Here is a 72,089-nt window from a genome sequence, read left to right as displayed (position 1 = left end):
GTAGGGCATTCTGCCCACCTATATTATCCAGATTCAGCTTCTCCATTACAAATGTCCATGTTATAAACAAACGGCAACGAAAGCCCAAAATCTCCAAATCTCATAATTAAATTTTAAATCCCATTTTACTACAGATATTCTCAGGAAATTAACACATCTGCAAGAGTTAAATGTAGGTTCTTATTATCAAAGTTAATTTTTTTTTAAATGTATTGGGGAAAAGACAAACATCTCTAAAAGATACGTTGGTAAAGAAATTGATAAAGAATTGTATAAATTCATCTATTCCCCAGTAGGGAGCCATTCATAAAAACTGTTCAAATGTTGTTGCCCAAACAAAGACTTAATATTATAGTCTCTGAGCCAAATTATCAAAGGTATTTTGCTATCCTTGTACACATTTTCTTAACATCTTGCAAACTAAAGATGAATTTTGTTTTTAATCAAAATTGATATAATTTATACACGAATATTTCCATGATTTACACTTTGAAATCTGAGGAAGAGATGTACAAGTGTGTGTATGGGGAAGGAATACATTCAAAAATAATCTTGTTTGTTCAAGATTGCTTTGCCTCTGTGCACTGCTGATCTTGCAATCTTCCTTGATGAAGCTATTCAATTATGATGAACTAAATGGCAACCAGTTTAAAAACAGATTTCTCCAAAGTAAATATTTCAAAATTATTAAATTAAGTATCAAGTACACAACATTATGATGTCCCGTATAATTGTACCAAAGCAATTCACACCATGAATTTATCATTTCCTGTTTATTGTGGATTGTGTGAACAAAATCATGTTTTTTTTTGTTATATTATTTAAACCTGTATCAAACTGGACACACTTTGAAGAGATGAGTTTTCTTTAATAAGAAGAAAATCATCAGCAACATTTTAAGAAATGTTTAAAATTTTGACCTATCTTATTCGCAAAAAAGAATTTGAATTCTAAGCACATAATTTGTAGAGCAGTACCCCACCTGGATATGTTTCTTCGACAGCACCTCTTCTGGTTTAGGTTAAGAGCCCCTTTTAAGCCTACAACCACTAACAGGAAGACAAAGGAATTAACATAAGGGAAGAGAAGCACTTCAAACTGCTGTCCGACTTACATACCAACTTGAACACTATTTTATGATCTCTGTGTCAAAATCTTAGAACTCCCTACATAACAGCTCTGCAACAGTTCAGGATTTAATTTACCTCCACATATTCATGAGTAATTCCGAGTGGGTTTCCAACAAGCATGTCCCATTAGTGAATAAAAGAAGATTGCATAGGTCAGGAGTATGACCTAATAGAAGAGAGTAACTTTGTTTTAGGCAATTTCATGTCAAGTTCACGAACATCAAATATGCTTTTTATGCTTGGGTTATTCTTTCATCCATGGAAAAGTCTTCAAACAACCTGTTTCTAATTTGTTACACATGCATTTCTAAATTGGTTTCTATTAAGTACATCAAGCCAACAATTTGTACACCGCTTTCTCCCTCACTCAGCAATAACATTATTGATCAGAACACTTGCTTCCTTTCTTTGGCAATGAAGGAAAAATTACTAAACTAGATACCAGACATTTCTATGGTACTTTGAATAAGCCCCAAAGACACCTCCAGATGGGGTTTCAGTTTAACAGGAGATTGTATATCTCATGCTGCATGTCTCTTCTCAGTATTGCTGTGGAGCCAGGTGCCTGTTTTCTAGCCCTTTAATCCATGAAGAAATCACATCAAGTCAGTTGCCATCTTTAATAACTTGTTGTTTCCAGTCTTGCTACAATTTGTATGTCATAAGATTAAAAAAAACTTTCAGAGGTCCTTTGGCCCATTTCATTCCATCATTTCAGAAATAAAAATGCATATTTCCCCCTTCACAACATCTATCAAAGCTTTAAAATATTTTCTCTCCCACTATATATGTTAGTTATTGTTTGGAGAATTTCTTGCCGATAACAAATTCCACTTTCCCTCTGACCAGCAGCATGGATAACAGCTTGAGCAGATTGAGCCAAATGTCTATAAAATTCTAATGATCTCTGAAAGCAACTTGACACAATCTGCATTTACACTGAACCTTGGGGGTGAGAAGGAAAGCAAATGGGCTCCTGATAGGAATTCTTTTATCTTCCTCACAGTATGCAATGAAGAGCAAGTTTAAATCCATGTGGGTAAATAGATTGGAAATATAGGCAGCAAGCCAGCTGTGGTAGAAAGTCACAAGCCCGTGATTGTCCTGGGGCACCAGGTCAGCACCAGCTTTAGCTTTTGGGTGAGGGAAAGATGAAGGGGGCAGAGACTGAGTCATTGATAATGTAGTGAACCTACAGCACATGACAAATTTTGTCGGCCTGCATCATGCAGTGCCTCCCCTCGATCCTTTAAGCTCCACCCATAATAAAAGGGTACATATGTTAATCTTTACTGCCAAGTGAAGCAGCAAATGATTTTTTTTACAGCCCAAGATGTTTCGTCAGTAGACATCTTACGCTGGCTTGGCACCAGCTAGATAATTGTGAGAACCTGCAACTTTGGATGATACGTTTTGAAATCCTCGCGGACCTGGTATACACACGAGTATTTGGACAGTAAATGGGTTGGGCTTGTTGACACTGGCTTCGCTCTGCTGATTATTTTTGCTTCTGGTGCTTCTGAGTGAACATTGGATATTCAGTGTTAGTAACAGTAAATACTGTATGTAGTTTGGCACCCCTATGAATATTCATGAGTCATTTTTTTCAGTGATGAACTTGGTCAGGTCTAATTATAGGAGTAAACTTACCGATGAAGTTAGTGCTACATGCAAAGCTCTCAAAACAACCATATACAAGACACATATAAAATATTTGTCATCGTTAATGTAGCAACAAAAATCTCACTGAGAGTAAAACGTGGTTATTTTCCACTCTTTGAATTTTTATGAATATGCAGCAAAGCTTATAATTTCCCATTCACATTTCTTATGTTATATATGAGAGACAATAACAATACTGTTTAAAAATGATATTATTTTTTAATTGTCTTTTTGAAAGATTATCATCTGTACTCTTAGAACAGGTATTCTAAAATGCTTCATTTATTTCAAACTGTTTCTGTTACACTTTCATTAATAGTAAAACATTAAATATATGCAAATAAGCAACAGGATTCATCTTTTTTTCTTAAAAAGGGGGAGAATTATTGTTAGTAGTTCATTAATCTAGAGCTGTGGATGTTGTCCACATGGATTTAAGTAAGGTGTTTGACAAAGTTCCTCATAGGAGGCACATCCAGAAGATTAAGATGCATTGGATCCATGGTGAAATGGCGGTTTGGATTCAGACTGACCTGCCCAGAAAAGACAGAGGGAGTAGTCAAAGGGACTTATTCCAGCAGGAGATCTGTGATAAATGGTGTTCTGCTGGGATTTCTGCAGGTACCTCTGCTGTTTGTGATGTATATAAATGACCTGGATAAAAAACATAGATGGGTGGGTTGATTAGTCTGCAGAAGAATCACAGATTTGTGGTGTTGTGGATACTGTAAAAGACTGGCAAAAAAATATAATGGGATATAGATCAGTTGCATATATAGGTGGAGAGATGGCAGTTAAGTGTTGCAGCTAGGTAGGTTAAATGATTAAATGTAAAGAGACAGTGCATTGTTGGAGGCATGACCCTGAACAGTGTTGATGAGCAAAGAGATCTTGGGGTCCGAGATCATAGCTCCCTGAATGTGGCTACCCGCATTAACAGGATGGTTTAGAAGGCATATGGCATGCTTGCCTTTATAGGCTGAGGCATTGAGTTCATAAGTCAGGAAGTTTTGTTGCAGCTTCACAAAATTCTAAGTTAGGCCGCATCTGGAGAATTGCATAAGGTTCTGGCAGCATCAGTTAGAAACGATGAGTCGACGTTTCGGGCCGGAACCCTTCATCGGGACTGAAGAATGAAAGATGGGGAAGGATTTGAAGAATGCTTGTAGCGTCAGTTGAAAGACCAGTAATTTGAAAGACAAAGGGGTGGGGGAGGGGAAGTATTGACGTCATAGCCCTGAAAACAATGGGTAGTAGAAGAAGGAGGCGGAACCATGAGGGAGCTGGGGGAGGGGGTAGAGTGAAATAGGGATAGAGGAAGGGAGTGGGAGGGAATTACCGGAAGATGGAGAATTCTATGTTCATACCAAGGGGCTGGAGACTACCTAGACGGTATATGAGGTGTTGCAGGTGAGGTGAATGAGGTGAATATGAGGTGAACAAAGTTCCGGCCCAAAACGTTGACTCATCGTTTCTAACTGATGCTGCCCGACCTGCTGAGTTCATCCAGCGTACTGAAAGTGTTCCTTTGATCACAGCATCTGCAGATTATTTTGTGTTTGCATAAGGTTCTGGTTGCCCCATTATTGGAAGGATGTTAAGGCTTTGAAGAAGGTGCAGAAGAGGTTTACCAGCATGTTGCCTGGACTAGACAGCACGTGCTATAAAGAGAAGATGGACAAACTACGGTTGTTTTCTCCGGAGCGTTGAAGGCTGAGGGGGGATCTGAGAGAGGTTTATAAGATAGTGAGAGGAATAGATAGAGTATTCAGACAGTATATTTCTCCCTGGGTTCAAACGTCTAATACCAGAGGCATGGCATTTAAGATGAGAGGGGCTAATTTCAAAGGAGATATGAGGGATAGGTTTTGTTACGGAAAGTGTGGTGGATGCCTGGGGCCGTGGTCGAGGCAGAAACATTAGGGACTTTTAAGAGATGATTAGATAGGCGTATCAGTGTGGGGAAAATGGAAGGAAATAGACACTGCGTAGAGAGAAGAGATTAGTTTAGTTAGTCATTTGATTACTAATTTAATTGTTCTGGCACAACATTGTGGATTGAAGAGCCTGTTGCTGTGTGGTACTCTTCAATGTTCTATGTTCTGATCTATGGTATTCTCTGTTGTGTCTGTGCACAACTAAATAGAAGCGCACACGTTGGAGGTGGCTTTATCTGGTGTATTCACATTGCGTTGAGAGGGAGAGAACAATGCGCATGTGTAGACAACAGTGAATACGCAGTCAACAGATCAATACATGGTGCCAAGGAGGGGTTCATGGCTCGAAGAGAAATAGATCCATACATTACACTTCCTCCCTCCTTAGATTAATGCCACATAAAAATGTACCTGTACAAAATATTCAATTTCCATTTCATAAACCCATATTATAAATAAACATGTTTTCACAGTCCATAACTAACTTTACAGACTTAAAGGTTCAGTCTTTTGGGTGGCGCTCTGTTTTTTTCAGGATAGCGGCTCTGGGCCTGTGGAGTGGTATCAGGTTTGGTGGGTCTCTTGCCTAAGACAACATTCTCGGTTTGTGGCGTCACATTGCTGTCAGTGACATCATCGCTGAGAGGTAAGTCCGGTGACCGTAATGTGTCCGTCGTGTTGAATGCAGTCGACTCAGGTGTGGTCTTCAGATGAGCGTCCAGTATCTGGTCCACATGATGTCTCCATATCTGATCTCCAACGTCCACTGTGCACATCAGTGGTCCAGATCTTGTAGCTATCTTACCAGGTGTCCACTTGTCTCCTCAGTAATCATGCACTAGGACTTCCTGTCCAATCTCGAGGCTCCTTGCTGCTTCACTTGGCAACTGGCTGAACCGTTTATTCTGCACTTCCCTCCGTAGATCTGGCTTCAGGAGGTCTACGCGAGATCTCAGATTTTTGCTCATGAACAGCACTGCTGGTGTTTGATTTGTCGTCACATGAACAGAGTTCCGACACACAAAAAAGAAGTTGTCCACCTTGTGCTGTAGAGAAATGTCATCCTTGTCTATCACTTCTTGACTCCTTGAATGTCTGGATAAACCTTTCAGCTAACCCATTCATTGCTGGGTGGTGAGGAGCTGACTTGAAATGTCTGATGCCATTTTTCTTCATGAACAGTCGAAATTCTTCTGAAGTGTATTGTGGTCCATTGTCACTCACAATTTGTTCTGGTAAGCCATTTCTGGTGAAGATAGTCCTCAGAGTGGAAACAGTCTTTGCTGAGGTGGTTGACTTCATTGGTATAACCTTCGGCCTCTTCGAATGAGCATCCACAGCAATCAGAAACATGGAGTCCATGAATGGCCCAGCAAAGTCAATATGTAATCTTTGCCATGGTTATAATGACCACTCCCACAGGTACAATGGTGCCTGTTAGGGTGCATTTTGAACATTTTGGCATCCTGAACAGCTTTTGGCCAAGTCTGCAATCTGTTTATCTACTCCCGGCCACCGCACATAGCTCCAAGTGAGACCCTTCATCTTGACTGTACCCAGCTGTCCTTCATGAAGATTTTCTAACATTCTGGTGCACAGTTTAGAGGGAAACACAACACAAGATCCACACATCAGCATTCTTTTACATACCAACAGTTAGTCTCGTCTCACTGAGAACCCAAGGAGCACAGTTACCATGAGCTGGCCATCCTGGCCATCAATGTTGCTGTGTTGTTTGGTACCTTTGTAGTCTACGTCATAGGAGTGAGCTCCTAGGAACAAGGTCCAACATTTTAACCAGGTACCAGTCATCACTGCAATTCCCTTCTAGGATTTAAAATGGACACAAGTGGCTGGTGATCTGTCATTTGTGTAAACTTTAGTCCATAGAGATAGTGGTGGAACTTCTTTATTCCCCATACTAAACTAGGGGCCTCTTGGTCGATCTATGCGTAGTTATGTTCTGCGCTTGTCAGTGATCTTGAAGCAGATACAATCAAACGTCCAGATCCATCTCACATAATGTGTGACAAAATGGCTCCAATGCCATAAGGGGGTGCATCGCACGCCAGTCTGATGGGAAGGGTTGGGTCATAATGGGTGAGCGGTATAAGCTTGTGACAAATCAATCTTTGAAAACCTCTCCCCGCCTGCCAAAGATGCAAAAATGTCTTCTATTTGTGACAGGAGTTACTGCACAGTTCGCAGCACTGGGTTGATGCTCACCTTGAAATCACCACATATTCAAACGGTGCTGGCTTTCCCTTTCTTGATAACCGGGACAATGGGCATGGCCCAATCATTCCACTCAACTTTGGAGAGTATTCCAGATGCCTCCTAGCTCTATAGTTCAGCATTCTATTTAGGACGTAGAATGTAAGGCACTGGATGCTTTATGGAATCTTGGTGTTGCTGCTTGAGTTAATTCAATTCTGGCCTTCATACTTTTGAGTTTAACAATCCCCTTCTCAAACACCTTCTCATCAGCATTAAGCCAGTCTCTGGTTAGTGCTACCATTTGGGCTGCCGTTGCCTGTTAATGTCACACTGACAGCTTTGATTCAGTGCCACTCTAGTTGGATTTTTCTCAACCACTCACATCCGAGAAGTACTGGCCCTCCATTTTTCAATACATAAAGCTGTAACTGTTGTGTTTGGCCTCCATACGTCATATTTACTCTCATTTTGCCTTTTGGAGACACCTTCTCGTCTGTGTAAATCTTTAGCGTCACTGAGATTTTTGCTAATGGTATCTTAGAAAACAGTCTGCTGCAGTCAGCCCCTGGAATTATGGACAAGGACTAGCCTCTGTATCCAGCTCCATTTTCAGTTTTACACCAAACATCATATCTATTGTGATCCAGATGATTTTGTGGTCTGCTTCAGTAATGCAATGCAGTTCTGGTCATGACAGCTCACCCTTGTCAGACCATGTTGTCTGATTTTGTTTTTCATTTGGTAACTATGCATTTGCTTAGTTTTGTGTTTGAAACTTTTCGCTCGGTTGTGCTTTTTCTCTGCCTCGCACATTTTCTCTATGTGACCATGTCTGTGACACTTACTGCAAACTTTTTCTCTGAAACAGTAGTCATTGGCATCATGGGCGAATTTGCCAAATCGATAACATCTTTGGCTTTTTGCACCATTCAGGCTCATTTTGTGCATTTCACATTCTAACCTCCATTTCTGTTGTTCTGCTGCATCCTTTGCTGCAGTCTCTAATGATATTACAATGGTCAATGCCTGTTCTAAGGTTAGGTCTCTTTCTGCTGGTAGCTTCATTTGTGTGATTTGACTATGCACGCCACACAAGCCTGTCCCTTAATGCACCAGGAAATTCATCTCTGAAGTCACAGTACTGGGAAAGTTTGAGCTGTTCTGCAATGTGTTCATCTTTTGACTGGTTCCTTTGGTAAAATCTAATCAGATATTATCTAATAATTATCTCTCAGCTAATACCAGTAGTTTAGGGCTCAAGTAACTTTGTAAAATTGTAAAAATTTCATCAAATGTCTTGGTTACCAGCTTTTCAGGGGGGTTACTAAGTTGTGTAAGAGACTGTACGTTCTTGGGCCCATTAAGCTAAGAAGTGTAGGGGCTTTCTTTTGCTCCTCCACATTGTTCATGTTACATTATAGTCCCACCCTCTCGATATATGACTCCCAGCCTTCAATAATGCTACCAAATTCGTCAGCTTTCCAGACTGAAGCTATCAGCATGTTATTTTCACTTTAAACTCAATGCATCTTCCACTGTTACTCACGCCTTTGTTCAGTGCCTGTGATGGCTTTCTCGTGCTGTTTAGTTCTTGCTGTTTTGTCCCGTAACCGTCAGTGCCGTTCGTGATATTTTCTGACATCAGGTTCATACTCGTCGCCAATTTGTTGTGTCTGTTCATAACTACGTATCGATTAAATGAAAGCACGCACACGGGGAGATGGCTTTAACTGGTGGACTCACATTGCAACTCGCATGCATAGACAACAGCGTAAGCGCTGAAAACGGATCAGTATGTAATGCCAAGGGGTGGGGAGAGTCATTGCTCTAAAAGAAGTAGATTCATGCACTACAATGGCATGCAAGAGCATTTTTTTTTAAGATTATCGCTAATTTGGACCCACACTCTCTAAAAGGTTTACCACCCTTGCCTAGGCTTTCTGGGTCAATTAACTGGAAGAACAGCCTTGCTCCTTCAGGTCCCCCGTCAAAAGGAAAAGATAAAATTGTCACCTGTTCAACCTCTAGATATTACACCAAACGACGGGTGACTGAGCCCTAATTTCCTCACTCTTCGCCCCGTGGTCAGCTCTCTGGACAAGCGGATGGGAATGGGAGAGTTGAGGGAGGTGGTGGAGAGCGAGGGAGGTGATGGAGAGTGAGGGAGGTGGTGGGGAGTGACATATTCCTGCTCCTGCAGAAGAGAGACACGTTCAAACTTACCATATCTTTGCTCAAGGAGCATTATCAAGGATGCATCTCACCCTAACCATGGACTTCTTACTCTCCTCCCATCTAGTCGGCGCTACAGGAGCCTCCACTCCCGCACCAGCAGGCACAGGAAGAGCTTCTTCCCTGAGGCTGTGACCCTGCTGAACCTCACATCACAGCGCTAAGTAGTACTGCACTCATATTGTACTGTCTCAGTACTTTTATACTGTGTGCTGTAGCACTTACTTTTTATTGGCAGTTATTTTGTAAATACACTATTCCTTGCATTTCTGGTCAGATGCTAACTGCATTTCATCGGCTTTGTATCTGTACTTGGCACAATGACAATAAAGTTGAATCTAATCTGAAACACGAGTAAATCTGCAGTTGCTGGAAATCCAAAGCAACACACACAAAATGCTGGAGGAACTCAGCAGGCCAGGAAAAGAGTAAAGTGTCGATGTTTCAGCCATGATCACGGTGAACGGTGGTGCTGGCTCGAAGGGCTGAATGGCCTACTCCTGCACCTATTGTCTATTGTCTATTGTTTCAGGCCGAAACCCCTCATCAGAAGAAAGGCCTTTCATGGGTTATATGGCAAGGGCTGCCAAAGGAAGTGATAGAGCTAGGTAAAATTACAATGCTTAAGACAGTCAGACAGCAACATAGATCAGAAAGATGAGCCAAATGTATGCAAATGTTATTATCATAGATGTGGATTTTGGATAGCATTGCAGAGATAGGCTGAAGGGCCTGTTTCATTGCTGTATAATATTATTTATCTCTGAACCTCTATGAATAAATGAGCAGCCTAAGAGCATTTAATAATCTAATTGTAAAGTGAAAACAATCCAGAACAAGGGCTAGGAACTGGAGACAATTAAACAGGAAATTGTCATATTAAAGCATTCTGTTGCAACAGGAAAATATGGCAAGTAGAAAAATATACTCATAAGAATGGCTAGACATTGGACAAGTGCCAAGTCATCCATCCAACCATCTTTATTATAATTTGTCACAAGTAAATTATTCTCCTCCTGGCAGGATTGTATCTATGATTCTGTACAGTGACTCTGTTGAGTGCATTATTAATGGCTCTCATTTTCATGTGAGGGGAACAACCTTTACATTGTTGTTATTCTGATTCTCTTTTTTTAAATTTAAACACAGACTGCACTTACACAGCTCCTTTCAGACTTTGCACTGATAGATTACACGGGGTTATTTTTGGAAGAGCAATATTATTTTGCACATTTCCAGTCCCTCTGAATCCTGCATGTATTTTTAACGATTTGTTGTTATGCTGTGGGCTAGTGAAGGTGAGTCCTTAATATTTAAAGCCTGACAAAATCTTCTACACTAGATTTCTACTGCAGCTATTAAGTGGAAAGTTTGCTGGATTTATCCTCCTGGCATTTATTGAAACGATGCATTAAATTTATTGTGTAAAATTTGTTGTCTAGGAATCCAGATTAAATGATGAAATGTGCTGGCATCAGTGAGAATTTTTAAATAGATACAGAGACTCAGATGATGAGAGACTATGGGAATAGGTAGGAAAATGAGCCTATATATCAAGCTAAAAAGGATTGCAGGTTTACATGAGATAGAAACTGGGTACAATTAAAGTTGCCACAGCAATTATTAGGATTTGGGAGAGGAAGGAAAGTCCCTTCCAGAATTTCCACTCAGTATCTAGTGACCTCTACTGGAAAGTACGGCTTGGTGGACGACAGGTGAAGGCAGGAATTTATCTGGACGTGATGCAGCCGTCCACCATGGGTTAAAACCTCACCGACACCAAGAATGAAACAGTCTGCCAATAATGCAGTTCAACTGAGGTGGCAGGAAGGTCGAAAACACAGCAGTGCCAAAGGTCAAACCCTTTGCTGTTTATGGTTTTTGGTCAATTCAAATTTGTTCCAGCTTTATGATTTTGCATGCTTATTTTACAAAGTGTCCCTATGTTGGGGAAAAGGAGCAGGAGTGGAAGTGATATTGTGCTGTAAATCCAATCTGGTACTGACTCAAGGGTTAAGTATTTTCGTAATACAAAGAATCAGCGTTTACACAATAGTCAAGTCAGTGATATTCCTAATGGTTGCCCGACACCTGTGACCACGATACCTGAAAGTGTGCTCAGGTGCCCATTCCAGAAGGGGTCCGGCTGCTTTCCTAGATGAGATGAGAAAATCAGGATAAAATCCATGTTGTGCCTAATTGTTTTAAAGAACGTGGGTAGTTAAATAATGATCCAGCCACAGCTCACAGCTTGAAGATGCAGCTGCATTTTAACTCTGTTCCCACAAACAGTGGCTGGAAATCTCCAACACACAATTCCCTGAAGTGCTTTCCAGGAGACTCATCATTTATTTTTGAATTTTTATAAGCAATTACTGAGCACTTTTGCCATTACATCATCATCAAGCCCTGCTATAGGTGCAGTAGCCTTTATTAAAATGAGATACTTGAAAAATGTAACACTTTGTGGATATTGACAGCGAACAATTCTGTTGAATTCATTGGAATTAAGATTTGGAATATTGCCAGGTGTGAACGGAATTGGCGTCAATCTAACCCCCTTTTGAGTTTACATCATATGTCCACCCCCAGCCCTCCCCAGCACTGGGACAGTTTTTGTGTCTGCATTCGAGTAGCAATTATTGTGCAGTAAAACATTTACAAATGGCTTATGTCTAGGCTTGAGGTGACCTATCACAAACCATAAACCACTGCTGCTGAATGGTGCCTTATCTGCTTGCAGTTGGAAAGATGTCAAACCCTGCAAGTTCTCACCAGTATTCATCAAAATAATGTTATTTAAATGAGTTATCTGTGTCTGTGCAGTGGATGTTGTCCTTGCATAATGCCATAAATGGTTCTCTGGAATTAACTGTCTGGGGGACCAGTGTACATTGACGCACATCGCTTCACACCTATCAGACACTTTCACTCACTCCTTTATAATTGAATATTAAGTAGGTGGGCCAAAGAGATTCAGATGAATTTACTGACCCAAGTACAGTAACACCTTAACGTATGCAAGTTCAATTGCCAAAGTTTCAACATCAGTTCTTTGGGGCACGTATCTTCAATTTACAGAGCTATTTTTCACTACAACAGGCCCAGTCTCTGTGCATTGAAGTACAAGCGAATACAGGAATGCCCATAATACATATTACACTGCTTTTTCAATTTATACCGCTTTGCTTCATGAAACATTTTCTAAGAATGAATTTTTTTTTTCGTAATTTGAAGAATGTCTGTACTGTAAATCAGATCCATTTCACAAGCATAAATTAATATTTGTAGGTTTAATATTTCCAGGAGGAGACAGCCGTTGGAATTAGGACACAGAAATCAAAACCTGCAGCTGCGAGAAATCCGAGATAAAAACAGTAAATGCTAAAAACAGTGAATGTTTACATGTTAAATTGCAGCTGTGGAAAAATAAAAGTTCAACAGCATATAACAAGATAGGTTGACCCTGAACAGTTACTTCCACAATAACAGATATTTAATGAGCCAAACACATGCAACTGGACAAGTTGCAGATCACATTATGAGATGAAACTCAAATGTTAAAAATTGGAAGTAGTTTCTTGAGGGGGTGTAAGAGAAGAGAAAGGGAGAAAAAGAAGGGCAAGATCAAAGAAAGAAAGAGTGAGTATTTATCTAGAGACTTTGATGATCTTAGAATGTCTCAAAATAGCAAACAATCAAAAATATAGTCACTGTTGTAGTGTACAAAAATCTAGCAGCTAACCTATACAAACCAAGCTCCCACCTGCAATAAATAAATTATCACACAGTTTTTTGAGCAGTGGGGGTTGCTGTTGATTGATAGTCATACACTGGGAGGAACGTCAAGCAGATCTTTCTGTTTCTATTCTGAAGTCGTGTTTCAATCCTCATCATGTTGGCAGTGTGGTTGTCCAACCTGGTCACAAAATGTATGCTAGTTGACTTCATCAGCTGAGATCAAGTTCTCAGAACTGGGCTAGGCTCAGTCCCATTGTGCCCCTGAAAATAATACATTCTTTCTTCTGGTTGATTTATGCTTTCATTAAGATTAGCATTTTTAAGATTATTTTGTGCTTTTTTTTTGCATTTGAGCTGGGGTTCCTTGATGTTCCTCGTCAACATTAAAGAGAACTCAAATTTCAAAGTTTTTAAGCTGCAATTCATCTGGAAGTTCAAGGACACCAAATTTGTCAAGGACAAAGAGATCTTGCATCGATCCTTCATTATCCAAGTGTAAGTTTCTCACCAGAAATAGAAGGGCATAGTAATGAACCCCACTTCTTAGCAGGGAGGTCCTCCCAGGTTGGGTTCCTGAATTATAGATCACCTTTCTTTGCAAACGGCAAATTAGTCATGCAACACTTGCATGTTGAAGGAGCAGAGTGAGCAACATGTCCTGGAGATGCAGGGCAACATGGATATTAGAAACGATGCGTCACACAGCTAAGTTGCGATACAGTGAATTGAAGTGCCATATTTTGAAAGAGATGTGACAAGTCTTTCAATTATTGCCTGAAAAATTCTGGTGCATCCTAAAAGTCTCACTAGAACAGGACAGATGTGAACGGATGATGTCTGTTTCGATTTGAACCCACGGCATTAAAATTCAGTCAAACTTCAGTCACAACAAACGGAGCATTACACATTCTTGAATTCGAGAAGATGCTTCCTGGTACTCCTCTCCCAAAGCTGAGAAGTTGTTGGACCCGCTGCTCCAGTGGGTCAATGTGTAGAGTGCCACAATGGCATTGTTGTTAACTCACTGTGCAGAAACTTTCCAGCACTCTTGGTGTGTGGGGATGGGAGGGAAGAAGAATGAGGCCAGCTCGTCTTCTAGACAATAGACCTCAAGTTTCAGGTGGTGAGCACAGACCGGGGCAAGTTGAGGGATTTGTCGGGACAACTTTAATGCTGGAAGTGGGCAAGGGTTTAGGCAGAATGGTAGTGTAGCAGTCAGCGTAACACAATTACACCACCAGCAATCACCAATCAGAGTTCAAGATATACTAGTCTTTTTCCCGTTCTATATTATCATGGAATGCATTGAACAGCTGCTGCTAAGTTAACAAATTTAACGACACATGCTGGTGATAATAAACCTAATTCTGATTCTGATTCTGAATTCCCACCATTGGCTCTGAGAAGTTTGTACGTTCTCCCCATTAGTTTCCTGCTGGTGCTCCGGTATTCTAAAAACAATGGTTCATGTTTGAGTGTTGTAAGCATGCTATATTGGTACTGGAAGTGTGGTGACAGTTGCAGGCTTCCCAGCACAAACTCACTGATTTGATTTGCAGGCTGCCCAGTACAATCTCACTGATTTGATTTGATGCAAATTGACACATTGCATTGTATATTTCAATGTTCCAATGTACTTGTGACAAATAAAGCCAACCTTTTAAAAGTATGATGCATCAACTAGCTGCAGGTTCTCCTGGGCAGAGTGTCTAAGTTACTCTACAATTGTCCAAAAGGTTTGTGAGATCATATCCAAACATAAAATAGCAGACCTATCAAGATCTCAAGAGTGATTCAAGACAGGAAGTCCCCCCAAAGAGAAAAAAGAAATCTGAAATGAAGCAATGCAATTGAATTTCAAGGTATGTGCACTTTATCATAAATGAGTGAAATAGAAGTTACTTCAGATGTGGAACTTCCTTCCACCAGACAAAACCAATAAAGACATCATAATCTTCAAAAGGCAGAGATGAAATATCAAAGCGTGCAGAGAAGTGTGGGCAGAAAGCCGAGAAGTAGTGAGGATATGAATCAGATTTAGTGATGGAAGGTTCGCAGTAGGTTACCCAATCTGAGGCAGCCCAGCAAATGCAACGATATCCCAGCCTGAATTCCCCGGGGTTTTTAATCCACTTTATGTGGCACCTTTGTAGCTGACTGGAATGGGAGTGGAGCATAGATTTTGCAAGGTGTAAATTTGGCAGTCTAATTGTCGGTGATGGAGTACAACTGTGCTCAGTCCAATTTAGAGAAGTTGAAAAGAGCAACCTGGTCGTGTGCAGTGACTGGTGCCGGAAAGGAAGAACAACATGGATGCTGAGAAGGACAGGATGTTGTGAGCCAGAAACTTGCTGCCCTCACTTACAATATCAATTCAGCTGGGAGGAGTAATCCTTCGCTCCATGCGCTACAAAAAGCAGGATCTCCCGGTGGCCACCGGTTTCAATTCTACTTCCAATTCCCATTCTGACATGTCAGTCCATGGCCTCCTCTCCTGCCACAATGAGGCCACACTCAGGCTGGAGAAGCAACACCTTGTACTCCATCTGGGTAGACCCCAGCCTGACGGCATAAACATTGATTTCTCGAACTTCCAGTAATTGGTACTCCCACCACCCCCCCGCACCCCTTTACCATTCCCATTCCTGTTTCCCTCTCTCACCTTATCTCCTTACCTTCTCATCACCTCCCCCTTCATTTTCTTCCATGGTTTCATATGTTCTCCTATCTGATTCCCCCTCCTCCACGCCTTTACCTCTTTCACCAGTCAAATTCCTAGGTCTTTTACTTCACCCCCTCCACCTCTCACCGGCCACTTGTGCTTCTTCATCCCCTCCTCCCACCTTCTTACTCTGACTTCTCACCTTCCTTTCCAGAACTGAAGAAGGGTCTTGGCCCAAAACGTTGACTGTTTACTCTTTTCCATAGTCTGCTCCCTCGCCTTCTGAGTTCCTCCAGCTCTTTGTGTGCGTTGATTTGAAAACTGCTACTGCGTGAAGGACCCTCGGCAGATTTTCATAACCAAACGAAAAGGGGTAGCGATTTACCGTTGGTCATTAACACTAAACAAATCCCCTGATGCATTTTACTTCCCAGTACCTAAAGCTAATCTTGAGAGGGGTGTAAAATGGACATTAGTAGTAGTGTTGCTGTCCTTCCAGGTGAGGCGACACTTCACCTGTGAGTCGGCTGGGGTGATATACTGCATCCGGTGCTCCCGATGCGGCCTTCTATATATTGGCGAGACCTGATGCAGACTGGGAGACCGTTTCGCTGAACACCTACCGTTTTGCTGCCAGAGAAAGCAGGATCTCCCAGTGGCCACACATTTTAATTCCACGTCCCATTCCCATTCTGATATGTCTATCCATGGCCTCCTCTACTGTAAAGATGAAGCCACACTCAGGATGGAGGAACAACACCTTATATTCCGTCTGTGTAGCCTCCAACCTGATGGTATGAACATTGACTTCTCAAACTTCTGCTAATGCCCCACCTCCCCCTCATACCCCATCCCTTATTTATTTATTTATATACACACATTCTTTTTCTCTCTCTCTTTTTTCTCCCTCTGTCCCTCTCACTATATCCCTTGCCCATCCTCTGGGCTTCACCCCTCCCCCTTTCTTTCTCCCTAGGCCTCCTGTCCCATGATCCTCTCATAACCTTTTTGCCAATCACCTGTTCAGCTCTTGGCTCCATCTCTCCCTCTCCTGTCTTCTCCTATCATTTCGGATCTCCCCCTCCCCCTCACACTTTCAAATCTCTTACTAGCTCTTCTTTCAGTTAGTCCTGACGAAGGGTCTAGGCCCGAAACGTCGACTGTACCTCTTCCTAGAGATGCTGCCTGGCCTGCTGCGTTCACCAGCAACTTTTAAGAGTGGTGCTTGAAATTCCAGCATCTGCAGATTTCCTCGTGTTTGTTGTACCTGAGCTTGGTTTCACTCACAAACTGCCACTCACCTGATTTAAAGACTATAAGTTATAAAGGCCTTAAATGTTGACTACAATGGGCCAAATTAAGTTCAATTATCATTCAGCCACACAAGTGTACCCATGGATACAGCTAAATGAAACAGCGTTCCTCCGGCCTAAGGCACAAAACACAGCATCAACTGTCATACAAGGCACATATAGCACATATAAGACAGCAGGAAACATGCAGTCACATATTAAAAAAAAAATTAATATCGCCCGAGTCCCTGAGGCTTATGCTCGGCAGATGAATGCAATCCAGTTTGTCTTCTACCGAGCAAACACTAGAGGGCAGTACCAATGGAGTGGCCTGCTCCAGTCCAGCATGGATGCTGCGCCACAGCCTCTGGCATTTCTCCTTGTGGTCAGCTGCAACAGGCAGCCGCCCCCAGTATGAGGCCTACTCTGTGCTGCAACCAAGGCCACGCAGCTCCTTCGCCATCAGTCTTGCCAATAAACCCGTGAACCAGGCTTACAGTATTCTGCGTTACCAATTTTCAACAGGGTCTTGCGATCACAAGAGAAGTGTCCAAGACAATCAATTACTGTTAGAGTGCACACAGTCTTCACGCATTGACTCCAAAGCCTTTCTGTAGCAGGCAGCAACACAGACCACACCAATTCCAGCTCCTCGGCTGACAAGCAACTCCTAAGCAGTACTTGGAGTTCATACTCTTTCTGGTTCTCAAGGGAAGAGACATTCCTTGACTAAATGGGTGGTAACGGGTAAGGCCATGACTTGCTGCCAAATTCATTGGGCACTCCAAGCAGCCCCTTTCATGAAACCTACTGCTGCTTGCCTTCCGCGGTATTTTCACTGCTCAGTGACCACTGCTGTAAAGCAAAAATAATGTGAGATGGACGTAGAACAGGATCTGAGTCCCACTTATTCCACAGGGGATTCTGGACCTGAAAATTAAAAGATGTCATCACCATCCAGACCTCCTCCATCACACTTGAGGATAGAGACCTCCACATCCGGCCCATCGTTGGAGCAAGAACCACAGGCAGCAGTTCCAAGCTTTGGGCCTACCCCTGGAACATCCCACTCATTAACACTGGAGTTTGGTCTCATCACAGACAAATCAAACTTTGTAAATATCTTACAAATAGGATTAAATTCAAAAATACATGAAGCTGATTTGTCAAGTATAATTCCTCAACACAACTGGGAAATGAGACGATTAATCTGTTTCCTCAACTTATAAACACACCAACTTTGGGGTCACCTTGGCAACCAGAAGAAAATAAAGTCGACCCAATTTGCTTAAAGTTAGCATTAGCATTAATAATAATAATAATAATAATAGATGACGCTGAACGAATTCCATGGTTTCTGCCCATGCTGCATTCAAAACTAATCTAGGGAGGGGTGTAAAATAGGCAGTCTATGCAATGGTGTCAGTTTGAGATGGAGGTGAAGCTTCCACTCACAATCTGCCACTCAACTCAATAATAAATGATAGATTGACTGATTGATTGATTTGTTGGTTGGTTGTCTGTTGTATTGAAAGGAATTTTGTTTTAAAGTTCCACTCTCTTGTCCTCAGATGTCCAGGTCCAGTGGTGCATGTAATTCAGAATCAGAATCAGGTTTAATATCACCAGTATATATGGCAAAATTTGTTATCTTTGTGGCAGCAAAGTGTGAATTACGGAAGTACATATAATATATATCTGGATCAACACACAGGCAACATCTCTAGGAAGAGGTGCTGCCTGGCCTGCTGCATTCACCAGCAACTTTGATGTGTGTTGCTTGAAATTCCAGCATCTGCAGATTTCCTCATGTTTACGTTATATATCTGGACAGCAGTTTTTAAGCCAGCTCAGCCTGTTCTTCTTGGGCACTGGTATAATTGTTGCCCTTTTGAAGCAGGTGAGATCTTCCAACTGTAGCAGTGACAGGTTGAAAATGTCTTTGAACACACCCGCCAGTTGGCTGGCACATTTTTTTAGAGCCCTACCAGGGAATTCATTGGGGCCTGTTGCCCTGCGTGAGTTCTCCCTCTTGAAAGTCGGCCTCCAGGACAAAGACCAGGTGCTGCAGGGATCCATGTAGCTGAGGTAATTGTCACAACTGGGGTCTTCCTTGGGTGCAGTGAATGACGATGACTTCTTCTGTTCCTTGTCATGCCCTTCGCTTCTCCGTGAAGCATTGCGGTTCCGCTTTCCTGGCCAGTGGATCTCATTGTTGGTCTCATCTGCTCAGTCTGCCAGAACTGACTTCACATATCACCGGGGTATGAGGCCCGCCATCTACCTTCACCTGGTTTAGCCCACCTGTTGAAGCGTGGCCATCATCAGATACGTACACAGTTAAGAGGTGAGTGTCTGGTGTGGCAAAAGAAGAGTGAACTGACCCTGAGTGGGCATGACAAACCCCTTCACCAGAGGTTCGACCCCACCCTGGACACCTCATACACCCCTAATGACTTTAAAATCAATGAGCCAAAACCCTGCTGGGTCTGACGGGTACTGTCAGCAGTCACCCATTGATCGATGAGTCATACTCTGACTCAAACTGTCGTATGGGGCTTACTGACAGATTTGAAGGGGTTTCCAAACAACCCATTAGTGAACTCACAGCGCCCAGCTAAAGTGATAGTCTTCTCAGGAAACCCAAATGTCAGCAGGCATCGTCCTAGCCATCCTCTGGATGTTAGGGTTGGAATATCAAAATGCACACACTTTCAAAATAATAATATTTGTATCTCGTCATTATTTGATGTCAAGAGCTTATCTATTGTGGTCTGCATTTGAAAACTAATGTTCAAATGGCTTGTAAAATCTTGTGTTGTGAAGGTCAGCAACGCTGTTAACACTATGCAGCAATTTTCGTGTGGTACAGCAGTTTGCTTTGTCTGTATTAAAAATTGAGCTTCAGGCACCAATTCTGATATGAGATTAATTTCAGGGATGCAACAGTGTAGACAGCCAGTGATTAATGAAATACTCTGTGTGTACTGGGGGAGGCCCAGCAATATTATACAAATTGTCTGTTTCTTGTCCTTTCCTGCTTGCATGTGCCTGGTTTTATTTAACTTGCCATGGCTTGAGACCTGATCTTGTGCAGGACGCAAGTGTTATCTCGAAAGGTGATAAATCATTGGGAAAAAGGCTTCACGCAGCAGCCACTATAAAATGAATTCAGGTGCAGATAATATTGTTCACTAATTCTATTAAGCTCAATAGCTACTTAAAAATTAAGCAAATGAGAAAATATATATGAAATTTTGAAGAAATGACACCCATATCGCTGTCTCAATGACCCATTCTGCATACTTCAGTGGTCACATCAAATTAAAATCCAAGGTATTCAACTCCTCTACTGCACTGTTTGATTTGAAACCTGGCCGTACAGACCAAGCAAGTCCTAACCTTGATCCCCAGTCCACGCTGAATTAGCCTCAATAATAAATGATGGATAGCAACTGCTTTTGGGTTGACTGTAACAACAGACAGAAGTGCTGGTCAGTTTTCTAACTTCAAAATGGCAGTCCAGAAGCCTGGTAGTTTGGCCAATGGCCAAGTGTGATAAGATAGTTTGTGTATTTAGAGGTGGCAGGATGGGGCTGGGATAGGTTGATGCCTATTGTATTGGTAAAGTCCATTACTTTATTTACCCTCTTTCAGTTCACATGGAGTGTGACTATTTGGGCAAAGTGCTGGAGACTTGATTGTAACATATAAGATTATTAAGCGATTGGACATGCTAGAGGCAGGAGATATGTTCCCGATGTTGGGGGAGTCCAGAACCAGAGGCCACAGTTTAAGAATAAGGGGTAGACCATTTAGAACGGAGTTGAGGAAAAACTTCTTCACACAGAGGGTTGTGGTTCTGTGGAATGCTCTGCCTCAGAAGGCAGTGGAGGCCAATTCTCTGGATTCTTTCAAGAAAGAGTTAGATAGAGCTCTTAAAGGTAGCGGAGTGAAGGGATATGGGGAGAAGGCAGGAAAAGGGTACTGATTAAGGATGATCAGCCATGATCACAGTGAATGGCAGTGCTGGCTCGAAGGGCTGAATGGCCTACTCCTGCACCTATTGTCTATTGGCTTTCTAGTATTTCAGGAACTGCAGCAGAGTACAAGGCATTTCCTTCAGAAGACTAGGAGACAAGGAACTTGAAAGTGGAATATGCAAGATGCTGTGTGTGTTATTTATTGCCTGACATCTGGGAACTGCCTCAAAAAAACAATCTGTTCTCCTACTGATGATACCCCATATTAATCAGCCTCTCAAGGTTGGGGAGAGGTTGAAGAAGCTCTTCTTTGAGTAAGGAAGGTGAGGACAAGATTTGGTAGAGGTGTCCAAATTCATGACTAGAAGAACTGAAAACAGAAATTGCTGAAGATATCCAGGAAACCAGGCGGCATCAGTAGAGACGGAAACAGAGTGAACATCCAGAGGTTATTGGCCTTTCATCACATCTGAGTTGGTGCAATGAGATAGTGTTTTCAACCAAATCTTTCTTTCTTTAGTGAAGGTGCTCCCAGCCTTTTTTATGCTGTGGACTCCTGCCATTAACTGAGGGGTCCATGAACCCCAGGCTGAGAACCCCTGCTTTAGTGGCTCTGACATAAGGAGTGTCAATCTGAAATAGTAACTCAGTTGCTCGCCCCACAAATGCTGGCTGATTTGTTGTGTTTCTGCAGCACATTACAGTTTATAAACAAAAGCAAATCTGCAGATGCTGGAAATCTGAGCAACACACACAAAATGCTGGAGGAACTCAGCAGGCTAGGCAGCATCTAGGAAAAGAGTACAGTCAATGTTTTGAGCCAAAACCGTCAGCAGGACATTGCGTTTTATTTCAGTTTTCTGGCATCTGCAGTATTTTTTTTCCCCACTAGGTTAAAATGTACAGTGCCCATTAGCAAGCGGCTGAAAAATCATGGTAATAAGTTTAAAAGTTTGAGCAGAATCATTTGTTGTGCAGCAGTTCAAAAGCAGAATTCACTGTTTTTGAGGGTGGTAGAAGCAGAACCAATCTGTGCATTTATATAGGGACTGAAGTAAATGCTCAGGAAAATATAATATCGAGGGACTGATGGGGTTTTTCTCCCAGGATAGTGTTGATGAAAGAAGCAACATCCTTCTGCTATTCTGCAAAGCTATGATTCAGTAATGAGGAGTCAGGGAGTACAAATTAGCTGTTGGAAACACGACAGATCTCACTTAATGATAAAGATACATTACAAAATCTGCAATGGAACAAGCTTACAAGTGGAAAATCAAAACTCTAGTTTAAGTGCAGAAGGTTGTGTTTGCCTGCCCTTCCAATTCTGAGTACACTCTCCCCTGCCCGCCTCATCGAAAAATGATAAAATTTATTTTATAAGCTAGCTTCCCCTCAGGAGAAAAGCTCCATCATTTCTCTTTGCCCAGCACTCAGCTCGAGGAAAACAGTAGCTTCTGAAAAAAGTCAATTTCTGTGAACAATGATGCTCCAAACCTTTGCAATTACTAATATAGCAATTGTTCATTATCAGTATAATTTTTTTTACAAAGCAGATTTTAAGCATCTAATAAATCAAACCACAGAAACTACAGCATGCCATTGATTTGGTCATGGCATTGTCCTCGAATGAACTTAATGGGATTTATTTTTCTGTCATTCATCTGAGAGTCAAATTAAGATCATGGGAGATTTGGCTCAAGGCTGGCCTGCTGTGGAAATATTTCAAAGCACTGTTGTCCTTATAAAGAAATTCAAATGTAAATAACCTCACTCATTTTTGTCAAAAAAAATGCTGCATCTTAAATTTAAAAATAGATGAAAAGGATTAAAATGTTAAAATCCTGTGAAAGCTGAGGTAAAAAAATGTTTGCTTTTTTTTTAATAGCTTGTTTGTTGTTGTCCTGTGTCCTTACCATGCAGGGCACAGGAGCCTGGCTTAAGGCAGCTTGTCCAAGGCAGATGATCTAGATTCCCCCTGGATGGTACCAGTTGTGCCAAAGAATTCTACACACTAGGATTGTCAGCAGGGACCCTGAGTGGAGACTCGGGTCATCAATTCAGCATCTGCAAGGGCAAGTATCATTATTTTAACATCTTGCAGCTTTGAAATTTTTATAATGGAAATTCACTTGACTCCACGCAATGCAATTGAAATGTCCAAAATTCCCACATTATTTATTCATACAATATTAATTTGCTTTTAATTTAATTAACCAGACAATAAAAATTGATCATTCCTACTTAGTGAATATCCTCTTACGCAAAATAATTCGCCTATTTACTTAATATAAATCACAAACTATTAATTGAGATTCCAGAATACAAACTGAGTTCTATTTCTAAAATATTTCCCAAAACAGCAAACCAGATGTGATGAAACAAATTAATGATTTTAAGAAATATTTTGTCCTAATTAAACAAGTCATCCTTTTGACATTTGCTAAACTTTTGCTAAACTGATTTCTTTCCAACACACACAGTTGTCTGAATCACCATGATATATTTGATTATATCAACTGCTTGTAATATCACATTGACAAGAAATCTGACAAGTACTTTAATTCCTCTCAGTCTCCAAATAAAACATGTTTTGATGGAGGCAATGCTACTTAGCTGTCAAATAAGCAATAAATTTGATCTTACCAACATTCAAAAACTCAGTAAAGAAATTTAAGTTTGCAACAAATGAGTTGCTCACGTTAATGGAGAGGTCTGAACTAGATTAAATCAAACTGCACTGATGCAACTAACTTAGTTAATTGGTAACTTGTGCCATGTTCACAATAAGCAATTAGGACAGTTATTATCACCAGCAACCAAGGGAGGACTGTGTTCTGGAGCAGGGGTTCCTAACCTTCTTTATACCATGGACCAATGCCATTAACCAAGTTGTGATCCCCTGTTCTAGAGGCAAGCAAATTAATTATCAAAAAGCAAGGACATTGCAACATTTATTTTATTTTTAAAATTTTATTTAGAGATTGAGCACAGAATAGGCCTTCCCATTCTTTCACAGCAACCCTCAAAAGCCCACATTTAGCCCTAAACTAATCATGGGACAATTTACAATGACCAATGAACCTGCCTGATACACCTTTGAACTGTGGGAGGAAACCAGAGAACCCGGAGGAAACCCACGCATTCCACCAGGTGGGAGTACAGAGACTCCTTACAGAGAACTCTAGACTCCAATGTCCTAAACCGTAGTAGCATCGCACTAACCGCTACACTACCGTGGTGCCCAACATAAAGCAAATTAGGCCATTCGGCCCATCTTTTATTTGGCCATATCTCTCTATTTTAGTACACTGTGCTTGGTGCTCACAATATGGTCCTCTCTACACTTGTTCGAATTGGCAGACCACTCTGTAGAACACTTCAGTTCTGTCTGCTTGGGGATTGGGGACATCCTGAGCTTCAGTTGTTTGTTTCTTTAATTATCCAACTCACTTCCTCCCTGACTTCTATTTTTGGTCCTCTACAAGGTTCCATTGAAGCTTAACATAAGCACAAGATTCTCTTCTTCTCACTTGACCCTAAATGTGAATTCAATAACTTCAAGTCATCAGCCATCTGCATTTCTAACGTTTTTCTTTCCCTTCTCTTCTGGTAATATCAGACTTCATTTCTCCCTTCCTTCTTACACCTACCTTAAACATATTTTTTGTTATTCACTCCCAACAGTGTCAATCCATTCTGTGACACTTTGATCCATACCAATATCATTCCAATTTTTTTTTACCTCTTCTTCAACTTGAACTTCCTGCACATATGGTATGGGTCTAGGTTTAGAAATCCGTAAATGTCATCGTAGTGTTCTGGAAACTTCCATCAAGGAAATTGATGGGAATGCTTTTAATGTATTGGAGGCAAATACATTAGGGACCTCTAAGAAACTTAGATAGGCACATGGATGATAGAAAAATGGAAGGCTATGTAGGAAGCAAGGGTTAGATTGATCTTAGAGTAAGTGAAAAGGTCGGTAAAACATCATGGACTGAAGGGCTGGTGCTGTGTTGTGCTGTTTTATGTTCCGTATTCCAAATCATTTCTATGATGCATTTGTACTAATAAGCTTTACCAATTTATCTCCAATTCTCTCCACGACACTCTCCATAGTAGAGTTGGTTTCTTTGCGCAATCACCCAATACAGTCAAGAGTCTTGGCTTCTGGTGACCGAGAAGTGTTGCACATTGCACACGTTGCATTTGTCCTGGTATTCCTTTGCTCCTACCAAAATATTATATCAACTTAATATGTTTTTGCTAGTAGCACCTTACCAGTATCCACTCTCATTGACAGTGCAAACTATGTGGACTTAGTAAACTTTTAAATTCCAATTCAATGTGGAGACCATTGATTACCCCTTAGACACAAGAAGCTCACAGTGTGAGGAGTTTGTCCTTGGACTCCTCATGAACAGACTTTGGAACTTCTGAACATATATTGCAACACAGAGTGCATTTAGTGTCATGCTAAAGTGGTTAGAAGGATGTCAACCTTAATATAACAATTGTTATTCTTAACCAATATTACATATACACTTAATGCCCACTTTATTAGGTATACCTGTATGCCTAATTGTCAATACAAATACTTAATCAGACAATAATGTGGCAGCAATTCAATGCATAAAAGCATGTGGACATGATCAAGAGGTTTAGTTGTTGCTCAGACCGAACATCTGAATGGGGAAGAAATGTGATCTAAGTGACTTTGACCGAGGAATGATCATTGGTGCCAGATGGGGTGGTTTGAGTATCTCAGAAACTAGGATTTTTATGCACAGCAGTCTTTGGAATTTACAGAGAATGATGTGGAAAAACAAACAAAAAAACATCCAGTCAGTGGCAGCTCTGTGGGTGAAAGTGCTTTGTTAATGAGAGAGATCAGATGAGAATGGCTAGACTGGTTCAAGCTGACAGGAAGGCAACAATAACTCAAAAAAAAACCAATGCATTACAACAAGAGCATCTCTGAATGCACAACACATTGAATCTTGTAATGAATGGGCTACAGCAGCAGAAGACCACAAACATTCACTCAGTGGCCACTTTTTCAGGTGCAGGAGGTGGCTAGTAAAATGGCCACAGAGTGTACTACACTTGCAATGGTGGGGCTTTTGGTTGAGTTATTTTGAGAGTTAAGTGTTCCATCAACTATTGCTTCATGGGATTGGCTCAAGGTCCATTTTGAACAGAAATATCTGTCATTTCTACACTGTAAAGGAAGAATTTCCAAGATTTGTGTCATATCAGTACTGGGGTCCTTTATGGTCCTCACACTGAATGCATGATGCCTGTGGACTGCGGTACGACACGAGTGTCTAAAATGAGCAGTGGCTCAGGCTGCTGATGCATTGGGTATGATGTTATTAGAAATTACATAAATATACATTTTATTAACAAAAATAGGGGCTTGTCTTTATATTGGGCACTTTCCCTGACCTTTTCAGGATGTCCTAAATTGCTAAGTGATTACTAAAATAATTCCGAACTCTGTCATTATATAGGAAAAGCAACAGGTAATTCATGCACCACAAACTCCCAGGTAATCTGATGTTGCGATGTTAGTTCATGAATAAATATTGGACCAGACACTGAGGATAACTTCTCTTTTTCAAAATAGTCCACAGGGATTTTTTTTATTTCCACCTGAGAGAGCCGGTAAGTCCTAAGGTTAACATTTCGTTTATAAGGCAGAACCTCCAATGCTGCATCCTCCTCTCAGTGTTCCACCAGAAAATCTATCAGGATTTTGTGCTCATATCCTGGTTATCAAAGCCAAGGGAATAATCTGCATCTGCATCTATCTTTAAATTCTCAGCAAAGCTGTAAATAAAAAAGAAAGAAGCAACACTACAGTCAGGAGCAAGAGGAATGCAAACGTGGGAGCTTCTGAGACCAGGAGCCGTGTACAGTAGAAGGGGATTGATGGAGATTAATGTCTGTGGTTCAAGTCCCAGTACATATTGGCAGGATTCCAATTTAGCACAGGTGTGCTATCTACCTCAAAGGTGTTGTTTGTTTATATTATTGTGAACCCAATACCTGGAGTGATAAATGGGGGTTTTGCCTCAGAATAATTCACTTTCTTTCTGTTACTCTAAACAAGGTACTTAATCAGCTACTAGAGAAGTATTTCAAAGTTGTCTCTGAATGCAAATTGTATTAATCTGTGAGGACATTTCTTCTTCTTTCAACAACTGGGGCCATGGCAAATATCTTTAGAACTGTATTGTCAAATGGGATTTAGATTATTAAATAAACTAGTCCATGAAATTCTCTCTGATCCAGAACCTGTTCTAGTATTTTTGACCATGATTATTTTGGTATATTTAAAATGGAGGTTGATAGGTTCTTGAATAGTAAGGGTGTCAAAGGTTACAGTGTTCAACAGAGTGATCTGCCAATTCAAACAAGTGTAGAGAGGACCACATTGTGAGCACCAAGCACAGTGTACTAAAATAGAGAGAGATGAGTAACTCACTGAAAGGGTGCTTGGGTTCTTGGATGGCGGGGGGGGGGGGCAGCAGTGGAACGTTCCTGCCTCTCCGCAAGAAGGTGCCATGAATTTAACGAATGTTGGTGGAAATGGAAGTGTAAACCGGAGCATCCAAGAGGGAACAGTCCCTTTGGTCCCTGAGGAACATTCTGCACTTCCTGATCATATCCACAGGACTATTCTACAGAATCCTGTAAGAACAGAGACAAACCCCACTGTACTCTGTTCAAATCTGAACATCATATTTACGCTGGTGTTTTCTAAAGCCATTTCCTGTCCCTAGGTTTAAACTGTTAGTTGATGGTGACATGCCTAAGGTGAAATCACAGCACAGGCAGCATGCTCCAAGATACAGTGCAATTGCAAGTTAAAAACATTCCCCATTTTTTCACCAATTGTTCAAGAAATGGCAGTGTTCATGTTGGAGCCCTTATTCTCACCTGTAAAGTTACAAAACAAAATGTATTGAATCCCATCCGAGTAAACGCATGTTAATCTTATTTTACAGTCACATCAGTGCACTGTGCCTCACCTCCAAAATACATTTCAAACTTCCTTAGAGTAAGTTTCAATGCCAGCATGTTACACATGGATGTTACCTCATGACACTTTTAGTGCTGGTGAACAGGAATTACTACCGAGTCAGGTAGTAACTTCAGAGTCATCAGAGTACAGCAGAAACCCTCTTTGGTCTGACTTCTTACTTCTGGGACCTCAGTGTGAATTATCCTGGAATCAATTGCCTCAGTCTCCGCTTTCCCAACAACTTCAGAAATCAATGCAGTGCTGAACTTCGACTCCCACTGAATTCATAGAATCCCGTGTGATGATACCATCTTTCAAGCCTTCACATTTAATCTAACTTCAAAAATAAAACATGGAACTGTCTTCAGTGTTCCCACCTTGGCATTTTCTCTGGCCCTTCACCTCTGTCGGGCATCTGTCAATCAACAACATTGATCTCCTTGGCGATCGATATCACAGAGTCAGAGACAGCCCAGAAGGAGACCTTTGGCTTACAGTCTCCAGGCCAACCATTGATACTTGTCCTACGTTAATCCCATTATTTTTTATCGTCCCCTCATTCTCATCAACTGGGTGGCACAATAGCTTAGTAGTTCGCACGACGCTTTACAGTACAGGGGACCCGGGTTCAATTCCCGCGGCCGCCTGGAAGGAGTTTGTACATTGTCCCTGTGACCGAGTGGGTCCCCTCTCACAGCTCTGGTTTCCTCCCACAAGGATCAAAACTGGACCGGTTGATAGATTAATTGATCTCTGCAAATTATAAATTGCAAAATTGTCCTGTGGAGGGTTGTTGAGCAGCATAGCTTAAACAAACAGAAGACCCTTTTCCATGCCGTATCTCAATAAATAACTTCCCCTCCCCTCCGGCCGCCCCCCCCCAGTCCAGCAGATTCCACCTGCACACAATGGACAACACAGAGTGTCCGACTCACCCACCAACCCTCAAGACTTAGCGATGTGGGAGTAACTGGGCATCCCTGAGAAAAAAACTCATGGTGGTCACGGGGAGAATGCGCCGAGTCCTTACAGACAGCACCCAGGGTCAGTATTAGCCCCAACCTCTGGAGCTGTGAAACAGCAACACTATTTCACGGCCTGAGAATAGAAGGGTGCGATGAGGAGGAATTTCTTTAGCCAGAGGGTGATGGACCTGTGGATTTCATCGCCACAGACGGCTGTGGAGGCCAAGTCAGTAGGCATATTGAAAGTAGAGAATTGTGTATTTAATCGATCAGTAATATTTGAGTAATATTGTAAATATATTCCTTGTTTAAGCATTCTTCATTGGTTAAATAATTCATTATGTTTATGTATGAAATATCTGAATTTCATACGCCATGACGTGCGTGCCTTGCTTAACGTAAAAAAACAAAGTTAGACTTGCATCCCCTGTCCCAAATTTCTTGAGAAGTTAGCAAATTCACAGATATTCATAGGAAACTACACGAAACAGAAATGCATGAAAGAGAGACCGAACATGAGAAGGAAAAATAGTGGGAACAAGAGCGTGAGTGGAATCGGGACCACGAGCAAGACCATGATAGGGATCGTGAGAGAACCAAGGATAAGGAAAGAGAGCACGGCCAAGGAAGGGATCACGAGCAGTGTAACGGGAGAAAAAAAAAGCCAGGATAGGGAGGGAAGCAATGACTGAGTTTCGTAGCTCCAGAGAGAGAAGCCAAGAAAAGGAGAAGAAAGGTGCTCAGAGCTGTCAGAACCACTTCCAGCCGTCTCAGAGTCAACCGCCACGGAGGAGGCCCAGGCCCTGAGTTTGTTTTATAGCCAGAAGTCTCTCCTGCCAAGCAGAATGACCCTCACTCCTCCCGGTCAGGAAGGACATTTTCCTTAAGAGCAAGAAAACCTTTCACAGCAATTAAGTCTTTAGGCCTGAATGGGACAGCTTAACAATTTACTATGCTATGGATGTCTTTATGGTAGTTGTATTATTATATAGTTTTCTGTATATATGTATATAAGTTGAGATGCATTTTATAATATAGCTAAGCAGGGAGGAGTACTGTGCATTTAATATATCAGTCATATTTGAGTAATCATATTATATTGTTCGATTAAGCATTCTTTGCTGTTTAAATAATTCATTGTGGTTATATGTATAAAATACAAGAATTGCATCCATTATGATGCTATCATGTCATACATGTGCGTCTCATTTAAGGTAAAAATAAAGCACCCATTTATCTCTCAACTCCCTTGTTTTACTTTCAATCAGTTTTTATGTTTTGAAGTTACAAAACATAACATAGAGTTTGGTAGATTCTTGATTAGCAAGGGTAACAAAGATCACAGGGAAAGGGGCAAGAGCATGGGGTAGGGAGGAATAATAAATCAGCCATGATGGAATGACAGGTCAGACTAGATAGGCTGAATGGCCTAATTCTGCTCCTATTTCTTACAGTCAACTTGCTGCACCACCATCTCAGAATCAGAATCAAAATCCAAATCCTTTATTATCGCCAAGTATGTGGACACATACAGGGAATTTGATGTCAGTTTCCCTGAGCTCTCGCTGTATAGAATCAAAAAGCAAACAAAACAATGGTGCAAATAATCGAGAACTATATACAATGAGGTATACCTGTGTATGTACAGGTGGACTTGGTTTATAATAGACTAAAATTCAAGTGTTCATAAGACTGATGGCATATGGAAAGAAACTGTTCTTGTATCTATTTGTCCTGGCATACAGTGATCTAAAGCGCCTACCAGAAGGAAGAACAGGTGATGTCCAGGGTGTGATGGGTCTACAATGATGCTGCTTGCTCGCTTCCTGACTCTAGATGCATATAAGTCCTGGATCGAGGGTAGCTTCACACCAATAATCCTTTCCGCAGCCCTGATGTTCTTTGGAGTCTATTCTTGTCTTGTTTGGTAGCTGACCCAAACCAGACAGTGATGGACGAACAGAGAACAGACTGGATTACTCCTGAATTGAATTGAATCAGCAGCTCCTGATGCAGGTTGTACTTCCTGAGTTGACATAGGAAATACAACCTCTGCTGAGCCTTTTTGATAAGAGTGTCCGCGTTGGGTGTCCACTTCAGGTCCTGGGAGATTGTGACACCCAGAAACCTGAAGGTCTCCACAGCAGACACAATACTGTTGGGTATAGTGAGTGGGGGGAGTATTGGGGGCTCCTCCTACAGTCCACTGTCATCTCCACAGTCTCTAGCGTATTTAGCTCCAGATTGTTCTGACCACAGCAGAGGGCCAGCCGTTCCACCACCCGTCTGTATGCAGAGTCATCACCGTCTCGGATAAGGCCAATGACAGTTGTGTCGTCTGCAGACTTCAGGAGTTCGACCTAAAGACATTGGCACGGTGGAGTGTTACATTGTGGATTCTTCTGAACTAGTCTAAAACTGGGAATCAAGATAAAGGCAGAAAAACAGAAAACACCACAAACACTCGGCAGGTCAGGCAGCATCTGTGGACAGAGAAACGGAAACAGAAAGTTTCAGGTCAGTCGCTTCATTGAGCGGTTCAGACATCGGCAACTGCTTTGATTGTCATGATCTACAGCCAAGCTTCTTTTGCTCATTATTTAATGTTTCAGGTCAAAGGTTCTTCATCAAACTGTTCAAGTACCCGTTCCTTTTCTGCAGTTGTTTGATTTTCAGTTTCTAGAACTCTGCATAGCTTTAACTCGCTTATTCAGACACTAATAAGTGAACATTTATTATGGCAGCCAGTCTTCAGTCGAATGTTACTGGAGATAACCAGATGGCACGAATCTGCAGCAACTCACCAATGTAAGGCAGTGGTTTTTCTGAGCAGCTGACAGACAAAGAGCACAAAGAGTGATTGGCATTAGTGATGTGCTTGACTGACCGCCGTGAAAACTTCAACCGCAAGTGTAGCATGTCAGTCGGCTTTCTGATGAGGCTGCTTTTTAATTATTTTTGAGAGATTCACTGAAAACTGAAGTGCTTGTGTTCCAATCACCATTTGAAACTGAGAAGCTGTGAGATGCATCAAAAAGGTGTCATGTTTTGACTTGACTATTTCTGAATCGCAATTTCAAGGTCCCAGCAAAATACAACGTATGCTCTCAGTGAGGCTGCTGTGTCAAATATCACTCATGTTTTTGTGTTGATGTTAATGAATCTTCCCAGCGAGCCAAGGAAGAATTTTATTTTAAATATATAACATGGTGATCCACGAAGAGCTTATCCAGATAATAACATGGCCTGTACAATATCATGTACAACCCAATCTGGGATAAATGCACCAGGCTTGAATAATCTCTAAAAATAGATAGAATCAATCCAGTACAGCTGTAACTTCTCATACCCTTTGCCATTCTGTGCTGCACTATATTTAGCCACTTTTATATTTATCCCTCAAATCTCTGTTGTGTGGGTGGTTGCAAAATTGTCAGTGAAATTAATTTAAGTAGAATGTAATTTTTATTGTGTGTCAAAAATACTTCAGAAAACCTGCCCAGACAATTCCCATTATGTTAATTGGGCATCGTCTGCCGTTAAACTATTGGGCACTGATCCCCCTCAGTCTTTGGGGTGTCTTTACAGATGCACACAGTAAGAAATGTCCCCCCACCTCCAGCAATGTACATCTGTCCTGCCTTTTGAATGGCCAACGGCTTAACGCATTGTCCTTATACAATGCCGTTCAAAATTCATTTTAAAAAATCCTTCGAATATTTCAGGAATGATAATATGATTAAATAGGATAATAAAGCAATACGTCTGTTGGAGTATGAATTTCAAAAAATGGCGCTTGAATTGAAGGCAAGGCAGACAAAAATTACAGAAAAGTCAAATGGGCCTTTTACCGATAATGGGCATTTGCAAAGGTGGGGGGGGCGTGGTTGGTTCTGACAGCTTCATATATTTTTTTCGGTGTGTGCTTCTGTGTGCGTGCATGCATCCGTGCGTGCGTGTGCGATGTTGGCAGGACGATGTCTTTTTCATGCCTTTACGAGGCGCGGAGCGAGATAGAGAGAGACTGTGTAGTGCACCACTCCTCACACAGACATTTCGCAGTATTTTTCCCTTTTATTTTACGAGGTCGAGTTGTGATCTCGACACTCAACCCAGCACGGATGGAAAGCGTACTCAGGAGCGGACCCGGCTGGGTTCGAACTCAGGAACCTTCGCTCCCGAGTCCAGCGTGGATGTCATTGCACCACCAGCCGGCCCATCACAGCCTCATATATTTCAACACATGTTGCACTTTTTAATAATAGTTTCTGTCTCATTATCCTACGCCTACCATTGGGAGCGGCCACTGTGATTCCCCAGCCATTGGCCATGGTTCTTCAGCAAGGAGCGGGGAGAGAGCAGGGTGGCGCTTGCACTGATACTTGGAGAGTGGAGTTGCTTCAATCCCTCTCCTCTGAGCTGGAGGAGATGCCATCCGTGACACAGCTTGTTCCAGCCCCCAGGACTAGTGTGGCACAGTACCGTAGCTGTTAATGTAATGCCAGCGACCCTGGGCTCAGTTCCTGATGCCAGTTGTAAGGAGTTTGTGCGTTCTCCCCGTAACTGTAGATTTCCTTCTGCTGCCCTTGTTTCCTTCTACATTTGAAAGGCATATGGGTTAGTAGATTAATTGGTCACATGGGTGTAGTTGAGCAACGTGGCATCATTGGGCCAGAAGGACCTGTTACCGTGCTGTATCTCCAAATAAATGAATAACTCACCTTCCCACAAAGGATCCCAAAGAAAAATTACTGATTTCAGAGAAACTCGCAATTATCCTTCAAATTGTTCATTATCCTTGAAATGGAAAGATTCCTTCAAGCAATGAAGCACAATTAAAGCAACATCCCAAATTTGGCAGGCAGTCATGCCAGATCCCACAAACTACACTGGCATAATTATCAATCTCTTATTGATATCGGACATGGAATGGAAAACTCCGCTATTCGATTAAAAAATACGACTTTGGGTTGTTGTGTACCTGAGAGAGCAAATGGAGACTTGCTTTAAAACTTCTGGGAGGTAACATTTACAAAATCACAGCACTTCCGCAAATTGTCCCTCAGTGTTTTCCCAGATCGTGTGCTCAAACCTTTGACTTCAAAAAACATGGGAAAGCTAGCCAGTACTTAAAAGATATACAATGATTTCTTAAAAATAACACAATCAATTGAAATTTTCCAAATACTGATTATATCTGACATAGATATTCTATGAATAGACCATGGCCATTGGAATGACATTAATATAGAAAACAAAATGACTTGCCTGACAAGAAATGCTTCAGGGACACTTCACCGAGCTCTACCTGCAGGATCATTGAGAAAGTACCGACAGACATTGGCAATGAACAACAATAAAGAAGGAAGCACTCCACTATCAGCTTTTTCAGATATTTGCTGCAGTGTCATCATCATTAGAACAATACAGTGTTATAGGTGTCGTCGTCAAGGTTACCGGCAGGAGTATGTCATCTTATACTCGCAAACACGAGGAAATCTGCAGATGCTGGAAATTCAAGCAACACACATCAAAGTTGCTGGTGAACGCAGCAGGTCAGGCAGCATCTCTAGGAAGAGGTACCGTCGACGTTTCAGGCTGAGACCCTTCGTCAAGACTTTGATGTGTGTTGCTTGTCATCTTATACTGCTGACTCTGACTGTTGGGCAGAGGCGTGAGGGCCGGAGATTGGTGGCACCATTGCACAACTGGTGTCTTCCTAAAACTGGCCTCTGCATGGTTAACTCAATAGAAATGGTGCAAGATCAGATGCTTTTTGCACCATTCCGAAGTAACAGAAGGAAACAGAGATAGACGTGAATCATTGCTGCTTTGAAGTAGCTGGGACGATTTTCAAAGCACTGAAGCAAAATTAGGTTTGTGAGTGAGTGGAAAGGTTCGAAATTTACACATCAGGGTGCAAGTTCTGTTTACAACTAGTCCCAGAGCCACTAATGAGACTGCATTTATTTTTTATATCAAAGGACATTTTTTTTCTTGACGCCAATAAATACCATTGGCTTCATTTATATGTGAACTGAATCTTTCTAAAAGTGAGACAGAAATGGGTGTGTGTTTAAGCCATTTCCTAATAACACAAGGACTGCAGCCACATTTGACAAAGTAGGAAGTGCCTTGATGCTCTTGTTTGCTTTGCTGTTACACCCAATGAGCACAAAACAACACAGATTAGTTGACATTTGCTGTTCCCCTCCCAATTAAAGGAAAATGTGCTGGTTCGCTTTGGAGCCTAGTTTGAGAGCAAGTTAGATACTTGTTTGGGAGCCATAGGTAAATACCTCACTGTGCACATTATGTCACAAAGCCATTACAATTGGTAGCACCGATAATATGGCAATGACACCATGTGAAGTAGCAATGGTGCAGCATCCTGAGCACCTATGAGGTAGGAATGGTTCAGTGTCCTGCCCACACCTGAGGTACAAAAGGTGCCATTGGATCCACTACATAATGTACTGGGTGGGCACAGGAGTACATTCAGCCAGAGACTCATTCCATCGAGATGCAGCACAGAGCGTCATAGGAAGTCATTCCTGCCTGTGGCCATCAAACTTTACAACTCCTCCCTTGGAGGGTCAGACACCCTGAGCCAATAGGCTGGTCCTGGACTTATTTCATAATTTACCGGCATAATTTACATATTACTATTTAACTATTTATGAATTACTATTTATTATTTATGGTGCAACTGTAACGAAAACCAATTTCGCCCGGGATCAATAAAGTATGACTATGACTATGACTATCCAAGTGAATGGAGCAAGCAACTGCGTTCTCTACAGCTAATGAGACTCAATTATGCAATGTCAAAGGAGATGTAATTGACACAGAACATTGGAATCAGAATCAGAATCAGGTTTATTATCACTGGCATGTGACATGAAATTTGTTAACTTAGCAGTTCAATGCAATAATAATCTAGCAGTAAGAAAAAAATAATAATAATAAATTGAATAAAACATAATAATAAATAAACAAGTAAATCAATTACATATATTGAATAGATTTTTAAAATGTGCAAAAACAGAAATGCTGTATGTTTAAAAAAAAGTGAGGTAGTGTCCAAAGCTTCAAGGTCCATTTAAGAATCAGATGGCAGAGGGAAAGAAGCTGTTCCTGAATCGCTGAGTGTGTGCCTTCAGGCTCTGTACCTCCTACCTGATACTAACAGTGAGAAAAGGGCATGCCCTGGGTGCTGGAGGTCTTTAATAATGGATGCTGCCTTTCTGAGACACCGCTCCCTGAAGATGTCCTGGGTACTTTGTAGGCTAGTACCCAAGATGGAGCTGACTAGATTTACAACCTTCTGCAGCTTCTTTTGGTCCTGTGCAGTAGCCCCTCCATACCAGACAGTGATGCAGCCTGTCAGGATGCTCTCCACGGTACGACTATAGAAGTTTTTGAGTGTATTTGTTGACTTGCCAAATCTCTTCAAACTCCTAATAATGTATAGTCGCTGTCTTGCCTTCTTGAAAGCTACATCGATATGTTGGGACCAGGTTAGATCCTCAGAGATCTTGACACCCAGGAACTTGAAGCTGCTCACTCTCTCCACTTCTGATGGCTCTATGAGGATTGGTACGTGTTCCTTCGTCTTACCCTTCCTGAAGCACAGTACAGCACAGGTACAGTCCCTTCCTCATTTTTCAGTCATCCTTGTACCTAAGGATTTCTTAAATGCCCCTAATATATCTGCCTCTACCACTGCCCCTAGCCAGTTGTACCACACATTCACCGCTCGCTGTGTAAAAAAAATCTTACCTCTGACATCTGCCCTATACTTTCCTCCAATTATCTTAAAATTATGCCTCCTCATATTAGCCATTTCCGCCTTGGGAAGTCCACTCAATCTAAACCACTTATCTTCTCTGAACAGAAAAGCCCCAGCTCACTCAATCTATCCTCGTAAAACATGCTCTCTAATCCAGGCAGCATCCTGGTAAATCACCTCTGCACCTGCTCCGACGTTTCCTCGCCCTTCCTGAGAATGATCAATTCAAGGTTGAAGCACAGCAAGAGTAATTAACAGAGGGGGAGGAAGTATTGAATTAAAAATCCCTGGCAGCAATAACAAATGTAGTGGTGTGTTTCCACCTTTTCAATAAATTATTTTCCATTGCTAGTGAGGCTGATGGGTTTAATTAACAATGAGCACATTATTCACATCATTATAAGGCTCCCAAAAATCGAAATCACTGAGGTTTGTTGTGAGTTTACTTTGAGCCCATAAAGCGACCTGTGGAAGTTGAAGAGGAACAAGGAGGAGAGGTTCTTCATTCCCAGTAACTAGCTTGAAAAAGGAAACAGTGCCTGCAATTCCCACATAATATTAAGGGCTAAACCAGGTGAGCCAGCAGGCCTCAAACCTCGGTGAGGGAGGGACAGGCCTGTCCTAGAATGCAAAGTCAGTTCCAGCAGCTTGGGCAGGTGAGATCAGCAGTGAGGTCCAATGGCCAGGAAGCAGCTCTACAACCCCTTGTGGAGAAAGAAGGGTATGAGAGGACACAGAAGGAATTATGGTCATCGACTGAAACCAAGGAAGACCCCAGTTGTGATGACTACTCGTACCAGAGGACCCGGACTACAGTGATCACGAATGTGAAACTGTCCCAGGGCAACGACTTTTCCAATTTACAAACGCCCACACCCCCCACAGGTTTGTTTGTGCAGTTCACATGAAGAAATGAGCAAATCTGAAAGTCATTGGTAGATACAACAGCCAACCGATCGATCACCCCTCCAAAGGTTTGCGATGTTAAATTCAGCATACTCACCTGCCCGCATTTCCAAGTGCAAGAACTTTAGCAAATGAGAAGCCAAATCCAAAGTGTTAGGGGTTTTGATTGGTAATGAAGTCTTGGCCTCAGTAGCCAACTACCTGTCTGTGCCTCACCTGAGGTAGCTGTGTCACTTACCTATGCAGGGCAGTGATCACCTCTACTCTTACCTTAATTTTGACAGCAGTTTTGGCCCATTAATTAAGCACCATAGCTTCAGTGCCGGAAGCAGAATGTATTAAACCGCAACGTGCGTGCAATGGAACCGAGCTTTCAAAAGCAAAAGAGCAAGGATTGATTCACCATCAAATTGGACAGATTTACTCATTTTTCTGTATGAATTAATCTTCATTCCAGCGGCGTATATCAATCCAGCATTTATCACTGCTCGGATGGCGGCTTGTGACTTCAGCTTCACACAGCCTTTGACATTTATGTAATATTCAGTGGTAGCTTCACATATTCACCGTACCAGAGCATTAAGACCACAAGAGAAGTCCATAGCATAAAAGTTGACCTTCAGCAATAATGTTTAATATATGTTCCAATAATGTCTTTAACTGTCAGTATTACGGTGCTAAATCGGGATGGAAACAGGCTGAAGTATTTTCCATTCTGATGGAAAAATCTTTAAAAAATCAGACACTTAAATTTCAATGAAAATACACTTTAAAAGCAAAACAGAAACACAGAAGGGCTTCTGACTGAATGGGAAGGTTAAACTTTGAGCTAACGTTTTTTTAATTTATAACGTTAGATTATTCTGTTCTGCTTTCAAGGTAAAGGACAGCAATGATGAAGGATGGAACATTTCTTATTTGTACTCAGTGAGTACTTCGCCACATCGGGTATCACAAAGGACAGGTAGAATGATTATAAGAGTTTTCCCACAATGACCCAACAATGTATCTCATTCCCAGTCAGAGCTGTCTCAACAGAGGTGGGGTTATCTGATAAAAGCTTGCTAAACAGAGCTGAAGTAGAAATTTATTCTGGGAGGGAATATGATGCAGTCTGGAAAGCCAGAGGCCTTAAACTCAGGGGCAGCAGGAAAGAATCGTGCCAGAGGACATAGAAAAAGGTGAAAATCATGATCAGCAGAGAGAACCACATCAAAAGCAGAGGAAGTTAATTATCGGGTAGGCATCCAGATTATCAACAGTGTTCCTGCTAAGATCCAGTTAGTTGGAATTTAATACAGCTAGTATTAGCCAAAGGAAAGGGAGCACTGATTAAATTTTATCTGCGCTTAAACAAACTAAAACTGATAGCAAACTAAGTAATTAATCCCACTTGCAAATGTTTTATTTTATTTTGATTTTATTGAGATATAGCATGGAATAGGCTCTTTGAGCCATGATGCCCAGCCACCACCCCCCCAATTTAATCCTAGCCTGATCATGTGACGATTTATAATGACCAATTAACCTACCAACCAGTACATCTTTGGAATGTGGGAGGAAACCAGAGCCCCCGGAGGAAACCCACGTGGTCATGGGGAGAACGTACAAACTGCTTACAGGCAGTGGGAATTGAATCCACCTCGCCTGTACTGTAAAGGATTGTGCTATGCTACCATATTTAATGTCAGACTTAATCCAACTGATTAGTAAAGCTAGACCTCATTAACCAATTAAGTCAAGATATCAACTACCGATAATTAAGTGAAATTAATTAATTGACTACTGGCTCTGCAGCCTAGGTGTCTGTCAGGACTGTACTGTGTGGGAGCTTGTGGGCAAAAGCATTGGGATAGGCATCAGTCAAAAAGGACTGGGGCCAATATCCTTGTCCTGATAACCAGGACTGTGGCCAAAATCATAGCCTAACATGAGCAGCAATAATTTTACATTTTACATTATTTTAGAAAGATAATGAGGGTTGAAAGTAAAATTGAAAGTTGCAATAAAGATATCACAGTTCTCTTGATTCAATAAAGCCATAGCATGAAAGCAAAATAGCTACTGAAAAAGGAATAAAATGGTTAATAGAATCATTCCTTTGTAAACGGCCAAATCCTTTACTCAAACAAAGTTCCAGATTTGATGGCCAGCCTTTGCATGACTTCAAACTGATTGCAACATGAACTAACTATCCATAGATTAGAAGGGTTAAATTAACCATCCAAAGTCCTATTCAGCAGTTTCTATGGCAAGAGGATTTGTCTGAATGGGATTGATCACGGCTGTGATTCTGCCCATGGTCACATTGCCTGTTGACAGTACATGAAGGCTCGCATACAAATAACCGGCGCTCTATTGCAAGAGAGGGTCTTTTCATTTCGGAGTGTCAGAAAGGAATGTGAAAAAGTCGTGAGTGCCTTTAGGAGAAATACAGAAGGAGAAAAATTGTCAAGAGAGTCAAAGCATTTATGAAATATCGTTTTATAATAAAAATAGGAATAATGTAATAATTGATTGGAAGGCAACACATAATGAAAATATGCACAGAGAGTACTTTCCCCCGTGTATAAAACTGGGATGGTAAGAAAATTAACGGAAGGAATATTTTTAATGAAAACTGCACATTAATTCCAAAGGACATTTTGGATCAGGAGTGGCATCTCCTATGCAGTGATCTTGAGTATGGCCTGATTTAAATAGGGCCACAGTTACAGCTGGAACAAAAAAACCTTATTCAGTTCTTTGTGGCAGTACTGTATTATCATTATGGTGCGTTTCAGGATAAGATGATTAAACTGAGTGGATGAATTTGGCAAATTGATGTTGCACAATTCTGAGCCTGTCCTTATTGTTTTCTTTCCATCTATCTCCTCTGTTCATCTTTCTAACAGAGGCGCTCTAAATGTGAGTGCATTCCGACGCCCATTATTAGCACTATCAAGTAAACAGTCCATCATTATTTGTGCATGGCTAGTGGGGCTGCATAATATATGATGGGTTTGCATTGCTGTTGTGCAGAAGATCATTCGTCAATCACAGCTCTTAAAGAGAGAAAGGTTTTCATCAGCAATAACTCAGTAAGCACATTGATCATTGCTCTGTTCATTTAAAAGGATGATGTTATGAGAAAGAAAGCACACTTTAAAAAAAAACACCAGCGGACTTGCAGTGAATTCAGCTGACTTGACATATTGCTGTGAAACAAGGGGCTCTGAATTGGGGAGCCTGTTTGTTATACCTCAGCACTAATAGAGCGAGCTCTGATACCAATGGAGAATTACCCTTTGCATGTGGTGGCACTGCTAAATACATATGTCTGTCCTCATGTGGGCCAGCGCCAATACCCTGAATAATTGTACACCAGCAATGTGAAACCACAGGATCCTTAAACAGCGACTGCTAACTTAGCATCCCAAACTCCAGTGACTTTTCAAACTTACCTTCCATCACGTGCTGAGTTTGAAGGCAGCACGTAGATTTCACCTCTACCACTGCTTTTGATTTTACACAAATTTTTAAATAAACTCCTTTCAATAGGATGCAACTACTGATACCAGTTTTAGTTTTCCTGAACATAAAACTTGGATCTGCACAGAAAGCCCTTCAAAGCTAACTGATCGATTGTCAAGGTCTGTCCATTTCTGATTTGTTAACATTTACTTGTTTCCAAAACTTGAATCAGTTACTAAACGATTGATGGATCAGAGAACACTATGAGCATTGTGCCAGTCACACAGGAGATAACATGATTGGGGAACACTGTTTAAACCTGTGCTGTGAAGACAATACAGCTTGTTCTGCTATAACACAACTTTATATAACCTGAGGTTTCGTAAGATTTATCTGGACTGGGCTTTTTTCTGGAAGTCGCCAAAGATAACCTCTAATTTGAGTCATCCTTGCTTTAAGAAAGAATTTTCTTCATTTATTCCCTTTATAAGGCGTTAACCAACCTGGACATTTCACACACACTGCCACTTGCTAAGCAGTGCACAGCACTGCTGGCCCATGGGAAGTAGGTCAGTGTTGCTAAAGTGATCTCGTGGCAGGCCAAGTGCGGGCCGTGAAAAGTGGGAGCAGGAGGGGAGAGTAGCAGGGATTTCTGGGGAAAGACTCAAGCATAAAGTGGGTCAACTGCTAACAGCGGCCACGGATAATCCCTTGGCATTCCGTTCAGGAACAACATCAGGTCACAGATCACAGAACGGCAATTACCAGCTCACAGAAGCCTCGATCTGTACTGAGGCCTGCTGGTGTCAGCATTTAACAGACATGAAAATTAAAGGAGATGATTTTCAATGATAACCCAGGGGGACACTTTAAATCAAGCAGGTTTCATTACTTCCAGCATGAGGTTCTCCTTGTTGAATTGTGTGTTAATAATACAGGTCGTAAATTGCAACCTTTTGATCCAATTTCTGCCATTAAGTAAATGTTGCGCATGTTGATCATATCATTATAAGCACAAAATATGACAGTGGAATTATAACAGTGCTAGAGTCAATCACAACAGGAATGTCCCAGTCCAACCTGGTGCTGGGTGGGACATCACCAAAAATGTACACAAACATTCCAAAACCATGTGTTGTTATATGTTATTTACACTTAAAAGATGGCCAAAAGTGAAAGTTTTGTAATTCAATTTCTAGACTTATGCCTCTTGGGATGACTATCAGCACAGTGATCAAACAGATGTGATTGGAGTAGAATTGCCTCTTTTTAAAAATTGGGTAAAAAACTTCATGACTGGAGAAAACTGGGGAGGGAGGTCACAAATTTATGCCCAAACAGCATTGAGGAAACTAGCACCAGATTCTTCAAGTTGTGTGTTTCATTTAGAGTCTGGTCTAGATAAACTTGAACTTAGATAATGCTCAAATCACAAACAAGAGAAAATCTGCAGATGCTGGAAATTCGAGCAACACACACAAAATGCTGGAAGAACTCAGCAGGCCAGGCGGCATCTATGGAGAAAAGCACAGGCTGAGTTCCTCCAGCATTTTGTGTGGGTTACTTAGATAATGTTATTGAAGTATTTTAATTGGTCTGTCTGTCACTCAATTTGGGAAGGAGAAAAGAATCAGGGTTCCTTTTTCCCCCGATGGTTATCAGCAACTATTGTGGAAGAATATGTAACAAAGTCCGGTGGGGACAGATATAACATATGACATCTTGTGTCTGACTGGAGTATGGAGATATGGCCCGAGTGCAGAAGAAGAGATACTTGAAGCAGGTGAATAGTTCACTGAATTTTAATAAGCACTGTGCAGGAAATAAGGAAAAATGATAAATGTTAGGCCAATGGGGCCATTAATTAAAACTCTTAAACTGAAGCCAACAGTGACATTGCAGCTCGAAAGTAGTCACTAAGTATAAAATAAATACCACTCATTTACAGCGTTAATTTGAACGGTAATTTCTTTACCAGAATAAGGTAAGCTGGGAGTGTTGCCTTTGCTGAGTTTTGGTCAAGACTCGACAAGACTGAGACGAAAAGGAGTTAAGCTGCCATAATGAAACACTAATTGGCTAGAACATGCAAGTGTGATTCCCAACCCCATACAGCAGGCCGCCAGAGAGAGTGCCCAGACTCTCCGACAGTGTGTGTGGTTGACACAGGGCCTTCCTCCCTAGGCACCAGAGACCGGTGCCCACTAGAAGTCTCGGATGAGAGACTTGTCCAGAATGTCAGGGGCCAGAAGCCAAGAACGGTCCTCAGGGCTATACCACTCCCAGTCTACAAGATCCAGAATCCTACCTCACCCACAATGAGATTGCAGGAGGCGATGCACAGAATAGACCAGGGACCCATCCACCAAGTGGGGAGAAGGAAGTCACTGTCTTAAAGCTAGGAAACATGGAACACTGGGTGAGTCTTCATCGATGATGCTAAAGGCAGACTATATTAAACTCTGTTGGCAGCCTTCTAGCAATGAATGGCCAAAAGTATCATGGGTCAGCTTGCAACTCTCAGCTTTCAAAGGAAGATCTCTAGACATCAGCCAGACTTGCTTGAGAGGACAGCCTGCAGGGTATATTGTTTCTGAGTACACAGCAGAGAAGCCCTGGCTCACCTCCATGTGTGCTTATAGCTCTGGACCAACTCTGTTCAGCGGCAGGGATTCCCACAAATTTCCTGGTCAGGGAAGGACGGTGACTAGAATCCCTTCTGGCATTCAAAGGGGGACGTGCCAGTGGAATAACTGGAGGTTATTGTGGGCAATCTCTGCCCAGTCCAGTTAAGAGCTCCGGGTCGTGGGGTTGGAAGAGACTAAGCAGAGCAGGGTTGTCCCCAGTTCCAGGTTCACTCTCTCAGTCCAGATGGGGATAGAAACTGGATGAGAGTCTGGCTGTGGCTCCCTAGAGAGAACAAAAAGCCTTCCAAAAGTGGGACATGAACTGTGACCCTCAGTCGGAATCTGTGTCCTGAGGGGAGCCATGCGGCCTGATCAGGTACTGAGCCACAGAGTGGGCAATTTCATGAGCCAATGAGGGCTTCGGGAGAGCAGTGAAGTGGAGAACCGGAATGGTAGTGTCTCTATCTGACAGGGGCAGACCGTGGGAGCAGGGGCAGTGAGGCACCGACAGTGCGCAGAGCAAACCCAAAGTACGCTGACGTGATGTCCTGCGCTGGGCACAAGTGGGACAAGCAGATACGAAGTTGTGGAAATTTTGAGACATAGACGGCCACCAAAACTATCTCTTCCATCAATTCCAGAGTCCATTAAAATCCCAGATGGCAAACCAGACAAGAAGAGTGAACCCACTCCAACACTCTGGGGCACACAGTACAGTTGGATGGGAGGTCCCCTACACAGGCCTGGATCCATCCTCTGGGAAGCCCTCACCTCTGCCTCTATTCCCAAATCACCAGAGCAGCAATGCATGAGAGAGGAAGAATGGGCTCTGGATTGGCTTTGTTCCCGGGATGGAGCGTCGGCCTTAGGATTCTTACTGCCAGGCCGATAGGCGAGGATGAAGTTAAACCGGATGAAGAAGAGAGAACAATGAACTTGACAGGAGTTGAGGCTCCCGGTGTCCCAAATGGTGGAGAGGTTCTTCTGTGTTGTCCATAGAAAGGGATGATCTGCCCCCTTCAGGCAGTGTTGCCATGCTTCCAGAGCCTCCTTGACAGCCAGACGTTCTCAGTTCCCAACATTGTTGTTACACTCGGCAGGAGTCAAGCGACAGAAAAGAAAAGCACAGGGATGCAGCCGATTACATACCGAAGAGTGCTGGAAGAGTACAGCTCCAATGCTAACATCTGATGCATCAGCCTCGGCGATGAATGGATGGGATGGGTCTGGGTGTTGCAGCACCGGGGCAGTGGTGAAACATCTCTTTAGTTTTGAGAATGCTTGGTCTGCTTCACTTCTCCATAGGAATCCTGCAGAGGTCTTCTTGGTGAGTGCATTCATAGGGACCACGATGGGACCAAGGTTTCTGATGAAGTGACATTAAAAATGTGCAAACCCCATGAAGTGCCCCACCCTGTTTGACCGTTAATGGCTTGGCCCACTCTATGACGGCCTGAACTTTACGTGGATCCATTTGAAGACTGGTAGGGCTGAGGATATAGTCCAAGAACGACACCTGCTCTTTGTAGACCGCACACTTCTCTGGCTTGGCATAAGGGTTGTCCACACGTTGCAGTGCCATGGACAAGACTGAAATGAGAGTAAGCATATTAAATACAACCCCAGTGAAGCACTACTTGGCTGGAACGCGCATACTCAAGAGCGTGTTCGCTGACCCCTATAAGCAGCTCCCTTGCGAAGACGCCCAGGCTCAGTGGCAGCATCCGTGGTTGTGACAATGTATGGTAAGGTCACAGGTGGTAGATGACACATATTGTTCATTATAGAAACTGTTCGACACAATTCACAAATACCTTCATTGAGTTGTTGTGCTCACCTTAAGAGATGGAGTCCGACATAATGATGTTCGTGCTGGGCGACTGCTTTTGGTCTGTTCATCGCGGAAGTAAAGGGCTGCAGCTTTTGTTAAGCACATAAAATGACTCTCACGAAATCCTACACTGGTGGCCCTGACACTCTCGGATGATTTCAGGGTTATGCGGTCACTTTGAAGCTGCCGGAGATTTGGGAGCAGCGTACTACCGCGCAATTTGCACAGGTGGAAGCCCAGACAGTGCTGCAAGAAATCACCCCGGACAGCACCCAATTTTACCATGTCAACGCATCACTAGGTAGCTCCACTACAGCCAGGGAAGTGAGTCTGCGAGGAGACCCGTCTGCACGACAAATATGTCACTCTGAAAACTCACCTATAACAGGCTTTTGGACTGTCTGAGTGAGCGAGCTGAGAAATAGCTCGCTATGCCCAGCCTGTGTGAAGCCCCAGACTATGCTGTGGGTGCTGTCCATGAGCAGTTGGTTGGCAGTGTGTGGTGGCCGCATCTTCTTAAGCCTGAAGCTCCGACCACAAACCCCTTGTACACATGATGGCCAAAGCATCAGACCCTTGGACTGCATGCCAGCAACAGCATCTCACCTTCACTTTGGACTTCATGACTGACATTCGGCACATCAAAGGGGAAATATGCTGTGGCAGGTTGCCTCTCACTGCCCACCGTCAATTGCATGGACATTGGGGTTGCCTGTGCCCGCATAGCAGCTGACCAAGCTACCAACCCAGAGGTCTGGCTTACAGAACCACAGAAATGGGCCTGCAACAGGAATTCTGCAGAGGCTGGAAACTCAAGCAACACACATCAAAGTTGCTGGTGAACGCAGCAGGAATTCTGCGGATTCTGCTCCAAATCTCTTACTAACTCTTCCTTCAGTTAGTCCTGACGAAGGGTCTTGGCCTAAAGCGTCGACTGTACCTCTTCCTAGAGATGCTGCCTGGCCTGCTGCATTCACCAGCAACTTTGAAATGGGCCTGCGATCGGCTGACTTCAAGATCAGAGGCGCAGAAGATTCTCTCTTGTGCAATGACTTAAGTAGTGCCTGCAAGCTGGAGGTGTACTATGTTAAACTCGTTTCACAGCCTCTCGCATCCAGGCGGGAAGACTTCACCAAAACTGGTTGCTTTAAAGTTTGTGTGGCATGGCCCTCGGAAGGACAGCGAGACTGGAGTGCAGCCTGTGTTGTGTGTCAGCAGGCAACACTTATCAATCAGGTTGGAGCATCTTCTGCACCTTTCGAGGTCCCTGAGTGACCAGGTCAATGTGGACCTATTAAGTCCTTTCCCCCTCTCCTGCAGTTTTACACATCTCCTTACTCTCAACACAGGTCCCCCTCAGGGCTGTGGCCTAAGCCCCCTCCTTCACTGTCTGTGTACCCATGACTGTGTCGCCACCCACAGCTCCAATCTGCAAATTAAATTTGGTGACGATACTAAACTGATTGGCCTAATCTCAAATAATAATGAGGCAGCCTACAGAGAGGAAGTCATCACCCTGACACAGTGGTGTCAAGAAAACAACCTCTCCCTCAATGTTGCAAGAACAAAGAAGCTGGTTGTAGACAACAGGAGGAATGGAGACAGACTAACCCCTATTGACATCAATGGATCTGGGGTTGAAAGGATGAACAGCTTTAAGTTCTTCGGCACACACATCACCAAGGATCTCTCGTAGTCGGTACATACCGGCTATGTGGTGAAAAAGGCACAACGGTGCCTCTTTCACCCCAGACAGATGAAGAAGTTTGGTATGGCCCCCATTTCCTAAGAACTTTCTGCAGGGATACAATTGAGAGCATCCTGGCTGGCTGCATCACTGCCTGATATGGGAACTGTACTTCCCTCAATCGCAGGACTCTGCAGAGAGTGGGGCGGACAGCCCAGCGCATCTGTAGACGTGAACTTCCCACTATTTACAAAGACAGGTGTGTAAAAAGGACCCAAAGGATCACTGGGGACCCGAGCCGTCCCAACCACAAACTGTCCCAGCTGCTACCATCCGGGAAATGGTACCACAGCATAAAAGCCAGGACCAACAGGCTCCAGGGCAGCTTCTTCCACCAGGCTGTCAGCCTGATTAATTCATGCTGATACAATTGTATTTCTATGTTATATTGTACGTACTATTTATTATAAATTACTATAAATTGTCAATTTAGACGGAGACGTAACGTAAAGATTTTTACTCCTCATGTATATGGAGGATATAAGTAATAGAGTTAATTCAATTCAATACCATGGTGGGCCATAATGCCAGGTGGCTGGAGGCAGTCCCTTCAGGGCCAATGATAATTGCAAAATGGCTCAGGCGATCAGAAATACCTAGGTCACTTGGTTGGGCACCCCGTCTGATATTTCTCCCGACTGCGGTTCCCAACACACCATCACACCTCTGGACCACAATGGTCCAGAACTTCAGCATTAAATTGCAATATGCCACAGCCTATCATCTGCAGGCCGAAGGCATATGTGAGCAGTTTCACTGTTCCGTATAATTATTAAACACCGTCATCGAGTGGTTGTGCTCGCGTTAAGAGACGGTGACGCAATTATCAGTGCATGGCGACTGCTTTTGATTTGTTTGTAATGGAAGTAAAGGGCTGCTGCTTATCTTAAACACATAGAACGACTCTCGCATGTTTTACTCACAAAGTCCTACACCAGCATCTTGGTCAAGTTCTACAGGTCGTCCGGAGATGGAGAGGAGACTTGACCCAAAAACGGAGCAGTGGAGGCGGTTTAGCAGTACCCCATATTTTACTAATAAACTGCAAAATAATAAGCCCCAGGGGGGTCGGGGGGCACAAAACGAGAGAGGACAGACACTTAACATGACAAGAAAACAAGGTAACTGCTGAAGACTTGGAGCAACTGGCTCGATGAGTGAACAAAGGACTGTGGATGAGAGCTGGTCTTAAAAGAAGACCGCAGGTCATGTTAGCTGTGAGCAGAGTGGGAGGTGCCTGCCTGTGCAGGCCTGACAGGATCCCGCTCCCATAGCTGGAACCCAGTGGTCCAAGACAATCTGGATGGGTCTGATGGAACTCTACCATGAGAGATAGGTCCAAGATGAATCTGGATGGCACTCAAGACCTGTTCTCTGGGCTGTACCTTCCCACGTAGTTAACCAGGTACTGCACACCCCATCCATGATGACATGAATCCATCAACCGGCAAACCGCAACGCTGGATCGCCTTCCACCATCCTAGGTTCCAGAGGTTCAGTCTTAAGTCGGTTGAGTGGTCCATGGACACCGAGCTTGAAGCAGGACTTGTGGAAGCTAGGTGTAACCCTGAGGGATGGTGGCAGCTGGAAATGGTAAGTGACTGGGTTAATGTGATGGGTAACCTTAAACTGACCAATGACCCAGCCATACTGAGGGCCATACTAGATGCCAACTTCGTCTGCTGTCACCCCCAGCACCGAGCATGAGACTTGACGCGTGTGAAGTGTCCAATCCGCCGTCACCCTCCCCTTCCACTTCCTGACTGGTCGAAAACTCGGCACGCCTTAGCGGTGAATTCCTCATATCAATTGCCAGTGGTGGCTTTACCGTCCCAGTCAGCGGCAGCCCAGGTCAGAGCTCGCCCAGTCAGGAGACAGACGACAAAGGCAAATTTGGCTCGGACTGTAAAATACAGAGAAGGTTGGAGTTTGAAGTCAAAGACGCACTGGGACAGTAAGTAATGGCAATGGGTGGGGATTCCATCGAAGTGTTCAAGCACCAGAATCTGGCGTTCCGAGGGAGGAGGTTAATTGGCATGGGGTTTCTGTATGACGGTGGAGAGTCAATTGAGAATGGTGTACAGATACTCAATAGCTTCCTGCTGCTCCTGGATCACGTGCTCCTGTCGACGGACAACTTCCATTGGGCGAGCATACTCTATTGGGTCAATCGTGGGTTCACTCATCCCGTCAGGAAGGAGGCTTGACCTAGGAGCAGAGAGGTAGAGATGATTTAGCAGCAAACAATTTTTTACTAATACATTGCAAAATAACAATCCGAAGGGGCCACAAAGCAAAAGAAAACAGATACTTAATGTGACAGGGTAACTGAAGGCTAGGAGCAACTGGTGGAGGCTGGCTGGTTCAGGGAGTGAACAGTGGCTTCGAGCTGGCTTTAAACAAGCTGCAGGTGCTGAGATGGAAATGAGTGGCAGGTGACCTTTGTTAGCTGGGTGGAGAACAGGGGCAAAGTTCCAGGCAGTGCCCACGATTGGTTGAACTTCATTCCCTTCAAGATTGTAAGTAAGGTGAAAGAGGCAAAGGGAAAAACAAGCAACGACAAGAGCTCGCAATCTAAGGAACAGGGCGGCATAAATAACCACCAAAATCAATTAGAAGGGAACTAACTGGCAAAGACAAAACAGTCATGATTTATATGATTGCCAACCTAGTTTTTTTTACATTTCTACAGAGCAACTGACTGATTAGAGAACACATGTCATATTTATCACAATGGCTGACTTTTTTAACATCGTTCTTTTAGCTAACAGTCATTTCCTTCTAAATATATTCGGTTCTCCTACAAATAAAACTTCTGCTTCAGCCATAACATACCTTAATGACAAGTGCGCTTATTTAATTCAAAAACTATATCAGGGAAATGACTCTTTAATGCTTTGTTTGTAGGAGGAGCAACCTGCGTATGATTTCGGTATCGCCATATTTGATTACTTGAACATTTGTCACATTTCAAACATAATTATTTCTGTCAAAATAATTATGCAGAGTTGTATTTTATTTATAACAGCCTAAAATTACTGATGCACTGGTAGATCCTGCCAGAATACTGCCCACTAATCATCTTGACTGGAATATTAATAGCCTTGTCCTGTTGCCGCTTCATAATTGGATATTGTTGGAACAGTATGCTGTTCTTCATCCATCTCACCCGACCATATCTCCTCTCAGCAAAGTCACTGAATGGCAAATGCAGAGACTGCCGTCACTTTGCCTGACATCCCATCTGAAGGAACTGTGCAATGCGAGGTTAGTTGGGAATGTGAAGATTTTTTTTTGTGTGTGTGTGTTTGATTTATGGTTGGTTGGGAGGGAGAAAATAAAATCTTTATGGAGACTTCCCCCAGGGAATTAAACAGATTGGATGGAGCCCATGATAAAACAGATTGTACGGGGCCATGGATGGACATGTGGATAGATTTGATGAAATAAATGGCCTTACTTCATTCTAACCTTTCTAATATAGATTTTTAAAGTATAAATTGTTCTTTCCAACTGTATTGTTGGCAATCTAGGTACCATACTTTCACAATAAAGATTCCCCACTGAAGATTTTGCACTCTGCTATGTATTAATAAGGACAATGACATCGATCTCACCTTTCGCCTGGATGAAGAGAATCAAGGATCAGATTTGTAGCCCAAAATATAACAAAGAATTAACCCTCCCTCACCCAAGTAAAATAGTAAGTGCTTATTCAAAACAAAAATAAAATCAAAGACACATCGCACCTTGGACATGACGTAACTTTTCTGTCAAAGACTGCCAAAGACAGGAAAAGAGACCAATAAATCCAGGTATGAATAGTCCTTTCTCTGTCTCAAATTAATTATTTGCAAATAAACAGAAACTCATCGAATATGGTTCATTTGGAGACCAGCATTCAGCTTGACTCTGACATCTAGCCCTTGAGGAGCCAATCTATGGAATATAAGTCTCATCATAAATTAACTTGCAGCAAATCTCAACTCATTCCACTTATGGTTAATTCTGCAAGAGTGCTAGAGAGCAGAACCACTACCATCAGTCTGAAGTTTAAAATAACATTTTAAGGGTAGGGTTTTCAGAAGTGGGTATTTGTGAATATTTTACACCAGTTAATAGGAAAGCTTACTGTCTTTTGAATCTGCCGACAGGTTTCTTTTTGAAATTCTCTTATCTAGTGTGAAATGTAGAGACTTGGCTGCAGTGTACATTACTGCAATAACACAGAGAAAGACAAGTGTGTTGATGACAGATGATCACAGTCTCTGCCTTATAAACTTGCAAGCTTATACATCAATCATAGGCTGCAAAATAAATTTGATCCATCATATTTATGTCTTGTCAAGATTATGTAATACAGTTTTGATAATCCCAGAGGTGCCATCTAATGCAATATTTGCTCATTTGATTATGTGCCTTGCCATTATGTGATTAAAATATTGCAAAGTATCAGATTGTATATTGCAGGTATATTGTGTTTCACAGCATATCCATCCTACTTGCTGTCTGAATGCAAAATCTATCTGATATTGTGACAATGTGTTGGCAGCTGAAGCAAGTATCATGTATGACGAATTTTCAGTGCATTATAACATCACAGTGAAAAAGCAAGCTAGTGACAGCTGGAAAGAGGTGCACAAGGATAACGTTGAGAGTCATAAGGAGGGACCACGCGTGTAAAGGAGACAAGCGGGCAGGCAAATGGGATCCAGCCAACCTTGTAGTACATCAGGAGACTCCCAGCACAGCAGTTCAGACAACTAGTAAAGATGAGAGAGAATGTCCTCTCGTAAAGGACATCAAATAAGGGGGAATATCAAGAGTGCAAGGCCTTCTCTGGAAAGACGGCAAGGAGACACCAGGAAATTAAAATTGTTGGAATCCAACCCTGCAACAAGCAAATGAAAAAGTGAAGAAAGGAACTTTATATCTCCTCTGAAAGCTGTGAAGTGAAATAGGAAACAAAGAACAACGTTCACAGTAGTTTGCTATAGTGTGTGACATTGTGTCCCTATGCCAGAACATAGTTTGATAACATTGTAAGTTAAAACAGTAGAATTCTTAATCCATTAAATCTAAAAGCAGAAGATGTGGTTTCATCTCAGAAGGCTTAAAATGAAAGCAATAGAAAAGTCACGATACATCAAAGTTGCTGGTGAACGCAGCAGGCCAAGCAGCATCTATAGGAAGAGGCGCAGTCGACGTTTCAGGCCGAGACCCTTCGTCAGGACTAACTGAAGGAAGAGTGAGTAAGGGATTTGAAAGCTGGAGGGGGAGGGGGAGATGCAAAATGATAGGAGAAGACAGGAGGGGGAGGGATAGAGCCAAGAGCTGGACAGGTGATAGGCAAAAGGGGATACGAGAGGATCATGGGACAGGAGGTCCGGGAAGAAAGACAAGGGGGGGGTGACCCAGAGGATGGGCAAGAGGTATATTCAGAGGGACAGAGGGAGAAAAAGGAGAGTGAGAGAAAGAATGTGTGCATAAAAATGAGTAACAGATGGGGTACGAGGGGGAGGTGGGGCCTTAGCGGAAGTTAGAGAAGTCAATGTTCATGCCATCAGGTTGGAGGCTACCCAGACGGAATATAAGGTGTTGTTCCTCCAACCTGAGTGTGGCTTCATCTTTACAGTAGAGGAGGCCGTGGATGGACATATCAGAATGGGAATGGGATGTGGAATTAAAATGTGTGGCCACTGGGAGATCCTGCTTTCTCTGGCGGACAGAGCGTAGATGTTCAGCAAAGCGGTCTCCCAGTCTGCGTCGGGTCTCGCCAATATATAAAAGGCCACATCGGGAGCACCGGACGCAGTATATCACGAAAAGTCACGATAGAAAGCTTCTCTTTAACTTTTTCATTTGTTTCTTGCTTGCTGCTGGGCAGAACCATCCACGTTTCTAATTCACCCATGTCCTCTTACCATCTTTTTGAAGCCTTTTGCTCTTGTTATTCTGAAGCCACCACCTTGCATATTAATTTGAGAAAAAAAGCACAAATCTGATTCAGATATATGTTAGGTCTGTGCTCAGCCAAAAAGCCTCCTGAAGTGAGAACAATTCAAGCACTGTCACTTTTCGCCTGAGCCTTTAAATTCTATAGAGTTTATGATTCTCCGATTATTGTTCCAGCAGGAAATCAGCAAAATCACTGGAAACAGACTATTATGCTTTTTTTTAAATTTGGAGATCTTCGGATATTAAATCAGGAAGTGACAAATAAAGCATAGACTTTGAGAGGCTTATTTCAGCATGACAGGTTTTAATTGAGGGAAGCAGTAGTGAAGGCTTGTCCATCCGAGGGTTCAACCTTTCTTTGTGAGAAATGCCCAGAGAATTAGTTAGGATCAACTTGCAACAGAAGGCTTTTATAATACATGTTAACCCAAGAGCTCTATAGAACTGCTTTCAAAAGATAGGTCAAATTGTAATGTTCTGATGGCATTGTACAAATCATAATTGGGTCAGAGATGATAGAAATAGCTTTAGAGTCTCACTCAGACACATCCTAATGGGATGTTTGTGGCTGAATCTATTATCTGGTGGTCTAAACATTGAATTTGCTTCAGAGCCTTTATTAAAACATCACCGAGATGTGGAGGGGAAGGGACACAGTTGGCTTGACAGTTCTCAGACTGCCATCATCTATCGCCCTAAAAAGCCAAGGTATGATAATATGTTGTGGAACAGGACTCACTCAAGATAACTGACTCAAAGTCCTTTCCTCCACAATCCTGCAACATTATAGGAAGGAAGTGAGCCAGGGTATCTTAAGCGGACAAGATAGAATAACAAATTTTTGCTCATCTGATACTTCAAGATTGACACCAATTCCATACAATGAAAATAATTTATTAGTGCAAGCTTTGGACCATGGGGTAAATCTGTTGTGATTATCAGCTAATCTGTACTATATCAATAATTAAGTGGTTGAATGTGATATTGTCTCTAGACAATAGCTTCATGAATATATGAAAGGACTCATATTCATCTAAGTTCCTGCAGGTAGGTGACCAAAACTGCACTCAATTATTTGGAGTATTGTGTGCAGTCTTGGTCATCTACCTACAGGAAACATGTCACTAAGATTGTAAGAATGCAGAGAAAATTTACAAGGCTGTTCCCTGGACTTGAGGAGATGAGGTATTGGGAAAAGTTGAACAGATTAGGACTTTATTGCCGGGAGAATCGAGGAATGAGGGAAGATTTGATAGAGGAATACAAAATTGTGATGGTATAGATAGGGTAAATCAAACAGGCTTTCTGCACTGAGACTAGAACTAGAGGTCATGAGGTGAGGGTGAAAGGTGAAATGATTAAGGGGAACATGAGGAGGAACTTCTTCACTCAGAGGGTGCTGTGAGTGTGGAACGAGCTGCCAGTGAAAGTTATAGACTTGGGTTTGATTTCAACAGTTAAGGGAAATTTGGACAGGTACATGGATGGGAGGGGTATGAAAGGTATAGTCCGGATGCAGGTCGATGGGAGTAGGCAGATTAATAATCCAGTATGGACTAGATGCGTCAATGTGTATTTAGTATTTCAATAATATTGTAAATATATTGTTTTAATTAAACATTCTTTGTTGTTTACATATATTGCAGTTTATATTATTATGCCACCACATCATATGTGTGCACCTTGCTTAAAGTAAAAACTAAACATGCATAAGTTATCTCAGGGCTCCATGATTTTCTTTTAAATAGTTCTAATGTTTTAGAGTTACAAAATATAAGAGTCCAAAGGCCCTGTTTCTGTGCAATATGACTATGTTAATTCCCATTGTATGGGAATATTCTGAATTAAAACTTAGGACATACACATTGGTAATTTTCCTGATAACAGTCAGTTCCATCCTCCAAGATTTTGTCTGTAAGTGACACAATAGTTACTCTTCAAATTCCAGCTGCTCCTTATGAAGGTTACACTTGCCTTGAAGTCATTGTGGTATTTATTCACTAGAGTGGTTCCTGAGAAGAAGGAGTAAATAAGCATTAGGAAAAATAGTCTAACTCTTTTTCCCATGTAAAAGGATGGTAGGGATATGAAATACAGGAGGACATAGTTTTAATGTAGTAGATTTAAAGTGGATTTTAGGAGTAGTATTTTATACACAGAGAGGTGTAGCTGGAGTTCCCTGTCAGAGGAGGTGGTGAAATCAGATGCAATGGCTAAGTTTGAGAGCTATTTACACAGACATTTAGTTAGAAAAGTCTCAGTAAGATGTGAGCAAGTGGAATTCACGTGGATTGTCAAAAAGGATGGTAGGTTGCTGTGGTGAGAAGACCGGCCCATTTCTGTGCCATAAACTCTTAGACTCTATGACCTTATGAAGATGTGAAAGTATGCATTGGAGTTTGGAGGAATGAAAAGCAAAGCAAACACAGTTTGGGAAGAGAATGATGAAATAGATAGAAACAGACTCAGAATCAATTTTATTATTGCTGCATTTTTTTTAGATTATGAGAACACTCAGTCCTCATTTATTGTCATTTAGAAATGCATGCATGCATTAAGAAATGATACAATGTTCCTCCAGAGTGATATCACAGAAAAACAGGACAAACTAAAGACTAACACTGACAGAACCACATAATTATAACATATAGTTACAGCAGTGCAAAGCAATACCATAATTTGATAAAGAAGAGACCATGGGCACGGTAAAGAAAAGTCTCAGGTCCCGATTGACTCCCGAGTCCCCAGTAGCAGGCGGCAAAAGGGAGAAACTCCCTGCCATAAACCTCCAGGCACCGACAACTGCCGATGCATTGGAAGCAGCCGACCACAGCTGACACTGGGTCCGTCCAACCGAAAAATTCGAGCCTCCGACCAGCCCCTCCGATACGGCCTCCTGAGCACCATCCTCTGCCAAGCGCCTTCGACCTCGCCCCAGCCGCCGAAACAAGCAAAGCCGAGGATTCGGGGTCTTCTGCTCCGGAGATTCCGGACCACACAGTAACAGCGGCAGCGAAGCGGGCATTTCAGAAGTTTCTCCAGATGTTCCTTCACACACGCACGTCTGTCTCCATCAAATCAGAATTGTGCACGGTCCCCTACTTGACACAAAACAGATATCATTCACCGGAGAGGCCGTGCCCGCTGCATCGCGCCGCCATCTTCTCCTCCTCCTCAATTGATTACAATTGTTGTGTAAATGGTGTGAAAGTTGTTTTGTTGCAGCAGTACAATGCAAGGCATAATAAAACACTGTAAGTTACAATAAACAGACAAAGAGTATAAAGGAGGAATAGCGAGATAATGTTTATGGTTTCACGGTCCATTAGGAAACCTGACGGGAGGAGAAGAGGTTGTTCCTAAGCCTCACTGTGCAGGTCTTCAGGCTCCTGTACCTCCTCCATGATGGTAGCAATGAGGAGAGGGCATGACCCAGGTGGTGAGGGTCCTTCATGATGGATGCCAACTTCTAGAAGCTCCTCTATTTGGAGATGTCCTTGACGGTGAGAGGCTTGTGTCCATGATGGAGCTGGCTGAGCCTACGACCCTCTGTAGCCCCTTTTGATCCTGAGCATTGGAGCCTCCATGCCAGACAGCAATGACACATTCAGAATGAAACAGTCAGAATGACACATCTATGGACTGTAGGAATTTGCTAGAGTCTTCAGTGACTTACCAAATCCCCTCAAGCTGCTGATAAAGTGTAGCCACTGGAGTGCCTCCTCTGTAAGTGTATCAATATGCTGGGCAAGTAGAGACTAGAACAAAGGGCCCCAACCTTAGGATATGCCTGCATTTTTTCATGATAAGATGAGAACATCTGGTCTACAAATCTATGAAGTTCTATCCATCAAATCTTCTGATAACTCAGAGGATTGTCCACTCTCCTCTCCTATTAAATTCCTTCTTCTTCAACCCTTTACCTTTTCTACCTATCACCCCCCCCAGCTCCTCACTTCATCCCCCCCCCCAACCACCTGCTTTCACATATCACCTTCTCGCTGTACCTTCTCCCTTCCACACCCCCTACCTTGTTATTCTGGATTCTTCCCCTTTCCTTTCCAGTCCTGATGAAGGGTCTCAGCCCAAAACGTAGCTGCTGCCTAGCAGGTTGAGTTCCTCCAGCATTTTGTGTATACTGTACGACTTAAGTCAGAGGATTGGGAGTTTGGTGTTAAGCCACTTTTGGAATATTGTGTTCAGTTCTGATTGCCTCATTGGAGGAAGGATGCGGAAGCTTTAGGGAGGATACAGAGGAAATTTACCAGAATGCTATCTAAGCCAGAGGGCATGTCTTATGAAGGTTAGTTGAGCAAGCTAGGGATTTCTATTTGGAGCAACGGAGGATGAGAAGTGATTTGATCAAAGTGTACAAGAGGCAGAGACAGAATGGATATCCAGATATTTTTTCATAGGACCTGAATGGCTGATACAAGAGTGCATAATTTTAAAGTGATTGAATTACCCTAAAGGGGATGTCAGAGGTAAGTTACTTACACAGAGAGTGAAGAGTGTGTGGAACTTCCGACTTGGGGTGGTGGTAGAGGCAGATATGTTAACGGCATTTAAGAATATCTCAGGCAAATGGATGATAGAAAATGAAGGGATATGGCGGAGAGAGATTGATCTTCGAGTGGGTTAGAAGGTCAGCACAACATTATGGGCCAAAGGAGCTCTCTATGCTGTAACGTTCTAGTTCTATGTTCCATGTTCAAATGGCTACAGATAATCAAACATCAAATATGTTTAAAAGTTGATCAATATATTTTGTCGCTAAACAAAACAGAAGATATCAAAAATTCAGAGTCAATTTATTATCAAAGAACAAAGTGTCACCATGTACCACTCTGAGATTCATTTTCTTGGAGGTATACGCAACAGATCTATAGAATAATGAATAGAACAGAATTAGTGAAAAACTGCCCAATTAGGACGTGCAACCAGAGAGCGGAAGATAACAAACTGTGTAAATACTAAAAGAAGAATCAATAATAATAAATAAATAAGCAATAAATATTGAGAACATGAGATTGAGAGTCCCTGGAAGTGAATCCATAGTTTGTGAGAACATTTCAATGATGAGTTAAGTGAGGTTGAGTGAAGCTGTCACCTTTGGTTCAAGGGCCTGATGGTTGAGGGGTGATAACTGCTCCTGAAGTGAGTCAGATGCAAAACAGAACAGTTAGTAGAAAATCTACAAGGATCCAATTGAATGGCAGTTCAAGCGACTTCCTCATGCTCTTATTTCTTATACATTTGCCCACATATTAATGTGGTTAATAAACTTAAGAAGGGAATTTTTGGATTCAAAGAGGTTCTAACGATATTCTTTGACGTAGTCAGCCATTGGTGATGTAGAGGCTGTCAACAGCCCTGTTGATTAACAAGCAAAGGGTAATAAAGTTCTTCCCTTGCTAATGTTACTACTATCACTGTGAAACTGGCAGGAAGCTAACCAGCCCCCTGCATTTGTACTGCACATTTTTAACTGGTTATGTTCCAGAAGTCCTCTTGCATACATTTGTGTGCTTTTGAGTTCTTTCTCTTGGCAACATTTGGCAGTAGAACAAGGTCTAGTAGGGAAGGAAAGAGCTCTCTACATCCAGAGAGAAACACTCCATATGGATTTCACAGCATATTGGCTTGAAGGCTCTTTAAGTGTGTGTTGGCAGGCAGCTGACCAAAACTGAAAACAATCTGGTAAATGATAAAAAATACATAGCACCCAGCACAAAAGCACTGTTTAAAGAATATAGGATTGTGTATCAGGGATCAGTAAAGACTCCCCATCTTTTGAAGTTGTATTTTTATTTCAAATACCAGCTTGGATTTTCCTCGGAAACGTTCAGAACTGCTGGAAGTTCATTTAACATCAGCAGCCTTAAATGGGGCAGACAAACTTGCCCAAACATAGAAACTCCAAACTTCGAGATTGCAATTCCCTAATTCCTCACAGAAATCAGCCATCGACTGACACATTCATGAAATCGCCCAACAGTTATGCGAGGGAGTCTGCCTGCATCAGATAAGATAAGATGGATAAGCATCAGGTTACTTTCATTTTTGTGAATTTATTGAGTTAACACTGCAAATGTATTTAGTTACTTTGGTTACTTAATTACTTTTAATTTATCAAGTCACTTAAAATTGTTAAATAGCATGATGATGTTGTATTAATCTTTAAAGATTCATATCCAATAGAGCCATACAACAAAGAAATAAGCCATTCGGGCCATCACATCCATGGTCACCACCACGTACTAATCCCATTTAATAGCACTAGGTTTGTAGTCCTCTATGCTTTTGTCATTCAAATGATCACCCGGATATTTTTCAAATGTTCTGCTTCCACCCACCACTCAGGCAGATTTCCTCTAAATCTTTTAGGTCCTTCACTATATCCTCTAGTTTTCTAAATACTTTTGTGGGGAAGCAGTTTGCTACTATCTACCCACCTACTCCTTTCATAGTGGGCACGTGGCCAAGTGGTTAAGGCATTGGACTAGCGACCTGAAGGTCGTGAGTTTGAGCCCCAGCAGAGGCAACGTGTTGCGTCCTTCAGCAAGGCACTCAATCACACATTGCTCTGCGAGGACACTGGTGCCAAGCTGTATGGGTCCCAATGCCCTTCCCTTGGACAACATTGGTGTCATGGAGAGGGGAGACTTGCAGCGTGGGCAACTGCTGGTCTTCCATACAACCTTGCCCAGGCCTGCGCCCTGGAGAGTGAAGACTTTCCAGGCGCAGATCCATGGTCCCGCAAGACTAACGGATGCCTTTACTTTTACTCCTTTCATGATACAACATAGCTCTATCAGATTCCCTCTCACTCAGCCTCCCGTCTCAGGACAACGAACACAGCTTATCCCGCCTTTCTTCACAACTGAAACGACCCCTCCCAGGCAACATCCTGGTGAATCTCCTCTGCACCATCTCCAGTGCAGTCCTTCACACAGTCCTCCAGCTATGACATAACCAGTCTTTAAAAGCCAGAACCATAACCTTCCTGCTCTGATATCGAATGCTTTGTCTACTGAAGGCATGTATCCCATATAATAAATGCCTTTTTCACTATCTCACTGACCTGTGCTGCCACCTTCGGTGACCCTTGGGCAGAAGCATCAAGGTCTTTCTGTTTCTAAGTACTCCCTCTAGCCCTGCCATTCAATCTGTGTGCCCAACAATCAACAGTCCGCCCAAATCCATCTTCTTTTCCTTCTTGGGTCCTTAGCACCCAGTGGAGCCTAGGCCATTGATGACCCCCCGACACCATCATCCAAAGTTTGGAGTTCAACTATGTTTTTGAAATCCATTGTATCCACTGTACAGGGGTTTGGCCTGTACAGCTTCACCAGAGCCCTGTTGGCTGGCCTTGCCCATTTCTACCTCTCACAACGGGGATATGATGTTGGACTTCAAGAGGCTACCCAAGTCCATCACCTCACAATTATCAAGATTAAAGTCCATCTACCATTGTTCTGCCCATCTTCCCAAATGATCACTATCATCCTGTAGACTATGACAATGCTCCTCATTACTAACACCACTAATTTTAAGACCATCTGCATTGTTACAAATCAAATGCTTTACATTCATATCCAAATCATTACAGGTATACGGCAGGTAGAACTGCTCCCAGCAGCAATCCATGTGGTACACCACTGGTCGGAAGGTTTCAATCACAGAAACAACCTTCTACCTCTTATTACCAAGCCAATTTTGGATCCAATTTTCCAACTTGCCTTGGATCCCATGGGTCCAACCTTTTGAACCGATTTTCATGTGGGATTTTGTCAAAGGCTTTATCGGAGTCCATAAAGACCACCTTCACAAACATTCCATAGCTTGACAATTTTGACAGCTAATTAGGCCTGAGAATATGGCTGAGCTGGCTGTCAAAACACTTCCTCAGTGTAACATATACAAGAAAGTTGCAAAGCAATCATATGTTCCTGTCTCCAGAAGCAAAATAAGTCCTCGCTAAAGCTGTTGTAACTGGAGGAATTACCCTACTCTTCTCAGTTGTAGCTAAGGACAATAGTTTATTATCAATTGCCAGAAGTGGTATTGATTTACAACTCTGCAATTCTGCAACACTGCAGTTTGCCTACCACCTCAACAAGCCTACAGTGGAAGCAATCTCACTGGCTCTCCATTTTGCTTCAGAGCATCTAGACAACAATATAAAGTATGTAAGGTAGCTGTTTTCAGTTACAGCTTGGCAATCAATACCATCATTTCCTCAGTAATAATCATTGAAGTTCTACACCTGGTCTGTACATCCCTCTGTATCAGAATCCTCAACTTGCTCATCAGGATTGGCAATAAAACCTCCTCTTTGCTGACAATCACCGGAGGCATATCTCGTGCTCAGTCCACTCCTCTCCCCTCTGTATACTCATGACTGTGTGGCTTGGCACAGCACCGATTCTACCACTGTTGGTAAGATCTCTGGTGACAAGAAAGCATATGGGAGAGAAATGGATCAGCTGATCGAGTGGTGTCACAATAACAACCCTGGACTTAATGACCAACGAACTGATTGTGGACTTCAGGAAGAGGATGTCAAGAGAACACGCGACAGTTCACTGGGGGTTCAGCAGCGGAAATAGAGAACAGATTTAAGTTCCTGGGTGCCGATATTGCAGGGGCCCAACAAACTGAAGAAATCATGAAGGAGGCATGCCAGCAACTCTGTTTCATTAGGACTTTGGGGTTATTTGACTCTTGCAAGTTTGTACACACTGTATGTATGGTGGGGAGCATTCTGACAGGCTGCATCACAGCCTGATATGGGGTATCACAAGATGTTGCAGGAGGTTGTTGACTCAGCCAGCGGTAATATAGGCATAAGCCTCCCCATCATCGAGGTCATCTTCAAGATGCAGTGCCTCAAGAAGGTAGCATCAATCACCAAGTACCCTCGTCACCCAGGACATGCCCTCATCAAGGTGGAAGTACAGGAGCATGAAGACCCACATCTTATGATTCAGGTTCAGAATCAGGTTCAATATCACCAGCTTATTTCTTTAGCCAGAGGGAAGTACAGAGGTCCAGGATCTGGAGCTTTTCCAATCGGAACTGTAGGAATGATGGTGTGAACTTGTGGGATTTATTACCACGGGCAGCTGTGGAGGCCAGGTCGTTGGGTGTGTTTAAGGCAGAGCCTGGTAGGTTCTTGATCGGCCATGGCATCAAAGGTTACGGGGAGAAGGCTGTGGGAGTGGAGCCGAGGAGGGAAAAAAGGATCAGCCATGACTGAATGACGGAGTAAATTCCTTGGGTCAAATGTCCTAATCCTGCTCCAATGTCTTATGGTCTTCTGTCATGAAATCTACTCTGTAGCAGCAGTACAATGCAATACATAATAATAGAGAGAAAAAACTGTTAATTACAGTAAGTGTGTATATATATATTTATACTTATTTAACCGTTTTATATACATATGAAATAGTTAATTAAGTAGTGCGAAAAAAGGAAATAAAAATGTAGTGAGGCAGTGATCATGGGTTCAATGCCCATTCAGAAATCAGATGATAGGGGGAAGAAGCTGTTCCTGAATCACTGAGTGTGTGCCTTCAGGCTTCTGCACCTCCTTCTTGCTGGTGGCAATGAGATTAGGGTGTGTCCTGGGTGGCAGAGGTTCATAACGATGGATGCCACCTTTCTGAGGCACAACTCCTTGAAGATGTCCTGGATACTATGGAGGCTAGTGCCCATGATGGGGCTGACTAATTTTATGACTCTGCAACTTACTTTGATCCTGTGCAGTAGCAGATGGTGGTGCAGCCAGCTAGGATGCGTTCCACAGTACATCTGTAGCAATTTGTGAGTGTCTTTGGTGACATACCAGATTTCCTCAAACTCTTAATGAAATATAGCTGCTGTCTTACCTTCTTTATAGCTGCATCGATATATCTAGCTTAGACCCTCAGAGATATTGACACCAAAGAACTTGAAATGGCTTGTTCTTCCTACTTCTGATCCCTTTATGAGGACTGGTGAGGGTTTCCCTGTCTTAGCTTTTCTGAAGTCCACAATAATCTCTTTGGTCATATGGACATTGAGTGCAAGGTTATTGTTGTGACGCCACTCAACTAGCTGGTATATCTCGCTCTATACACCTTATCGTCATCATCTGAGCTTCTGTCAACAATGGTTGTATCATCAGCAAATTTATAGATGGCATTTGAGCTGTGCCTAGCCACACAGTCATGAGTGTAGAGAGAGTAGAGCAGTGAGCTAAGCACACATCCCTGAGGTGCGTCAGTGTTTGATTGCCATCGAGGTAGAAATGTTATTTCCAATCCACACAGATTGCGGTCTTCTGGTTGGGAAGTTGAGGATCCAGTTGCAGAGGGAAGTACAGAGGTCCGGGATCTGGAGCTTTTCCAATCAGAACTGTAGGAATGATGGTGTTAAATGCTGAGCTGTTGTCAATAAACAGCACCCTAACATAGGTATTTGTAATATCCAGGTGATCCAAGGCCACGTGGAGTGCATGTGAGATCATGTCCATCGTAGATCTACTGTGGCAATAGGCAAATTGCAATGCGTCCAGGTCCTTGCTGAGACAGGAGCTGATTCTAGCCACGACCAGCCTCTCAACGTACTTCATCACCATAGATGTGAGTGCTACTGGATGGTAGTTGTTAGGACAGGTCACCCTGATCTTCTTGGGCACTGGAATAATTGTTGCCCTTTTGAAGTAGGCGGGAACTTCCGAATGTAGCAATGAGAGACTGAAAATGTCTTTGAACACCACTGCCAGCTGATTGGCACAGGATTTCAGCACCTTACCAGGTACACAATTGGGGCCTGTCGCCTTGCAGGGGTTCACCCTCTTGAAAGACAGCCTGATGTCAGCCTCTGATACAGAGATCACAGGGTCACCAGATGCTGCAGGAATCTACATAGCTCTAGAATTATTCTCCCTTTCAAAATGAACATGGACGGCATTGAGCTCATCTGGAAGTGAAGCATCACTGCCATTTATGATGTTGGGTTTCACTTTGTAGGAAGTAAAGGCCTGCAAACCCTGCCAGACCTGACGTGCTTCTGATGTTGCTTCCAACCTTGCTCAGAATTGTTCCTTAGCTTGTTAAATAGCCCTGGTTTTCTTGTACTGACCTGGGTCATTAAGCGTGACTGCCTCAGTTCTAACCTTCAGCAGACTAAGAACCTCCTGGTTCATCCACGGTTTTTGTTTCAGGTACGTACAGTAGGTTCTCATAGGCACACGCTCATCCTCACAGGTTTTAATGAAGCCAGTGACAGCTGTGGCGTACTCATCCAGACTTGAAGATGAATCCCTGAATGCAGTCCGGGCCACTGATTCAAAGCCGTCCTGTAAGCCTCCCTCGTCCATACCTGCTTGGTACTCACTACTGGTGCTGCAGTCTTCAGTCTCTGCCTGTACCCAGAGAGTAGGAGTACAGCCAGGTGATCAGACTTTTTCCAAAGTGCTGGCGTGAGATGACACGGTAAGCATTCTTGATGGTGGGGTAACAGTGGCCCAGTGCGTTGATTCCTCCGGTACTACAAGCGATTTACTGGTAATAATTATTTAGAGTTTCAGAAACAGATTCTTCCCCTCTGCCATTAGATTCCTGCACAGTCCATGAACACTCTCTGTTATGCTTCCTTTGCACTGTCTGTTTATTTTGTAATTTGGAGTAATTTTATGTCTTCACATTGTACTGCTGCTGCAAAACATCAATTTCACCTCATACAGTATAAGACATTGATAATAAACACAATCTGATGTTGATAATGAACACTAAAAATCCAGGAACAGAGAAAAACGTAAAATAATACAACCATTTGGGAGGAATCTAAGTTGAGAAGCTAACCTACTATTCTATAAATATTTTGGAATTCTACATGTTCGCACTGCTGTCAAGCAGAATGTCATACTTATTGCAAAAGATTTCATGTGTAGTGTTGCGAGCTTTGATCTTGGCAGAGGTGGATTAGATGGTGGGCTTGGATGAGCTGAAGAGAGGCCTCTAAGACTGTCGACTATTTCTGATGTCTGAGTTTCATAAAAGGAGACCCCATGCCAGGAATACATTTGCATTGGTTGTTCTCTGCTGTATACCTTTTGTCAGTCTTACAAGACTCCAACAGTCAGCAAGACAGGAATCCTATAATGTGCATTGGCTGGGAGATCACTGTACAGTTTTGTTGATGTTCCTGTGTGTTGCTAATGTGCAAATTTTTTTATACTTTAAAGTCCATTACTGTTAATATGATTATTTCAAAATGGCAGTTGCATATACTGATGGAATGTGCATTCTTAAATTTGTAGACCTAACTACAATTAGTTACTGAACTTCTACTGTAATTTTACTTCGATCTTGACGAGAAAGGGTGGATTATCCAGAGAGTTTGAGTCCAAAAAGAATAGAAAACTTTTTTTATTTCCAATAAAAGGGACCACATTTTGGATCTTTGTTATTTTGGGGTATTGTAAGAGCAGCAGTTAGAACGACAATATGTGTAATTGAATGCAAGTGACTGTATTCACTCCAGAAGGTCTTTCATTCGGGTCAAGAGAGCAACTGTAGAGTTTCCCTTAAAGCTGATGAAAACAGTCAAAATTTTGGTTTTCGTGCAGCCAGAGGTGAATCAAAGCCATTAGCAGCTACAATGAGTCTCTGATTGGAGATTGCACACTATCGTTTATATGTTACATTTGCTCTGCTTTGTATCTCCCGAGAAATGGAAGCTGATGGGACTGATATCAAGGAGGTCTACAGGGAGCTATTAAAGTTCTGTCTGCCTTGGGTCTGTGCAAACTCAGCAGAAAAGAAAAGATAATAAGAAAACTTAGAAACTGGCCTCTGTCATTTAACAGCATTTGGAGAGAATGGAATGGAACAACTGATTGTTAAATGTGCAAGGACTGTGAGGAAACCGTTGATAACGCCTTTTAAATAAGGCATCATAGTTCACCAAAATTCAAACTCAAAACACTGCTGCAGCAGGGCAGTTGAAATATGCTGTAAAAATACAGTAAGTCCTACGACTTCTGTAAATGAAGAAAAGTCAAGGACCAATTATGCACAATCCTGTATCTGTGCTGCCAATGGTTTCCTCACATTCAAATTAACCAGGAATGGATGTGTGACGGGAATCGCACTGGCATTAGGATTCCAGCAAAGTGTCAGGAGCCCTCGCAACAGGTAGGCCCCAGCCAAAATGGCGCTGAGGCCCCAGCACCAGAACTGCTGACAGGATCTTACAGAAGACAAGGCTGGAGGTGGATCTTTACCTGTTTATCTACAGAGAAGCTGAGCAGCTTTTAAATGTTTCTGAAACCCATTAAAACTGATGTAGTAATGTTTTAAAAATAAAATGCCTGAGACTTTTAAAAAATAATTAATGACTTCCATTAAAAATGCATAAGTCATTTAAAATATTTAACTGAAGTAAAATAATTTTAAAACATAATTACTCACTTTTCTCATTCCCATTTGAAACCTGAGTCTATGGCGCTGTGTGGCAGTTGCAGTACTGTGCCAACCCCAGTGACAATAATTCAGCACAGTGCCACCCAGAGAAAATTAACTCAGCACACTGCCACGCCCAGTGACAATAATTCCCCACAGTGCCACCACCAGTGACAATAACTCAGCACAGTGCCACCCCAGTGACAATAATTCCCCACAGTGCCACCACCAGTGACAATAACTCAGCACAGTGCCACCCCAGTTAAAATTAACTCAGCACACTGCCACCCCAGTGACAATAATTCCCCACAGTGCCACCACCAGTGATAATAATTCAGCACAGTGCCACCCCAGTTAAAATTAACTCAGCACACTGCCACCCCAGTGACAATAATTCAGCAAACTGCCATGCCCAGTGACAATAATTCAGCACAGTGCCACCACCAATGACAATAATTCAGCACAGTGCCACTCCAGTGACAATAATTCAGCACACTGCCACCACCAGTCACAATAATTCAGCACAGTGCCACCCCAGTGACAATAATTCAGCACACTGCCATGCCCAGTGACAATAATTCCCCACAGTGCCACTCAAATGACAATAATTCAGCACACTACCACCACCAGTGACAATAATTCAGCAAATTGCCATGCCCAATGACAATAACTCAGCACACTGCCACCACCGGTGACAATAATTCCCCACAGTGCCACTCCAATGACAATAATTCAGCACACTGCCACCACCAGTCACAATAATTCAGCACACTGCCACTCCAATGACAATAATTCAGCACAGTGGCACCCCAGTGACACTAATTCAGCACAGTTCCATTGCACAATCACAGTCCGCACCGACATTTGAAACAACCTGCAACTTCCTGCAGGTACCTCCTTTTCTCTTTGAGACTTTCAGCCTGTTTTTAAGCAGAGTATTCTCACTTTAAGTGGTGTCAGCCTTCAAGATTTTGGCCCAGCTGAGCCATTAAACCAGTGACCAAATTCGTCCACTCTGATTGTATACAGGACCCAGGTGAAGTACCATCCTTACGCAAGATGGACGAGCTGCCTATTTCTGACGCAGCAGCTGCAGGTTCCTGGGGTTTCAAGATCTCTGCTCTCACTTTGTTATCTTATGAATTCAACCATTCAGCTGAGTCTCTCACTGACCTATTGAAGGTTTGGTTCTGAAGCAGGGACCTTTACCATTTACCAGATGTTCGCACTTTAAAATCTGGGATGAATTTGTATTATTTTATCATAGAAGCAGTTGAATATTGGAAATAAGCTTCAGGAGGGTTTGAGAATGAAGCAAAATGAAAGTGGTCAGTCCCGATTTATCAAAAGCAAACCAAAACTTTGTGAACAGTTGAAGCCTTGAACCTAATTGTCTTCCAGCACTGCACTTTCTCGATATCCGTAGCACTTCATTCTGTATAGTTATTGTTTTCCCTTAAACTAGCTCAGTGAACTGTTTCAATGAAATGATCCACCTCAATAGCAGGATTTTCACTGTTCCTGTGATCTCCAAAAGGACCACAAACTTGCCTCAGGTTTGGGAGGTTTGCATGCCTCATCTATGCTGGCAGGAGTCAGGGCTCTTGGCAGAGTCACCCATGCCAACAGGTCAAAGGGTAGAGGCCGGGTTAACACCATGTCGTCCAGGTTCAGGGGTTCAGCTCAGGGCTAACAACCCACTCTGCTGAAACAAAATTGCTACAGCAATGAAGAATCCTTCTACATCTGAGTGCGACGGTATTCCTGAGTCTCCACCCGGGACTTACACGACCAACAGTAGTAAAAACCAAGAGGAAGCTTCTGACACGATGAAGGAAGCCCTGAACCAGAGGTGGAGGACCTTCATTGCTGCCCTAAATGCCAGCTAAGTAATGGTCAGTAAATAAGTCAGCACATGATACAATAATAGACCAATTTACCAGTTCAGTTACACCCAATAAACAAGAAACCTCTGAGTCCTTGTCAGGAGAAGACTGCGGTGGGACGGTGGAAGAAAGGGGATGGGGGGGAGGGGGGGAGGTAAATTGAAATTGGGATTGAATTTCAATAGGTGCATTTAATGTCAGAGAAATGTATACAATATACATCCTGAAATTCTTTTTCTTTCCAGACATCCACGAAAACAGAGGAGTGCCCCAAAGAACGAATGACAGTCAAAACGTTAGAACCCCAAACCGCACCCCAGCTCCCCCCTTCCATCCACAAGCAGCAGCAAGGCAAACTTCCCCCCTGCCCCGCACACCTTCACCAGCAAAAAGCATCTGCACCCCCACCGAGCATGCAAGCGTGCAGCAAAGCATCAATAAAGACACAGACTTGCAGTACCCCAAAATCTACTCGTTCACTGGGTAATTCAACATACCACAGGCCTAATAAGGGAAAAAAGAGGTGTCCCCGTTTCACAGCGAGAGGGGAGACACAACAAACAACTCACTGATTTACGATGTTAGAAGCCTGTTGCGTCACTTTTCTGAGCTCTGCGTCCAGGGAGTCAGCCCCAAAAAGGCGCAGCTCCCTGGACACACAACCCCCGGCAGCTAACTCGCTGCTCCTAATGTTCCGTGTTCTCCCGCAACACTTCAGTCAGGGACACCAGCCTAGAATCAGCACGTCCCCAGAGCCATGAAATCCTGGAACCCTGAAGGAGCACTTGTCCTTCAGGCCGTGTCTTTGGGATATCAAAAAGCGACCAGTCGTGAGGCTGAAGCCCTGACAGCAGGTCCCATTCCTGCAAAGAACGGAAGGCAGAGTGTAACTCCAGGTAAGGGTTTTCAAAAGAACCACCTCCCCCCACCCTGAAAACAGAAAATAGAGACATCAAAGATAGAAATAGAGCTGCTTCCGAAGATGCAAGCAAAGCAGTCGCTGTTTAGCGCCATCTTATCTCCCCCCCCCACCCACTTCATAGAATTACAGTACTCTCAGTCACAGTGAATTTGATTACATAGCCTTTCCTGACAAGAGGAACTTGTTTTGTTCATTTGGATATTTTTAACTCAAGTGAATTTAGATTCTCTTGTATTATATTGTGGTGTAATATAACTCGTTCAAACCAGGAGGGAAGAGAAATGTCTGCCTATTGTGCTGGTCAAGTTTAAGCTAATGCTGCAAGCATTGAACAGCAGTGTTACACGATTAATTCCATGCCATCGTCCCAAAGGCGAAAGCAACATACCCCGGTTAAAGGGACAAACGCTTCCAATTAGTGCCACAGTCCAATATATTTTAGTCTTACCATCCACTAAGACTATAGCTAGTGTCACTGGGGCAAGATTACCTTCTCTTCTCTCAGGAGGTGAACCCTAGCAAATGGACATTGAACTTAAAATATCAACCTTGAAACTCTGCAAAGGTCCTTCACTGTCTATCAATGCAAACTTCACTCTGGCAGTGCGCTCCTCCCCATCTCTCCCCATCCTTTTCCTGAAGGTCTTCTCAGAAACTGACATTGTCCTCTGTTGGTTAGCAATGGACTATTAATAGATTGCTACTGGTCTTTGTTCACCTCAGTCCCACATTCCGTGTTGGTGGTAATATTGACTACCATCATTCCTGAAGCTGAAAGGCCTTGAGATAGTGGACATGGAGAGACCATTTCCATTAGTAAGCCAGTTTAGGATTCAAGGACACAGTCTCAGAATAAAGAGACCTCCCCGTCCCTTCGAAACTGAGCTGAGGAAGAATATCTTCAGCCAGAAGATGATGAATCCGAGGAATTCATTGCCACGGTTGGCTGTGGACACCAAGTCGTTCGGTGTACTTAAGCTGGAGATTAATAGGTTCTTGGCTAGTAAAGGGTTACGGGGGAAGAAAGAAGAATGGGGTTGAAATAGCACAGCCATGGCTGAATGGTAGAGCAGACTCAATGGGCCAAATGGCCTAATTTTGCTCCTGTAATTTACGATGTTATTCCAGTTTTCAGCTCACTTTTTAATCAATTGGCATACATTGCATATGGTGCAGTTTCGAGACTGTCTCTGTAATTATTGGCTAAATTTGCCCAAAATATTAGAATGTCTTGCACCAGGTAGAATTTTACAGTGCAATTTAATAAGTGAGCGACATACACTCAATGGCCACTTTATTAGCTACCTCCTGCACCTCACTGAGCGTATGTCCATGGTCTTCTGGGGCTGCAGCCCATCCACTTTAAGGATGGACGTGTTGTGTCTGTTCAGGGACGCTCACCGCTGTTGTAACATGTGGTTACTTGAGATACAGTCGACTTCCTGTTAGTTTGAACCAGTCTGGCCATTCTCTTCTGACCTGTCTCATTAAAACGGTGCTCACAGGATGTTTTTGTTAAACGCACTATTCTCTGAAAACTCTAGAGACTGCTGTGCATGACAGTCTAGCACCAACAATTGTTCCACAGTCAAAGCCACTTCGATCACATTTCTTCCCCATTCTGATGTTCGGTCAGTCTGAACAACAACTGAACCTCTTGACCATGTCTGCCTGCTTTTTCGCATTGAGTTGCTACCACATGATTGGCTGACTAGATATTTGCCTTAATGATCACGTGTTCAGTTTACCTAATAAAGTGACCGCTGAGTTTATCTGGAATAATAGTCAATAGAAGATATAGAAACACTTTAGTTTAAAGTTTGTTTGTCATCAACTTTAACGTACTCTAGACCCCAAAAGTTTAGTGTTAAAATATATTCCCTGAATGAAAGTCACATGATGTATCAGCAATGAGTTTTCTTTAGAATTCACCAGTTCTCTTTGGTGGCTTGGATTTTAAGTTTCTTCTTTTTTTGGCGTGTGCCTGCGTGGGTGCGAGTCTGTACGTGTGCGTCTGGGTGTGTGTGCGTGCGCCTCTGTGCATCTGCGTTTGCATGTCCGTGCGTGCGTCCGTGACAATGTCTTTTTCATGGCTTTTTACAAGGCGCAGAGCGAGAGAGGCTGTGGTGGGCCACTCCTCACACAGACATTTTTTGCAGTATTTTCCCTTTATTTTACGGGGTCGAGTTGCGATCTCGACACTTGACCTGGCACGGATGGAAAGCGTACTCAGGGGCGGACCCGACTAGTTTCGAACCCGGGAACCTCCGCTCCTGGGTCCGGCGCCGATGTCGTTGCGCCACCAGCCTGCCCTGGATTTTAAGTTTCAAAGATGTTGCACAACTTCCAAATAAGTTTTATTTTGGGAGTAATTCTGATGATCGGATGAAGTACATAGTTCCTTCTTGCCCTGAGTGCCCATGAAATTGACTGTATGTCAAGGAGGTTAACTGAGGTCAGGAGTAATGTGACAGAATAATCCAGCTGCTTCTGAACTCTCAATTTATCTCCAGAGCTAGATAATTCAACAAGATGAAATTGAGTCGGTTAATCAAATTCTAAGATTTAAATTATGTTGAGGCAGATACACACCTGATTTTCCACAGGTTTGTGGACCATCATTAGGATAACCTTATTATCTATTGAACTGGTAAGCAATTCC

This window comes from Mobula hypostoma, chromosome 27, assembly GCF_963921235.1.
Source record: "Mobula hypostoma chromosome 27, sMobHyp1.1, whole genome shotgun sequence".
NCBI classification, from domain to species: Eukaryota; Metazoa; Chordata; class Chondrichthyes; order Myliobatiformes; family Myliobatidae; genus Mobula; species Mobula hypostoma.
This window is presented reverse-complemented; position numbering follows the sequence as displayed.